The following is a 72,089-nucleotide window of genomic DNA, read 5'->3' on the forward strand; positions in this document are numbered from 1 at the left end:
TACAGTCACAGAACCGGCAGAGGGTGGGTTTGAGGTGTGTGGTTGTCCTGTCACCTGGAAGCACCCTGAACTGGAGGGTGGGAGAGGAGGAGGGGTGTTGCGGTGTAACCTGCATCCTTCCCACTCAGTCCACCTTCCTGATGCTGTCCACTCTGGACACTGACATCACAGACGAATGAGTGTCCCTGCGTTTGAGGAACCCATCTTCTCAGGAGTTGCTGATTCCCTACTCTGTGCAGAGCACGAAAAAAATCAATCTGTTTATCTATTTTTGTTGTTTAAAAAAAGCCTAGATATTTAACCAAAAGCATTTTAGATTAACATAATATTACATGCAAAAAGTTGAACAGACATACAAGTCCAAGAAAATGAAAGCACATTGTGAATGTTCTTGATGTTTTGATTCTCTATCTTTACAATTTATATAAGAGTGCACGAATCTTTAGGGCTTACCTCTGATTTCTTCATGTGCAGGTACTGTGTCCTCACCACTTACAGCATGCTTGAAGGCTCTCTCATGCCCATGTCCAGTCACTATCCCTCCACGGTAACCACCCTTGATTTAAGTCAGCAAACATTAGCTTTTCCTGTTTTTGCACTTGACCTGCCTTTTCAAAAGCTACAAGCCCCACCCCCCTCATAAGCTTCTAGAAGGTCTAATTTTCCCCTTCACATTTAGGTGTACAATTCAGCTAGAAATTTTAACTTATGGTGTAAGGTATGGGGCGGTGGGTGGTGTCAGTTCACTCCAGAGGATATCCAATTGGCCTACATGACTTATTGCATAGTTTCCACCACTACACTGCAGTGTCACTTTTTGTCTGAAATCAGATGATGGCACACGTGGGGGTCTGCTAATGGGTTCTCTGGTTTGTTGTTCAATTGCTCTGTTTGTCTAGCTTTATACAAAACTATACTATTATAATAATCATTAAGTCAATGTTCAGTGTGTACCCTTCAATTTTCCTCCTCTTTGTCTTTGCTATGCTTCGCCCTTTGCATTTTCGCATGGATTTCAGAATCAGCTTGTTAATTGTGAGAAAAATGCATCTACTAGGACTGTGAGATAGCACTGAATTTATAAATTTGGGCAATGCTTAAAAGCAACCTGAGTCTTCCAATCCACAAATACAAAATAGATCTTACTTGTTTAATTTCAAACCTTTCTTTAGATTCATTTCTAATCATTTAATAAATGGATGCTGTTGTCCATGATACTTTTAGTTCCATTATCTACTTGTTTTGTAATATATAGAAATACAGTTGACTTGTGTATTGACATTCTACCTAGCAACTCTGCTAAATTCACTTAAATCTGTAAGTTTTATTTGCAGACTTCTTTGGATTTTCTAAGTACATAAACATATTGTGTAGGAATGACTTATTTTTCTTTCTTTCCAACCTTCTTTTTAAAAAACTTATTGTATGGGTTAGGACAAAAATATTCACAATGGTAAAGAGGTAATAATGTATGCAGAGAGAGAGCATTAAATATTTAACTTGAAATCATGATATGTGTGCAACATGATGTGTCTATGATAGATTTCTTTTGTAGATATATATGCTTTGTCAGATTAAGGAAGTACCTCTGTATTACTAGTTTTAAGAGCTTTTTCTCTAAATGCCTGTTTAATATTGGCCGCTGTCTTCTGCATGTCTTGAGTTGTTTTTTCTCTTATTCTGTAACTGTTGGATCACAGTGGGTTTTGTTTGTTTTTTAACCATACTTGATCATGATGTAGGTTTTACCTATCATTAGATTCCATCTCACTTTTTAGGATTTTTGCATCTCTGTTCATGAGAAATAAATGTCTACATTTTCATTTTTTTCCTAATGTGTCTGTTGGATTTTGGCACCAAAGTTATGCAGGTCCTGTAAAAAGTGTCAGGAAGCATTCTCTCACTTTTTCTATTATCTGGAAATTTTTATAGAACTAGAATTATTTCTTCTTTAAATCAGAAGAATTCACTAGTGAAGTCAGCTAGGCTTCAATCTCTTTGTGGAAAGGTTTTAGATTTTGGATTCAATTTCTTCAATAGATTTAGTACTAATTTTTTATTTCTTTTGCTCATTTTATTAATAAGTTGGGATTTCTAAGGAATTTGTCCTTATCATCTAAACTGTCAAATATGCTTGCCTATCACATAACCTTCTTTTACATTTATTTTCTTTCATGTAAAATCTTGTTGTGATATCCCTTTTCATACTGGTTACTGGCAAGGTATTTTTTTTTCCTTTTTCTTAATCAGAAGTGAATTAATCAAATAATCAACTTTCTGTGGTACTTTCTCTCTTGTACGTATGGTTCCTGTTTAATCAATTTCTGATCTTCCTTATTGCCTTCCTGCTACGTTCTCTGAGTTTGCTTTTCTTTTGTGGCTTCCTAAAATAGAAGGCTAGATAATTAGTTTTCAACCTTTTTCTTAATAAAGTTATGCATTTTCCTTCAAACACGTTTTAGCATTGTATTTAACCATCATCTACTTAAAACTATTTCCTAATTTCTGAAATTTCTCAATCTAAAAATAATACTTTTGTAATTAAGAAATACCCTAGAGGAAAATATTCTGAGACAAGTATTTGTTCCTCGTAACATTTTTGTTTCCAAGTTTTAGCATTCATTAGTTTCTGCCTGAAACAATCCTTACTATAGTTGCTGCCTAAAGACAATCTTCCAACTTCATCATTTCTTCTGTTTATCATGGGAATTCTACCATCATAAATGGTTTCTCTCCTGCCCTTCCCTGTTATTTCAGTGCAACCTATTTATCTTTACTATTTTTTTTCCTGTGTTGCATTATTTTCTTTCAAGTAATTTCCTTTGTAATTTAGGCTTTATATTTTTGTTCCAGTTACTTCTATATCATCTTCTAGTGCTCTGAATCTCGTGTTTCTCCACCTTTTATTATCAGCAGCCTAAGAATTAAAGTGGTATCCTTTCATTTCCTATTAATGGAAGTATCTTATTTTCCCCAACCCTCTCTTTCCTCTTTGTATGCTTACTCATGTTCTTACTATACCAGAAAATATTTCTGTATAGTATTCTTCCATCTGCTCAACCCTCATTTTAGTCTTAGATGTGAAATTAAATACATTAAATGCTCACCATCAATCCTTTAGCTGGATGAAGCTCAACCTCTAGTATACTCCTCAGAAAATTGGTTTTTGTATATGGTTAAGTATAGACCAAGATACATATACATTTTTCTCAAATAGATGTGCAAGTGATTCAGCACGATTTTTTAAAAAGACTATCCTTTTTCCAATGAATTGTTTTTGTAATTTTGACAAAAATCAGTTCACTATGTGCTGGGTAGTTTTATTCAGGACTCTCTTCTGTTTTACTAGTCGATACGTCTGTCCTTTCAGAAGTCCATACTGTTATAGCTACTCTAACTTTATGATAGACCTGGAAATAAAATAGTGTGTTTTGAACTGTTTTTCCTGTTCAAAACTGTGAGTATGCTAGTTCCTTTGCTATTTCACATGTTTCAGGATGTTTGTCAGTTTTCACAGATCTTCCTGAGAATTTGATAGGAAAGGGATTGAAACTAAAAATCCGTCTGGAGAACACTGACACTTTAACAACATTGAATCTTCCAATCCATTAACAGGGAACATCCTTTCAGTATCTAGGTCATTGTTACTCCCCTCTTCATTGCTGTTCTCAGCATTTCACTTGACTTACATTTAATTATTCCATGTTTTCTGATCCTGTCATAAATAGTGGTGCATTTAACTCAAACTTCCCATTGTATATTCCAAGTATGTAAAAACAGAACTGAGTTTTGAATGTTGACTTTATGTATTTTTTAAAAATTTTTCTATTTTTAATATAAATTTATTTTAATTGGAGGCTAATTACTTTACAATATTGTATTGGTTTTGCCATACATCAACTGAATGTTGATTTTATATTTTGCTATCTTGCTAAACTGACTTGTTATGGTGGGTTTTTGGTTTTTTTTTTTTTGGGTAAAGTTTTAGGAGTTTCAGTGATGACAGTCATGCTGTCTTTCAGTATGGCTGTTGTTCTTTCTTTCTAATCTCTATCCTTTTCTCTTTCTTGCCTAATGCAGTCAGCTAAGTCTTCTAGTACAATGTTGAAACAGAGTGGTGAAAGTGGATACAGTTGACTTGCTCTCCATTTTAGGGGAAGCTATTCATTTTCACCCTTACATTAACTATACACATTTTCCAGATGTGCTTCATTAGTTTGAGGAAGCGACTTTTTATTCCTGATTGGCTGTTTTTTTGTTTTGTAACACTACACATGAGGTTTCTTTTTAATTTGTTTTGGCTGCATTGAGTCTTTGTTGCTTTGTGCAGCCTCTCTCTAGTTGCAGTGAGTGGAGGTACTCTTCATTGTGGTGTGAGGGCTTCTCATTGCAGTGATTTCTCTTGTTGTGGAGTACAAGCTCTAGGAGCATGGGCTTCAGTAGTTGCAGCATGGGGGCTCAGTAGTTGCAGCTCACAGGCTCTAGAGCATGGGCTCAATATTTGTGCTGCACAGGCTCATTTGCTCTGCAGCATGTGGAACCTTCCTGGATCAAGGATCAAACCCGTGTCTCCTGCACTAACAGGCAGATTCTCATCTACTGCACCACCAGGGAAGTCCTGCTGAGGTGTTTTTTTCGCTTGTTTTTTTAATGGGTGCTGTGGAACTTGAACAGATGCTTTTACTACACCTATTGATGTGATCATGTGATTTCCTTTAGTTATTCAAGTATGAATTAGTGATTGAATTCTGAAACTGAATCAGTTTCCTATTCCCAAGATAAGCTCCCGTTTATCTTCTTGTATTACCCTTTACTTATTTCAGGGTAAATTAACTAATATTGAAGATTTTACATCTGTGTTCATAAAGAACATTTGTAGTATCTTTTATTAAAAAATCAGAGTAATACTAACTTCATAAAATGAGTTAAGATTTGTCATCTATTTTCTGAAAGAGTTTGTATAGAATTGGTATTACTTCTATCAAATGTTTGATAGCAATGACCAGTGAAATGATCTGAGCTTGGGTTTCTCTTTGTTCAGTTCAGTTCAGGCGCTCAGTTGTGTCCGACTCTTTGCGACCCCATGAATCGCAGCACGCCAGACCTCCCTGTCCATCACCAACTCCTGGAGTCTACTCAAACTCATGTCCATCCAGTCAGTGATCCAATCCATCCATCTCATCTTCTGTCGTCCCCTTTTCCTCCTGCCCTTAATCCCTCCCAGCATCAGGGTCTTTCCAATGAGTCAACTCTTCGCATGAGGTGGCCAAAGTACTAGAGTTTCAGCTTTAGCATCATTCCTTCCAATGAACACACAAGACTAATCTCCTTTAGGATGGGACTGGTTGGATCTCCTTGCAGTCCAAGGGACTCTCAAGAGTCTTCTCCAACACCACACTTCAAAAGCATCAATTCTTGGGCGCTCAGCCTTCTTCACAGTCCTTCTCTCACATCCATACATGACCACAGGAAAAACCATAGCCTTGACTAGACGGACCTTAGTTGGCAAAGTTATGTCTCTGCTTTTGAATATGCTATCTAGGTTGGTCATAACTTTTCTTCCAAGGAGTAAGCGTCTTTTAATTTAATGGCTACAGTCACCATCTGCAGTGGTTTTGGAGCCCCCCAAAATAAAGTCTGATGCTGTTTCCACTGTTTCCCCATCTATTTCCCATGAAGTGATGGGACCAGATGCCATGGTCTTTGTTTTCCGAATGTTGAGCTTTAAGCCAACTTTTTCACTCTCTTCTTTCACTTTCATCAAGAGGCTTTTTAGTTCCTCTTCACTTTCTGCCATAAGGGTGGTGTCATCTGCATATTTGAAGTTATTGATATTTCTTCCAGCAATCTTGATTCCAGCTTGTGCTTCTTCCAGCCCAGCATTTCTCATGATGTAATCTGCATATAAGTTAAATAAGCAGGGTGAGAATATATAGCCTTGACGTACTCCTTTTCCTATTTGGAACCAGTCTGTTGTTCCATGTCCAGTTCCAACTGTTGCTTCCTGACCTGTATACAGATTTCTTAAGAGGCAGGTCAGGTGGTCTGGTAGTCCCACCTCTTTCAGAATTTTCCACAGTTTATTGTGATCCACACAGTCAAAGGCTTTGGCATAGTCCATAAAGCAGAAATAGATGTTTTTCTGGAACTCTTTTGCTTTTTCGATGATCCAGCAGATGTTGGCAATTTGATCTCTGGTTCCTCTGCCTTTGCTAAAACCAGCTTGAACATCTGGAAGTTTATGGTTCACATATTGCTGAAGCCTGGCTTGGAGAATTTTGAGCATTACTTTACTAGCATGTGAGATGAGTGCAGTTGTGCAGTCGTTTGAGCATTCTTGATGAAAGTGAAAGAGGAGAGTGAAAAAGCTGGCTTAAAGCTCAACATTCAGAAAACAAAGATCATGGCATCCTATCCCATCACTTCATGGGAAATAGATGGGGAAACAGTGGAAACAGTGTCAGACTTTATTTTTGGGGGACTCCAAAATCACTGCAGATGGTGACTGCAGCCATGAAATTAAAAGACGCTTACTCCTTGGAAGAAAAGTTATGACCAACCTAGATAGCATATTCAAAAGCAGAGACATAACTTTGCCAACTAAGGTCCATCTAGTCAAGGCTATGGTTTTTCCTGTGGTCATGTATGGATGTGAGAGATGGACTGTGAAGAAGGCTGAGCGCCCAAGAATTGATGCTTTTGAAGTGTGGTGTTGGAGAAGACTTTTGAGAGTCCCTTGGACTGCAAGGAGATCCAACCAGTCCATTCTGAAGGAGATCAGCCCTGGGATTTCATTGGAAGGAATGATGCTAAAGCTGAAACTCCAGTACTTTGGCCACCTCATGCGAAGAGTTGACTCATTGGAAAGACTCTGATGCTGGGAGGGATTGGGGGCAGGAGGAGAAGGGGACGAAAGAGGATGAGATGGCTGTATGGCATCACTGACTGGATGGATGTGAGTCTCAGTGAACTCCAGGAGTTGGTGATAGACAGGGAGGCCTGGCGTGCCACGATTCATGGGGTCGCAGAGTCCGACACGACTGAGTGACTGAACTGAAATGAACTGAACTGAACTTGAGCATTCTTTGGCATTGCCTTTGTTTGGGATTGGAATGAAAACTGACCTTTTCCAGTCCTGTGGCCACTGCTGAGTTTTCCAAATTTGCTGGCATATTGAGTGCAATACGTTCACAGCATCATCTTTCAGGATTTGTAATAGCTCAACTGGAATTCCATCACCTCCACTAGCTTTGTTCATAGTGATGCTTTCTAAGGCCCACTTGTCTTCACATTCCAGGATGTCTGGCTCTAGGTGAGTGATCACACCATCGTGATTATCCTGTTCTTGAAGATCCCTTTTGTACAGTTCTTCTGTGTATTCTTGCCACCTCTTCTTAATATCTTCTGCTTCTGTTAGGTCTATGCCCTACCAGTAATGCTGAAGAAGCTGAAGTTGAACAGTTCTATGAAGACCTACAAGACCTTTTAGAACTAACACCCAAAAAAGATGTCCTTTTCATTATAGGGGACTGGAATGCAAAAGTAAGAAGTCAAGAAACACTGGAGTCACAGGCAAATTTGGCCTTGGAATATGGAATGAAGCAGGGCAAAGACTAATAGAGTTTTGCCAAGAAAATGCACTGGTGATAGCAAACATCCTCTTCCAACAACACAAGAGAAGACTCTACATACGGACATCATCAGATGGTCATCACTGAAATCAGACTGATTATGTACTTTGCAGCCAAAGATGGAGAAGCTCTATACAGTCAACAAAAACAAGACCAGGAGCTGACTGTGGCTCAAATCACGAACTCCTTATTGCAAAATTCAGACTTAAATAGAAGAAAGTAGGGAAAACCAGTAGACCACTCAGGTATGACCTAAATAAAATCCCTTATGATTATACAGTGGAAGTGAGAAATAGATTAAAGGGACTAACCTGATAGATAGAGTGCCTGATGAACTATGGACTGAGGTTCGTGACATTGTACAGGAGACAAGGATCATGACCATCCCCATGGAAAAGAAATGCCGAAAAGCAAAATGGCTTTCCTGGGAGGCCTTACAAATAGCTGTGAAGAGAAGTGAAAAGCCAAGGAGAAAAGGAAAGATATAAGCATCTGAATGCAGAGTTCCAAAGAATAGCAAGAAGAGATAAGAAAGTGTTCCTCAGTGATCAATGCAAAGAAATAGAGGAAAACAGCAGAATGGGAATATATGTTTACTCTGCTCTGAATATATATTTACTTCCAGAAAAGGGTGTCCACTTTTAGACTGGGAAATAGGGTAAGGATGACTGAATCTGATCTGCATTTCAATTAAGGTTTGTTGAAGCTTTTTGTTGATTTGTAAACTGCCTTCAGATATTTTAAGGGCAGATTAATCTGAGCACAGAGATGTAGAGGTCTGCTTGTGCTCACAGTCAAGCTGCCAGCTTTCAGAGCTGTACAAAACATCTTGCCTTAAAGCCTGTAGTTTAAGTATTTACCTATAGTTCATTTTGGTTTTTCTAAATAGACAATGACAACTCCACACAATTGGATTTTTGTTTCTACCCGAAACCCCAATTCCTTACAACTTTTTGTTCTCACATATTGACTAGAACTGCCATTAGATTGATCAATAAAATTGATGAGCATGCTTTAAATGTTCTTAATTTAAAGGTATACTGTTTAAATTACTGTTTTATCATCAAGTATGACATTTTTGTTTTTGGAACATACTACTTACAAAGGATTTAACTTCTATCTCTAATTTAATAATAATTTAAAATCATCTATGGGAATTATAGCCCATCAACTGATTTATCTATGCACACTGAGATAATACTCATGGCTTCCCCTCTCCCCCACAGTAGTGCTTAATTTTACAAAAACATTTTTTAATATTAAATCTTCCAAGCATCCTAATATGTTTTAATTAGGATCAGATTCAGGTGCATATAACAGAACAAAGTCTCCTTCCAACAACAAAAAAAGACAGTTCACCTCTCTTTTGTGTAAAAAGATGCCCAGACTTGGTAGTCTAGGGTTGGTATAGCAGCTCCATCATTACCAGAGAGCCACATCACTGTTCTCTCTCTACTACACTCAAGCAGATGGCTTCCATCCTCAAGAGGAATTCAGTTTCTAGGATGGCTGCTGAGTCTCCCAACATCTGGCATACTGCATATTAAAAAGAAAAGATTAAAGGACACTAGGGGGCTTCCCTCACATGTTTTTCTTCAGAAAAACCTTCATATTATTCCTCAGTAACTCCTATTTCCATTTCATTATTCAGAATTAGCACGATTGTACTTAACTACAAAGAGGATGTAAAAATGTAGCTGGGCACATTAACATTATGAAAAATACAGTGATCCTGTTGGTAATAAAATATTGGGTTCACTACTAACATTCTGCTACACTAAATAATGTCATGACTTAATGAAATAAAAACTATCCATTATTGGATCGAGTTTTTGCTATAATTCCATTTAGGATTTTAAAATCTATTACATGTTCACAAATGACTTTGTCGTTTTCCCCTCAAATATCTAATTCCTGTGAAACACTGTAAAACATCAGAATTATCGTTCCCTTAATGTTCCTGAAAAATATTAACTATTACTGAAAGTCTCAGGAACATCTTTCTTTTCTGGGGCTAGGGTAGAGTTAGAGGAATTAGGTAGATTTTCAAGCCAGAGATTCAATTGTTAACTCTTTTTTGCTTACAAAAATCTATTCATTTTTGCTCAGTTTCATTCACCTGGAAAACTTTCCATTTAAGATCAAACCCAATCCAGCAATATCCTTTCACACAGTACTTGATTTACATCTCCAACATTACACTGACATCTCTGGCTTCTACTGGAGGAGGCTGAATGTGAATGTGCATCACACAACACAGCACCTTTAAAATCTAATAAACCTTGGAGAGTGGGACACAGAGTATGTTTATTCTTTATTATGTGTATGTATCTTCCTTGGAACATCAATGACAAAATACATATTCATGACATTTTCCAAGTTTAGGGGATAGACTATAGCAAATATCTGAAATTCTTTCCTTATGCAAGCTTTCTCTGCCCTTCTGTGAGTCATCATTCTTCACTCCAAGTTTCTTGACTCTGAACCCTGCATAAGTATTAGGGATTGAGAAATCAGTAACTATATCCTTCATGGAAGAAACAGTTTCTTTGGGTAAGCAATGGGATTCCCCACTGAAGGGCACAAAGTAGTGGGTGCTTTAGAAGTATCTGCACTTTTAAATCCTCATATTCCTCCAAGATAGCCCTAAACTTATTTTCAGGGTTGTAGCTCTTTCCAGATTAATGCTAATAGATAAAAGGTAATTGGTGAGGTTATGAAAAAAACTGATTTTGTAAGTAAGCCACTGGTAGAATGACTTTTCACTGCCCTGAATCTACAGCTATACTTGCAGGCTTCAGCAGCATCACTTAAAGGTATTATTTAAACGTACTGAGAGGATACCAGATAGCTCAAGTTAAGAGAGAAGTGAACTAGAATTAAGAAGTGACAACAACTAAAGCTATTCTGGGTAAGCTATATAGAAGGAACTAATTAATATTTGCAGCAAGATGTTACCTGAGAACAAAAGCTACGTTTGATTTTCTGTACTAAGGAGTCCATTAAAAATTTAAATTTTGGACTATCTCAGCCAACTCCTGGCAGGGTACCCTGAATGATGATCTGATCATGCATGCATTACATACACTGTCAATTCTCTTAAAGAAAATCAAGGTATTCTAATCAAAAAGGGAAGGACAGATTCCAGATATGCAAACACATGAAACGTGGGCTATACTGATTATATAACTAAAGAGAGCTTTCAGGTCCATTTACAGAGGGTACAAAACAATAGTAAAGGTTTTAAGGTACTGAAATGCATTTATATGCCATATTATTCTAGTAACAAGTTGTATTTTAAAGATGTTGCCATGCAGAGTATAAATCCCTGGGAAACAGTATTGTTATCTAGTTAATTTATCAAATGTGGCATCCATAAGAATATGCCAAAGTCCATAAAACATATTTTATAGTACAGAAAGGAAGAAAACACCTAAACATTGCTGCAGGGCTTCTGATGTGATCCTTATTATTATCATGATTATTACATTTACTCAGGTAAGAAAATCTTTATATTCTATAAAATGTTTATCATTGATAGTTGGATAGTTTTTATAAGCTTTTCCTAAGAGTTTACAAGCATAATTTCCCCTAAATTTATAAAGGAAAATTTTTCTCCAGATGAATCAAAATAGTAAATCTTCCTGTAGAGGCTTAAAAAATATTCATAGATCTTCACTCATTCAAATTTTTACTTTTTTATTAGAAGCCTGTCATTTCTAGGTGAAGAATTTTCCTAACTTTATACCATGGTTTCGCCAACATATATGGAATTGACTCTTTGCAGATGTTAGCATGTTAAGAAATGAGTTTCTGATATTCACTTCATTCATATTGTTCCTCAACTGCACAAACTTAAAGACATGGTGCGACTTCCTGCTAAGAACTTTCAGAGGGTTCACTGAATTCATACAGTTCCTGTGTACATTTACTGATTTGTGTGTGTGTGTATAAAAAACAGCTTTCTGTGGATTCCTTTCCACATGCCATACATACATGGTGTACAATGAGATGATTCCATTTATAAAGTTTCTCTCCTGTATGAATTTTCTAGGAATTCCTGTGAATTCACTTTTGAGAGAAAGTTTCTTATATTTAACTCACCAATATGTTTCTCATCTGCATGAGTTCTCTGATGCATAATGAGTTGTGACTTCCAACAAAAGGCTTTCCCACATTCAGCGCATTTACAGGGTTTCTCTCCAGTATGAGTCCTCTGATGTGCACTGAGAATTGATTTCTGAGAGAAAGTTTTTCCGCACTCACTGCATTCATAGGGTTTCTCCCCTGAATGAGTCCTCTGATGTACAATGAGCTGAGACTTCCTAATGAAGGCTTTTTTACACTCATTGCATTCATAGGGCTTCTCTCTCGTGTGCATTCTCTGATGTACAAGGAGCCGTAATTTCCCACTGAAGGATTTCTCACACTGACTGCATTTATAAGGGTTTTCCCCTGCATGAGTTCGCTCATGTACAATGAGTAGTGACTTCCAAATGAAGGCTTTCCCACATTTGTGACATTCATATGGTTTCTCTCCTGAATGAGTTCTCATATGTATAATGAGATATGACTTGCTACTAAAGGCTTTCCCACACTCACTACACCCATAAGGTTTTTCCCCTGCATGAGTTCGCTGATGTGAGATGAGCTGGTCTTTCCTATTAAAGGCTTTCCCACAATCACTGCATTCATAGGGACTCTCTCCTGTATGAATTCTCTGATGTACAATAAGTTGTGAGTTAAAACTGAAGGATTTCCCGCATTCACTGCATTCATGTGGTTTCTCCCCTGTGTGAGTCCTTGTATGTATGATGAGGTAGGACTTACTCCTAAAAGCTTTCCCACATTCAATGCACCCATAGGGTTTCAATCCTGTGTGACTTCTCTGATGTACAATGAGCTGTGACTTCAAACTGAAGGCTTTCCCACACTGATTACAACCATAGGGTTTTACCCCAGTGTGTGCTCCCTGATGTACAATGAGCTGTGATTTAAAAGTAAAGGATTTCCCACATTCACTACAACCATATGGTTTTTCTCCTGTGTGGGTTCTCCGATGTACAATAAGGTTTGACTTTGTATTAAAGGCTTTCTGACATTCACTGCATTCGTAGGGCTTCTCTCCTGTATGAGTTCGCTGATGTATCATGAGCTGTGATTTCAAACCAAAAGTTTTCCCACAATCACTGCATTCATAGGGCTTTTCCCCTGCATGAGTTCTCTGGTGTGAAATGAGCTGGTATTTCCGACTGAAGGCTTTCCCACACTCACTGCATTCATAGGGATTCTCCCCTGTGTGAATTCTCTGATGTATAACAAGTTGTGAATTAAAACTGAAGGCTCTCCCACATTCACAGCATTCATGGAGTTTCTCTCCTGTGTGAGTTCTCTGATGTATAATGAGGTACGACTTGCTCCTAAAAGCTTTCCCACATTGATTGCATCCATAGGGTTTCACTCCTGTGTGACTTCTCTGATGTACAATGAGTTGCGACTTCAAACTGAAAGCTTTTCCACATTGATTACATCCATAGGGTTTGATGCCACTGTGTGCTCCCTGATGTACAATGAGCTGTGACTTGAAAGTAAAAGCTTTCCCACATTCACTACAACTATAAGGTTTCTCTCCTGTGTGAGTTCTCTGATGAACCATGAGGTTAGACTTTGTATTAAAGGCTTTCTGACAATCACTGCATTCATAGGGTTTCTCTCCAGTATGAATTCTTTGATGTATAATGAGTTGTGATTTCAAACCAAAAGCTTTCCCACATTCATGACATCCATAGGGTTTCAGTCCTGAATGAGTTCTCTGGTGGGAAACAAGCTGTTCCCTCCTAGTGAAGACTTTCCCGCATTCACAGCATTCATAGGGATTCTCCTGTGTGTGAATTCTCTCATGTATAACAAGTTGTGAATTGAAACTAAAAGTTTTCTGACAATCACTACATTCATGTAGTTTCTCTCCTGTGTGAGTTCTCTGATGTGCAATGAGGTAGGACTTGTTGCTGAAGTCTTTCCCACATCCATCACACTTGTAGGGTTTTGCTTCTTCATGAGTTTCCTGATGCACCAGAAGGTTCGACTTGCTGCTGAAGGCCTTCCCACAGGAATTGCATTCAAACAATTTCCCTCCCATATGCATTTGTTGGCAAATAAGCAGTGGCTTTCTGCTGGCAGTTTTTCCAGATTTATCATTTTCACAATATTTTATGCCAATAACAGCTTGTTCATGTTTGGAAAGGAAGGATGATTCCCTCAAGGCATGAAAGTCATTAGGATTCTTTCCAGCGTAATTATTACTGAAACCTATATTACATTTCAAACTCTTCCCATTTGTGACACATTTGTGAAGTCTCTGTCTTGAAGAAGCATTATTTGCAGTAATAAGACACAGTTTTCCAAATGCAGTACAGGGATAGCCTTCTGCCATACTTCCCAGCTTGCCTTGATTTTCCTGATGCCACTCCACACAACCATCAATTTCCCAGACTTTGTCTAGAAATGAAAATACTCATATGTTATAAATAGTGACATCATCATAGTATAGCATAAAACTGCTTTAAAAATTCCATGTCATGAGGTTTTTCTTAATTTCCAATATCAGTTCTGAATACAAATAAAATCTCAAATGTAAATGTACACAAACTCCTGGGCACCTGCAGAAACAAATCAAAACATGAAAATAGGCATAGAGATCTGGTAATAAATATAGCTTTGAATTTCAAAATTTTGTATAATAGCTTCTTTGGAAAGCACATGGAGGGACTTCCCTGGTTTCCCAGTGGTTAAGAATCAGTCTTCCAATGCAGGGGATGCTGATTTGATTCCTGGTTGTGAAACTAAGATCCCACATACTGCAGGGCATCTAAGACTATGTGATCCAACTGAATGCCACAATGAAGATTCAGTGCAGCCAAAATTAAAAAAAAAATGTACAAGGAAAAAAATGAGCAAAATTAAAATTTTCATTTCTCAGAGCATGGGGGTAGATACTGCCCTAAGTGGGAATTGATGTTTGGGAACATTTATAATTTGGAGGTTTCTGTATAAATAAATAAGGGTTCAGATTTAGGATGTAGAGAAATCTGGTATGAGGATTAAGACCCTGTGATGTTGCTTCTTCACAGCTGACCTTCTGCTGTGTTCTCTCAATGCCCTGCTCTGTCCTTCACCTTGGTCAGCATGTTACTCTGGTATATCTATTAATATGTCAACTTTATCCATTCTCACTTCTATTCAACCTTGAAATAAGAACTCAGACCTGTGTCTTGATCTTTATCTATTTTGTTTTTTTCAAATTTGGTGGGGGGAGGGGGTAATGTTTAAAGAGCATCTGTTCACCTGGCCTCTCTTTTTTTCATTCTCCTCAGAGGAAAAAAGTTTTGTCTCTTAGCTCTTTCCTATGGTATTTTCCTCCATGTTTTCTAAATAACAGCCTATTCTGTTGTACTTGATTTTCTCCTAATTACTCAGTGTGTAGGGTAGAGATTTAATTCCTTTCATCCTCGTCCCTGAATATTCCCCATGATATACACACTCTTCCCATACCTGCACCATCCTAATCAAGCTATTTCATATTTTTGTTTAAATCAGTCTTCAGGTTTTACATCTTCACAACCATGTAATTTCTATTCACAGGTAAATCATGCAAGTGTACCATGGTTAGTTTTCGTTCATAAATCATTTTTTCTCTTGAGTTGTTTTACTTAGCTGCCAAGTTTTCTCTGTCATCTTTCACAAATTTAGAATTTACCCACCGCAGACTCTTCTGCACGTCTAAATAAATATTCTTTTGGTGCAGATCAGTTCAGACATGTCCGACTCTTTGCGACCCCATGAACTGCAGCACTGCAGGCTTCCCTGTCCATCACCAACTCCCAGAGCTTGTTCAAACTCATGTCTATCGAGTCGGTGATGCTATCCAACCATCTCATCCTGTCATCCCCTTCTCCTCCTGCCTTCAGTCTTACCCAGCATCAGAGTCTTTTCCAATGAATCAGTTCTTCGCATTAGGTGACCAAAATATTGGGAGTTTCAGCTTCAGTATCAGTCCTTGCAATGAATATTTAGGACTGATTTCCTTTAGGATTGACTGGTTTGATCTCCTTGTAGTCCAAGGGACTCTCAAGAGTCTTCTCCAACAACACGGTTCAAAAGCATCAATTCTTCTGCACTCAGCTTTCTTTATAGTCCAACTCTCACATCCATACATCACTACTGGAAAAACCAGTAGTTTGGACTACTTTGACTAAATGGACCTTTGTGGGCAAAGTAAGTATCTCTGCTTTTTAATATGCTATGTAAGTTTGTCACAGCTTTTCTCCAAAGGAGCAAGCGTCTTTTAATTTTATGGCTGCACTCACCATCTGCAGTGATTTTTAAGCCCCCCAGAATAAAGTCTTTCACTGTTTCCCCACCTATTTGCCATGAAGTGATGAGACTGGACTCCATTATTTTAGTTTTTTGAATGTTGAGTTTTAAGCCAACTTTTTCACTCTCCTCTTTCACTTTCATCAAGAGGCTCTTTAGTTCTTCACTTTCTGCCATAAGGGTGGTGTCATCTGCAAATCTGAGGTTATTGATATTTCTCCCAGAAATCTTGATTCCAGCTTGTGCTTCATCCAGCCTGGCATTTTGCATGATGTACTCTGTATATAAGTTAAATAAGCAGCATGAAAATATACAGCCTTGATGTACTCCTTTCCCAATTTGGAACCAGTCCATTGTTCCATGTCCAGTTCTGTTGCTTCTTGACTTGCATACAGATTTCTCAGGAGGCAGGTCAGGTGGTCTGGTATTCCCATCTCTTTCAGAATTTTCCATAGTTTGTTGTGATCCACACAAAGGCTTTGGCATAGTCAATAAAGCAGAAATAGATGTTTTTCTGGAACTCTCTTGCTTTTTCAATGATCCAATGGATGTTGGCAATTTGATTTCTGGTTCCTCTGCCTTTTCTAAAACCAGCTTGAACATCTAGAAGTTCATGGTTAATGTACTGTTGAAGCCTAGCTTGGAGAATTTGGAGCATTACTTTATTAGCGTTTGAGATGAGTGTGGATAATTTTAATTAGAGGTCGCCACCATGAAGAACCACTACCAGCTCTGATTAGAAACAAGGATCTAGACTTGCACTAAAATAGTGTAAGAATGAAAAGAGGGGTGGATAGAGTATTTTTGAAGATGGATGGGTGGAAAGAAGGGTGTGACTGGATGCTTCCTCACCAAAAAGGAAGATGTAGGTGGACACTGTTGCCTAGCTGACAGTTCTGCTGCCCTTCTCCTGGCTGGCAGAAACCTGATTTTATGTTCTACATCCATCCATAAGGCCATGTGCTTCAGGTAGGAAACTGGAGACCCATCTCCATACCCCCTGCTGAATGGGAAGCATGATTTATCTGTGACAACAGTGAAGGCTTGCCATTTCCCTTGCCAGTCTGTTTTATACAGGATATGTGATAAAAATCTAGCCTACTGAACATGGTTAAGTCTGCTGGGGCTTCCTGAAATAGATTTTAATGTCTGATAAAAAGAGCCACGTGGGAAGGAACAGTCTTTATTCCACTGGTCACTGGTACATTTGCAGGTATTGGCTGGAACTGTCACAGCCATCTGATGACTATGAGGGAGGAAATTTGAGGAAAATACATAGAATGGCAAGGAAGGGGTAGACCTGTGGCAGTTTAATGAGTCAATCACTTGGTCATCCTTAGAGCTGACCCACTTTAGGACAATCGGTAATGTGTGATAATGAATCACTTCATCTTATAGGTTGGTTTAAGGTTAATTAAAAATTGCAGCTGAAACAATTCTAATATTAGGAAGATTAACTTTATTTAGAAAGGGTGTGAAAGTCACATGAGGTGAGATAAAGAGATAAAAGCTGCTTAAATGCATAATGAAATGAGTCTACTACCTCAGAAAAGAAAGAAGGAAGCTGAGAATACCAGAGAAGAAATAATGAACAAAAGATGGTTACAAATAACATAAAAGTACAAACACAAAGAGAACAAAATGTCAGACCTCACACTGATTCTGAGTAAGGAGGAAAATATCTAAATGTTTTGGTTACTCACCTGAATGGCCCTGACTTGGGCTGTGCATCATCCACAGCTCTTCTTGTTCCAACTGGAAAATGATACTGGGTTTGGTGTATTGATATCCTGTGAATGGAAAATTATAGACAATCTGGATCGAGAATGCCTAGGACCCAGGGATTCAGAAAAACTGGGAAAATTTAGTTTAGAGGTGACATGATGAAGCTGCCCTTTTGCACTCTAACAAAGTAAACACCATTCAGCCAGCATATTCTGATGCCAAAGGAAGAAAACCTGGCCTCTAGGTATAAGCCCCAAATCACCCAGTATTTTACAAAAGTGCCCCAGTTTTCAGCCACCAAGAAGAAGCAGCCTGGAGATTACACACACTCCTTTCAAGGGGACAGTACGTACCCAGGGACACCAGGTTTCTATAGTTCTCCAACATCACACTCCTGTAAAGGTGCTTCTGAGCTGAGTCCAGCAACTGCCACTCTTCCCAGGTAAAGTCCACAAACACATCCATGAATGACAATGGTCCCTGAAATAGCAGATCCCTATTCAATCTCAAATCATTTTACTGAGCTTGTCATAAAAGCCAGCCAAGGCTCTCCATTATTTATATTCTTTAATATTTTGGGAGAAAAGCAAAATTTATTGAAAATATCCCATCAATATGCATTAAATCAGTTAACCTTTCATTCAACACACAAGAACACCATGTGTCAGGTATTCAACCTAGTGCAGGTAATATAAAATGGAGGAAAAGCAGTCCTGCCTGCAAGAAGTGTTCAGCATTGTAGAGAAAAACAAAGGTTAATGTAAAAATGTAATAGGGAGTCAAAGATGCTAAGACAAAAGAACATGTGGAGAACATGGGCATAAGGGAGGAATACATTAGGCTAAGGCCATGAAAGGGGACTAAAGGAGCCACCACTGAAGAAAGATATGTCAAAATTTGGTGGAATAAAGGCAACAGCTGTAAGTAGCAGCTACTTTGTTGGGCAACAGATCTGAGCATGATGATACACAGATGGCAAAGCAGCACATGAAAAGGTGCTCAACATTATATATCATTAGGGAACTACAAATTTAAAAAGTGAGACACCATTACATATCTAGAATGGCTAAAATTTAAAAAAATGGACAACAATGAATTTGAAAATGAAATTTTAAATTTGATGAAAGACATGGATATAAACATCCAAGAAGTTCAACAAACTCCAAAAATGATAAAACCTTAAAGAAACTTATACACTCAAATTTTCAACAGACAAACACAAAAAGAGAAAGAATCTTGAAAATATCAAGGAAGAAATGATTTGTTTCATACAAGAGCTCATTAGTAACATTATAAGCACATTTCTCATCAGAACCTTTGGAGACCAAAAGACTATGAACCCATATATTCAAAGAGCTAAAAGAAAAAAAAAAACAAAAAAACTATCAGTCAAGAATTCTGTATGTGACAAAATTGTGCTTCACAGTGAGGTAGAAATGAATACATCCCCAGAAAAACAAAAGGTAGTTTGCTACCACTAGACCTGTTTGGAAAGAAATGTTCAAAAGAGTCCTGCATGTGAAATGAAACCACACTACACAATAACTTGAAGCTGTTTTGAAGAAATAAAGATCTGAACAAAGGTAAATACCTGTGTAATCATTAATGGTAGTATTATTTTAACTTTGATTTATATACTTATAAGAGACTAAAGCATTTGAAATAATTGTTAATTTATGGTTTGGGGCACACAATGTATAAACATGTGACATCAACAACCAAACGGAGTTGGGACAGATTGGTAAAGGAGCAGTGTTTGTATGTCACTGAAGTTAAGCTGGCATAAATTCAAATCAGAATGCTATAACTTTAGTAAGCTTATTAAAAAGATTATACACCATGACAAATGGGATTTATTCTTGGAATGCAAGAATGTTTCAACACTGGAAAACTGCTCAGTGTAATACATCACATTAATAGAATGAAGTTGAAAAAATCATTATCTCAAAGAAGATTATCTCAACTGAAGCACTGACAAAATTCCACATTCTTTCATGATAAAAACACTCAGTGAAGTAGGAACAGAAGGAAAGTATTTCAACATAATAAAAGTCATATCTTAAAATTCTACAGTGAACATCATACTCAATGGTGAAAGACAAAGCTTTTACTCTAAGGTCAGGAATGAGGAACCAACGCCTGCTTTCACCACTTCTATTCAACACAGCACTGGAAGTTCTAGTCAGAGCCACTGGGCAAGAAAAACAAATAACAGGGATCCAAATTAGAAACGGAGTAATATTATTTCTTTGTTCATGGACAATATCATCCTATATGTAGAAAACCTTAAAGATTTCACACACATACATACACACACAGAAAACCTAGTTAGAATAAATGAATTCAGCAAATAACAGGACACAAAGTCACCCACCAAAATGAGCTGTGTTTCTATGCACTAACAGTGATCAATCAGAAAAGCAAATTATAAAAATGATTCTATTTATAACAGCATTATAAAGAACTAATAATTTGGACTTCCCTGGTGGTAAAGTGGATAGGAATCTGCCTTTCAATGTAGGGGATACTGGTTCAATTTCTGGTCTGAAAAGATTCCACATACTATGGGCAACTAAAGCCTACGTGCTACAACTAATGAGTCTGTGCTCTTGGGCCCGAGACACAACTAATGAGCTCCTGTGCCACAACTACTGAAGCCACACACCTATAGCCGGTGGTTTGTAACAAGAGAAGCCACAGCAATGGGAAGCCTGTGCACTGCAACGAAGTGCGGCCTGTTCACTCTCCGCAACTAGAGAAAGCCCATGTGCAGCAACAAAGACCCAGTGCAACCAAAAATAAATAAATAAATAAAATTTTAAAAAGTAATAACTTAACCTAGGAAGTAAATGAATTGTAAAATTAAAACTAAAAACCTTGTTAAAAGGAATGAGACATAAATAAAGACAAACATACTTTATGTTCCTTAATAATATGTTAGTAGTATTCAAAGTGATCTACATATTCAATGCAATTCCTAATAAAATTTCAATGATATTTTTTCCAGAAAGAGAAAAAGCCATCCTAAAATGTATAAAAAAGCTCAAAGGACCTTGAATAGCCAAAACAATCTTGAAAAAGAACAAAGTTGGAGGACTCAGACTTCCTAATTTCAAAACTTAGTAGAAAACTAGTAACCAAAATAACGTGATACTGGCATAAAGACGGAAAGACTGACATACAACATGGTATTTGCATAGAGGTAACAACGGAATAGAAGAGAGACCAGAAACAAACCCTTGCATATATGGTTAAATGATTGTTGACAATGGTTCCAAGACCATTTATGGGGAAAGAAAAGTCTTTCCACTAAATGATGCTAGGAAAGCTGGATATCCACATGAAAAAAATGAAATTGGACCCTTATTTATTACCATATATAAAAACAAACTCAAAATAGATCAAAGACCTAAATGTAAAACCTAAAACCATGTAAAACTCTTCAGAGGAAAACATAGCAACCAAAGCTTCCCGATGTTAGACTTGACAGTGCTTTCTTGAATATGACAAAAGGCACAAGCAACAAAAGAAAACACCAATCAATTGGACTTCATGAAAATTTAAAATTTTTTTGCATCAAAACACATCAACATTGTAAAAAGGCAATTCCCAAATGGGAGAAAGTATCTGTAAGTCTCGTATTTTATAAGGGGTTAATATCCAGAATACATAAAGAACTAAAACTCAATGAAAGAAAATTCTTCAAAAGTGATCAAAGGATGTAAATAGACATTTTCCCAAGGAAGACACAAATGGCCAATAAACACATGAAGATGGTGAACATCATTAATCATTAAGGAAAATGCAAATCAAAACTATAATGAGATTCATCTTACACCCATTAGGATGGCTCTCAAATACCATGAAAATAACAAGGGCTGGCAAGGATATGGATTAACTGGAACACTTGTACATGGCTGGTGGGGATATAACGTGGTGTAATTGCTGTGGGAAACAGCTTGATGGTGCCTCAAAAATTAAACATTAGAATTACTATATGGTCCAGGAACTCCAATTCTGGGTATATCTCCAAAGGAAGTGAAAGCAGAGTCTTAAGGAGATATTTGTACATCCATGCTTATACCAGCATTGTCATTCACAGAGGCTCAAACGTGAAAGTAATTCAAGTGTCCATTGATGGATGAATGGATAAACAAAATGTGATATACACACAGCAAATTATTATTCTATCTTAAAAAGAAAGTTCTGCAATAAAACCAGGAAGAACCTTGAGAACATTATGTCAAGTGAGATAAGTCAGTCACAAAAAGACAATTACTGTATGTCTGTATACATACAAGTACTGTATGTACTACTGCTGCTGCTGCTGCTGAGTCGCTTCAGTCGTGTCCGACTCTGTGTGACCCCATAGATGGCAGCCCACTAGGCTCCCCCGTCCCTGGGGTTCTCCAGGCAAGAACACTGGAGTGGGTTGCCATTTCCTTTTCCAATGCATGAAAGTGAAAAGTGAAAGTGAAGCCGCTCAATCGTGTCCGAATCTCAGCGACCCCAGGGACTGCAACCTACGAGGCTCCTCTGTCCATAGGATTTTCCAGGCAAGAGTACTGGAGTGGGTTGCCATTGCCTTCTCCAGTATGTACTACTAGAATAGTCAAAATCATAGAAACAGAAAGTAGAATGGCGCTTTCCAGGTGAGAGAGTCATTTCCTAGGCAGGTTGATAAGAAGTCTAGGGGTCCCCAAGGAGAGAGGGGTCTGGAATTCTCAAGGAGGAAGAAAGGACAAGCTTTTTTTTCCTTCTCTACATTCCTTAGGATTATATAACAATAATGTATCCTGCCTGAGGACAGTCTCTGGATTAAACCTTCTGGCTAATTCTGTTATCTTAAAATGTAAATTATGGGAGTAGGTCTGGTAAGGTCCTTACAACCTCCAGACATTCTTTGGATTGATTGGAGAGTATATAACTTCATTGCTAACACTAACAAGGGGGTACTCTTTCTGCACCCTTCTGATGCCTACGTCAGAAGCTTTCTCTATCTCCTTTATACTTTAATAAAACTTTGCTACACAAAAGCTCTGAGCGATCAAGCCTTGTCTCTGGCCCTGGATTGAATTCTTCTCCTCCAGGGGCCAAGAATCCCGGTGTCGTGATTCAACAACCTTTCACAGGGCTTATGGAGAGGGGGGAGTTCGGAGTTATGGTTTTGATGATATAGACTTGCAGTTGTTCAAGAGGAAGAGTTGTGGAGACAGATGATAGTTATGATTGCCAATTTTATGAATGTATTGAAGGACTTCCCTAGTAGGGCAGTGGACAGGAGCATGCCTGCCAATGTAGAAGACATGGGTTTGATCCCTGGTCCAGGAAGATTCCCTATGCTGCAGGGCAACTAAGCCTGTGCGCCATAACTACTGAGCCCACCACACTCTAGAATCTGAGAGCTGCAACTATCGTGCTAGTGTGCTGCAACTACTGAAGCCCATGCCTAGAGCACCAGCTCTAGGAGCACAACAGAGGAGGCCACCATAATGAGAGGCCCCCACTCACCACAACTAGACAAAGCCCTCGCAAAAGCAATGACGACTGAGTGCAGCCAAAAATAAATAAATAAAAAGAATAAATTTAATACCACTGAAGTGTCATTTAAAATGGTTAAGATGATAAAATATGTATGTAGAAATATGTATGCTCTAAAATACAGTGTTTTAAAAAATCAAAGATCTAAAAAAATGGAAAAGATGCAGGGTGTTCACAGGTTGGAAAACTCAGTATTGTTAAGAAGTGAATTCTCCCTAATTTGATTCACAGATTTACTAACAAGTTTTTTTTGTAGCTATCCACAATCTCTTCCATAATTAATATGAAAAGACAAAAAACTAGAACAGCCAGATGATTCTGAGGGAACAAAGGTTAAGCATTTGCCACTAGCCCAATTTGATGGCACCCCACTCCAGTACTCTTGCCTGGAAAATGCCATGGATGGAGGAGTCTGGTGGTCTGCAGTCCATGGGGTCGTGAAGAGTCGGACATGACTGAGCGACTTCACTTTCACTTTTCACTTTCATGCATTGGAGAAGGAAATGGCAACCCACTCCAGTGTTCTTGCCTGGAGAATCCCAGGGACGGGGGAGCCTGGTGGGTTGCTGTCTATGGGGTCACACAGAGTCGGACATGACTGAAGCGACTTAGCAGCAGCATAAAATCTAGAGAGCATGATACTAGTGAAAAATTGGACACAAAAATCAATGAACAGAAATGAGAGCCTAGAAATAGACCCACATAAACACTGTCTCTTGAAGATTTTGTTGTTGTTGTTTTTTAACATGACACAAAAGCATTTCAACAGAGAAAGGATCATCTTTACAACAATGGTGCTTTACAATGGTGCTGGACCATTGTACATCCACAGACATAAGAAATGAAACTCAATACATACCCCATATGAAAACTAACTAATGCATCATAGACTTAATGTGAAAACTAAAACTATACAAATTTCAGAGAAAAAGTTTTATCTTATGCACTTTTGTTTGGGCAATGAAACTTTAGATATGATACCAAAAGCAAAACCCATCTTAAAAAACTAAAATTTAGAAAACAGACTTTACCAAAATTAAAGTATTTTGCTGTGAAAGTTGTTGTCATGGAAATGAAAAGACAAACCAGAGACAGGGAGAAAATATTTGGAAATCACTTATGAAGGATTTAAATCTAGAATAAAAAAACTCTTAAAAAACTCTTAAAAATCAATGACAAGAGATAGCCAAAAAGCACATGAAAAGATGCTCAACATCACTAATTGTTACAGAAATGCAAATCAATACTACAATGAGGTATCATCTCACACCAGTCAGAATGGCCAACATCAAAAAAAATCCACAAACACTAGATGCTGGAGAGGGTGTGGGGAAAAGGGAACTCTGTGTTGTTGATGGGAATGTAAATTGGTACAGCCACTATGGAGAACAGTATGGAGGTTCCTTAAAAAACTAAAAAGAGAATTATCATATGACACAAATATCCAACTTCTAGGCATATATCTGGAGAAAACTGTAAGTTGAAAAGATACATGTAGCCCAATATTCACTGCAGCATTATTTACAGTAGCCAGGACATGGAAGCAATCTAGACGTCCATCTACAGGGGAATGGATAAGAATGTGGTATGTACATATTTAGAGAGAGTCTAAATATGCAGCAGCCATGAAAAACTGCAGCCATGAAATTACAGGACACTTGCTCCTTGGAAGAAAAGCTATGACAAACTTAGACAGTGTATTAAAAAGCAGAGACATCACTTTGCTGACAAAGGTCCATATAGTCAAAGCTGTGGTTTTTCCAGGAGTGATATACATATGTGAGAGTTGTACCATAAAGAAGGCAGAGAACTGAAGAATGAATGCTTTCAAACTGTGGTGCTGGAGAAGAATCTTGAGAGTTTCTTGGACAACAAGGAGTTCAAACCAGTCAATCCTAAAGGAAATCTATCCTGAATATTTCACTGGAAGGGCTAATGTTAAAGCTGAAGCTCCAATACTTTGGCTACCTGATGTGAACAGCTGACTCACTGGAAAAGATCCTGATGCTGAGAAAGACTGAGTGCAGAAGAGGGTGACAGAGTATGAGATGGTTAGATGGCATCATGGACTCAATGCACATGAGTTTGAGGAAACTCCAGGAGATAGTGAAGGACAGGGAAGCCTGGTGTGCTGCAGTCCATGGGGTAGCAAGGAGTCAGACACAACTGAGCGACTGAACACACACACACACACACACACAATGGAATATTACTCAGCCATAAAAAAGAACAAAATAATGCTATTTACAGCAACACGGATGGACCTAGAGATTGCCATGCTGAGTAAAGTAAGTCAGAGGAGAGATATATATATCAATTATATGTGGAATCTTAAAAACGGGTACAAATGAGCTTATTTACAAAACAGAAATATTGTAAATCAACTATACCTCAGTAAAAAAAAAAAAGAATTTAAAAAACCAATGACAAGAAAACAACCCAATCCATTTTTATTAAAATGAGGGAAAGCTCTAACAGATATTTCACCAAAGATATAAAAAGAATAAAACACATATAAAAGATACTCAATAATACTAGTTAGCCATTAGGAAAATGCAACTTAAAACCACAATGAAATACCACCTTACTTCTATTAGAATGGTGAAATGTTTAACAACTTGACAATACCAAGTACTGGTCAGTATGAGCAACAAGGACTCTCATTCGCTGCAGGTGGGAATGCAAAACTGCAAGCCACTCTGAAGACAGTCTCTTACAAAGCTAAACAGAATCGCCATACAATCCAGCAATCAAGCTCCTAGATATTTACCCAACTGATCTGAAAACTCATGTTCACACAAAAACCCACACATGAATGTTGACAGCATTCATAACCAAAACCAGAAGCATCTGGATAGCAAGACATTATAAATATAGTGTGAAACTGGCTTAAGGATAGAAAAGTAGACCAATAGAACAGAATGAGTTTTGAAACCAAACCATTTTTATGGACTCCTGATATACAACAAGGAGGCACTGCAGAGACATAGGGAGAGGTCAATCTCACTTCAGTGAGACTGGGCAATTAGACAATATGATGAAAAAAAACACATCTTGACTCCTACTCACACGAAACATAAATAATTCTACATGTATTATGAGTCTACCTGTGAAAAGATAAATCTGAACAAAGAATGATGTCTTCATGAGCTCTGGATAAGAAAAAAGTTTTTAGGTTGGACACAAAAAGCACTAGTAATAAAAAAATATATATAAACTAAGTTAAAATTAGAAACAGCTGTTCATCAAAAGACAGCATTAACAGAATGAAAGGGCAAAACAAACAAACAAAAACCCAGCTTGTAAACAAATACTGAACAACAGTTACTGCTATGCAAACTGAAGAGGGAGGCATGCTGATGCCTGAAATATATTAAGAAATACACCAAAAATAAGCTGGGATGAGAGATGCAGAGGGATGGAAAGATGGACAATGTGATAAAACAAATACAATAAAAATGTTAAAGGTAAATTTAAGGTGATGAGTATACAAATGTTCACTGTAAAATGCTTTCAATTTTGCCCTGTGTTTGAAAACTGTCAAAACAAAATACTGGAGGTGAAAGAAGCACTGCAGGTAAAACATGAATATGGATTTGGTATCAAGTTTGCTTTGAACGTCAATGTGCACGAATCACTGAATCTTGTTAAAACAAAAGTGTGATATAACAGGACTGAGGTGGGGCCTGAAACTCAGCATTTCTAAGAAGCTTCCAGAATATAAAGAACGGCTTTTAGAGGATAAGAAAAGGCATAAAACATCCACGTAAGGTAACAAAATATCCAAAAAACATGCCAGCAGGAAATGCAAAGCAAACCCATACAGAGACACCACCATACCAGAATGGCTCAAATTAAAAAGAATAACAGCACTTAAAAGTTGACAGAGAATGTGAGGCAAAGGAAGACCCAGACACTGCTGATGGTCATCTAACAGGATGGTGCTTAATGAAAAATATAAGCAATAGAGCAGGAGATACACATGTACATGCCATGAAGATATATTAAAAGTGGATTCACATCAATAATGATACACACGTTGTAAAGACATAAACCGAACAATGTGCATTATAAAAAATTATGGGGTGGAGGAGCTGAAAATTGAGTCTGCGGAAACCAGGAAACAGGGACCTTGGGGACCTTCCACGACCTAAGGAGAAAGTTACTTTAACCTTCCCACCTAAGGACCTCCATCCCCCTTCCTACGAAAAAAATTTAAAAAGGAATAAAGAAAAGAAGTGGAAATAAACAAACAAGGACTCACCCAGGATTTCTTGGCTTCCGGCTGCTCCTGGGAAATAAGCAGCCACTCCAGGACCTGTGCTGTCCCAGGTCTCCTGGGCCTCTGCCGGGGTCCTCCAGGGAGAGGCTTCTGGTCAGGGGTCCCTTGACCCAGGATGGATTTCTCACTTTGGAGCTTTCTGCTCACATTGCATGAACTGTCTCGCTCCTGGAGAGGTGGCACCTGTAGACCCAAGAGCAAGCACACATCTGAGAGCACATTTCTAACCTTGGTCTCTTTTGCTAGTGAATGCACTCACCCCGGCTGCATCGGGGGTTCTGCGGACTGTGGCCAGTGCTGCTGAGAGGACAGAAGTGAGAGGAAATGGAAATAGGGAACCCAGGACACTGACTATAGCCTCCCACCCAGACTCTGCACAGACCCCCAGGAACCCCGAAAGGGCAGCAACCACCTTGAGATTTAAACAACTTCGGGCAGACACTTAAAAAGAACACGATGCCAGGTGCTAAGGAGTAAATGACCCTGCTTTCTGTGCTTCTCTCATAGCTCAGCTGGTAAAGAAACCACCTGCAATGCAGGAGATTCCAGTTCAATCCCTGGGTTGGGAAGATGCCCTGGAGAAGGGGAAAGGCTACCCATTCCAGTATTCTGGCCTGGAGAAGTCCATGGATGGTATGTATAGTCCATGGGGTCACAAAGAGTTGGACACGACTGAGTGACTTTCACTTTCACTTACTTTAGGTGGGTGGACACTGGAAATAGATCTTGGATGAAACAGTCTGTTTCAGTAGAGTTTCTTCTCAATAATCTGGATGTCCATGAACAACTCAATTAATCTCTCTCTCTGAGTCTTACTTTTTGTTATGAAACATTAAGAGTAGGGTGAGATCAGGGTGGCAGTGTAGTCTTTTAATCCCCCAATAGAAACAAGAGGCTATCAGAATAGTAAAAGAAGCCAGAGACATCCACAGACAAATGGACCCAGGTAACAGGGCTCCTCACAAACCTCAGAATCTAGCAGATGCAACCTAACTGCATTGCTGGGGGGAGCAGGGGCCACAGGTGCCAATCTCCAAAGTCACCAGTAAATGAGCACCCCCAAAGAGAGAGCACCTCCCAAATGGAATCTGAACCCCTGAGGCACAGGGCTGCAGGTGACTAAAAAAGATGTTCCCAAAGTTATTAAGTGATCAAACAGTGTTGGGGTCTCTGAGAAATGATGGGCAAACAGCCCCTCCTAGGAGGTTGGGTCTTCACTGCGAAATGGAGACCAAATTAATCAGCAGAATTAAAAAAAAAAAATTCAGGCAAAGAGAGGGATGAAGAGAAAAGAGATTCAGAAGATGAGAGGGAAAGGGGAGAAAAGGGAGGGCAGAAACGCATTAAGCAGTCAGAAGGAAAGGCCCAGAGGACGCTCATTCCAGAAGCTGTTTTAACAATAAAATACAAGGTGTAAAAATGGGTGAAACACGTTAGAATACAAGGCATATTGAGCTCTAGGAAACCCAGGGCAAGAGGCAGAAAAAAGCCTTCCTGACAAGGCTGTGTTGAGTCAGGTCAAGTATGTATGTATTTACTTCCAAAAGAATCACTAAAATGAACTAGAAACTTGGATTACCTCTGGAGGAGGGAAGGGACAGAGTAGGAGAGATGGAAGCTTGTCTGGATACAGGCATGATTCCATCTTTTACTTTATACATTAAAAAAAAAAATTGGAGGACAATTGCTTTATAATATTGTTGACCTCTGCCATACATCAACATGAATCAGCCACAGGTATACATATGTCCCCTTCCTCCTGAACCCCTTTCCCATCTCACACCCCATCCCACCCCTCTAGGTTGTCACAGAGCACTGAATTGAGCTCTCTGTGTCTACAAAGCAAATTTCCACTTTCTGTATTACATATGGCAATGTGTTTCCATGCTATTCTCTCAACTCGTCCTACCCCCTCCTTCCCCCACTGTGTCAAGTCTGTTCTCTATGTCTGCGTCTCTATTCAGTTCAGTTGCTCAGTCGTGTCCGACTCTTTGCAACCCCATGAATCACAGCACGCCAGGCCTCCCTGTCTATCACCATCTCCCGAAGTTCACTCAGACTCACGTCCATCGAGTCAGTGATGCCATCCAGCCATCTCATCCTCTGTCGTCCCCTTCTCCTCCTGCCCCCAATCCCTCCCAGCATCAAAGTCTTTTCCAATGAGTCAACTCTTTGCATGAGGTGGCCAAAATATTGGAGTTTCAGCTTTAGCATCATTCCTTCCAAAGAAATCCCAGGGTTGATCTCCTTCAGAATGGACTGGTTGGATCTCCTTGCAGTGCAAGGGACTCTCAAGAGTCTTCTCCAACACCACAGTTCAAAAGCATCAATTCTTCGGCGCTCAGCCTTCTTCACAGTCCAACTCTCACATCCATACATGACCACAGGAGAAACCATAGCCTTGACCAGACGGACCTTAGTCGGCAAAGTAATGTCTCTGCTTTTGAATATGCATCTCCATTGCTGCCCTACAAATAACAGGTTCATCAGTACTATCTTTCTAGATTCCATACACATACATTAATATACAATATCTTTCTCTGACTTACTTCACTCTGTAAACAGGCTCTAAGTTTGTCTACCTCATTAGGACTGACTCAAATGCATTCTTTTTATAACTAAGTAATATTCCACTGTATATATGTATAGTAATTTCTGTATCCATCCACCTGTAAATGGACATCTAGGTTGCTTCCATATCCTAGCTATTGTAAAAAGTGCTGCAATTAACACTAGGGCACATGTGTCTCTTGGTTTCCTTAGAGTATATGCCCAGTAGTGGGACTGCTGGGTCATATGGTAGTTCTATTCCTAGTTTATCAAGGAATCTCCACAGTCTATCAATTTACATTCCACCAACAGTGAAAGAGGAGAGCGAAAAAGTTGGCTTAAAGCTCAACATTCAGAAAACGAAGATCATGGCATCTGGTCCCATCACTTCATGGGAAATAGATGGGGAAACAGTGGAAATAGTGTCAGACTTTATTTTTGGGGGCTCCAAAATCACTGCAGATGGTGACTGCAGCCATGAAATTAAAAGACGCCCACTCCTTGGAAGAAAAGTTATGATCAACCTAGAAGCATATTCAAAAGCAGAGACATTACTTTGCCGACTAAGGTCCGTCTAGTCAAGGCTATGGTTTCTCCTGTGGTCATGTATGGATGTGAGAGTTGGACCGTGAAGAAGGCTGAGAGCCGAAGAACTGATGCTTTTGAAGTGTGGTGTTGGAGAAGACTCTTGAGAGTCCTTTGGACTGCAAGGAGATCCAACCAGTCCATTCTGAAGGAGATCAGCCCTGGAATTTCTTTGGAAGGAATGATGCTAAAGCTGAAGCTCCAGTACTTTGGACACCTCATGCGAAGAGTTGACTCATTGGAAAAGACTCTGATGCTCGGAGGGACTGGGGGCAGGAGGAGAAGGGGACGACAGAGGATGAGATGGCTGGATGGCATCACGGACTCGATGGACGTGAGTCTGAGTGAACTTCGGGAGATGGTGATGGACAGGGAGGCCTGGCGTGCTGCGATTCATGGGGTCGCAAAGAGTCGGACACGACTGAGCGACTGAACTGAACAGTGCAAGAGGGTTCCCTTTTCTCTACATCCTCTCCAGGCCATTCTGACCAGTGTGAGGTGATACTTAATTGTAGTTTTGATTTGCATTTCTCATCTGAGCGATGTGAGCATCTTTCCATGTGTTTGTTGGCCATCTGTATGTTTTCTTTGGAGGATGTTTGTTTACACCTTTCGTCCATTTTTTTGATTGGGTTGTTTGTTTTTCTGGTATTGAGCTGCATAAGCTGCTTGTTTATTTTGGAAATTAATCCTTTGTCAGTTGTTTCATTTGCAATTATTTTCTCTAATTCTGAGGTTTGTCTTTTAATCTATTTATTGTTTCCTTTGCTGCGCAAAAGCTTTTAAGTTTAATTAAGTCCCATTTGTTTATCTTTGTTTTTATTTCCATTACTAGTTTTGAATAATGTAAATATTTTACATGATCAAAAGGAGGAGGGAAGGCAATCACTGAAGTGGAAAATGTCAACAAATATATCTGTTTATACAACTGGAAACAAAACTGTAAGAGACAATCATATTTCTTTCTGACCTTAACATGTGGTATTTAACTATGTATTCCTCGGAGAAAATGAGGTACAAAGACTTACTAAACTTCATTTAGTACCCGTCAGTAGAACAAATTGTCATTATTTTAAAACCACCTTATGTTTGCTATAGGACATGACAGTTATATCACTGTTATTATGACCCAAGATATCTAGCACATGACAAAAAGATACAAGAGTAAAGTTTTTAACCTTCCTGCACAGCTAGTGGGGATGTAAAGTGGAGCAACCACTTTGGACCCAGCTTGGAAGCTTCTCAAGGTGTTAAACGCAGGATCACTGTATTACCTGGAAATCCCATTCCAAAGTATCTACTCAAGAGAATTAAAAGCCTATGTCCACAGAAAGGCTTGCACACAAATGTTTTTAATGGCATGACTCTAACAGTCAAATACCTATCAATGGATGAATGGATAAACCAAATGTGATCTACACATTATTTAGCCATAAAAAGTACTGAAGAATGCTACTATATGATGAACTTCTGTACTACACTGTATAGGTACCTGACAATTAGCTGTTTTTGACTATAATGCAAATGCCTGATTGTACTAAAAGCTTCTGATTTCTGAGGTACCACTTCAGAGACATCAATATTGGGTAAGTTCATTTCCAGCCACACAACTAGATAAAGAGCCAGGCTGCCCACCTTGACAGTCCCCTTGTAGAAAGCCCTGGGTGACCGGGATGACTGCTCATTGAGTGATTCCGCTCTCCCCTTCCTGTGCCTTTCTTAATTATATTTTAAATTCACCAATAAATAATGAACCAGCAAGCCCCAGTGACCCAAATATAGGCAGAACTCCAAGTCCATGTTCTCGCTCTTTCTCTGCTGTGTGGCCCTGGTGTGCCACCTCCTCCCAGGGTGCTCAGTAATAAACTATGTTTTTAAAGCTCCCTGATGGTTGTCGCTGAGATGCATCTTGTAATCACAGTAAGAAGCACAAGGGCAGGTCCAACCACGGCACTGGCTCATCGGGGAAATGTCTGTGGGGGCTGTGACTGGTGGGGCCCAGGTGAGCCCCCGCCCCAGGCATTCCTAATCACAGCATCACTATTGACAGGCTGAGACCAACACAAAGCCACCTTGAAAACACAGTGTTAAATGAAAGAAGCCAGATACACAAGGCCACACATGTGATATGATTCTATTTATACCAATGTCTAGGAAAGGGAAATTCATGAAAACACAAAGTAGGCTAAATGGCTGACAAGGGGACAGGGGAAGGAAGGGATAGACAGTGGGTTTTGAATGGGGACAGGGTTTCTTTTGGAAGTAATGATAATGTTCTGGAATTGGACATGGTAATATTTAGACAACTGTGAAAACTAAAAATGAATGTACACTTTAAAAGGGTGAGTTTTCAGCCATAAAAATGAAGGCATTTGAGTTAGTTCTAATGGGGTGGATGAACCTGTAACCTATTATACAGAGTGAAATGAGTCAGAAAGAGAAAGATAAATACCATATTCTAACACATATATATGGAATCTAGAAAAATGGTACTGAAGAATTTATTTACAGGGCAACAGTGGAGAAACAGACATACAGAACAGACTTATGGACATGAAGAGAGGGGGAGGGTGAGATGTATGGAAAGAGTAATATGGAAACTTTCATTACCATATGTAAAATAGCCAACGGGAATTTGCTCTATGGCTCAGGAAACTGAAACAGGGGCTCTGTATCAACCTAGAGGGGTGGGATGGGGAGGGAGATGGGAGGGAGGTTCAAAAGGGAGGGGATATATGTATACCTATGGCTGATTCATGTTGAGGTTTGACAGAAAACAGCAAAATTCTGTAAAGCAATTATCCTCTAATAAAAATGAATTAATTTAAAAAAAGGTGAGTTTTATGGTATATAAATCATACCCCAATAAAGCTTCTATAAACGAGTATTTTTTTAATTCAATGATTTTTAATAAATGGAAAGTTTTAATCCAGGTTTGTAGCATTCCTACTGTCTCAAAGATTCCTCTAAAACCAAGGTCATTCTCACCTCTGATCCCCAGGCAACCACTGCCTTGCTTCTGTCTGCAAATCTGCATTATCTGGACATTTCATATGACAGGGACCATATATATTGTGCCTGGCTTCTTTCACCCAGCACAATGCTCTGGAGGTTTATTCATGTTACACACACACCCGCGGTTTGCTCCTTTATTGCTGAATAGTGTTCCATTCTGTCTGTACATTCAAGACTTAAGCCACATTTATAGTTCTGAGTTATTATACAAATCTTTGTGTGAACATGTTTTCCTTTACCGTGGGTAAATTCCAAGAAGTAAAATCGCTGCATTGTATAGTAAGTTTATATTTAATTTTATATTTAACCTTTACAAATTGACTGCACAATTTTATATTCCCACCAGCAATCTATAGTGGTTCCAATTTCTCTGCATCATTGTCAACACTTTCTGTCTTTTTGGTTACAGCCATTCTAGAGGGTATAAAGTGGAGCTTCATTATGATAATTTGTATTTCCCTTATGACTCATGATGTTAAACATCTTTCCAGGTGGTTCCCATCTATTCATCTTCTCTGGTGATGTGTCTGTTTCAAATCCTTTGCCCGTTTTTTAAACTAGGTTGTCTGTCTTATTGAACTGTAGCGTTCTTCATAAACTCCGGATATATCTGTTATTAGGAACATGATTTGCAAATATAATACTATCTCCCAGTCTGTGACTTATCTTTTCATTTTCTAAATACTGACTTTGAAGTTCAAAAGTTTTTATCCTGGTGTTGTCCATTTGTAACTCCAAAAGCACAGTCTATAAAAGAGCTTTCTAAGAACTTTAGCCTCAGAGAAGGGTGTGAATATTTTCCCCTGTGATTTCTTCTAGAAATGTTATAGCTTTTGCTCTTACATTTAAGTCTATGTTCTATTTTGAGTAAATTTTTTTGGTATTGGGTGAGGTAAGAGTCACAGCTCATCTTGTGATAACATAAAATACATAACATAAAACTTATGATCTTAACCACTTTTAAGTGAAGAGTTAAGTGCAATGAAGTACACTCATGGTGCTGTGTAACCATTACCAGCATTTACATTCATCTTCAGAACTCTTCACCCTGCAAAACTACATCCTCTGAACAATAACTTCCCATTCTCCTCCTACCATGGCTCCCTGACAACCATCATGGATCATACGTTCTATGATTCTGACTCCTCTAGGAACTGAAACCATGCCCCATAGGATTAACAGAAAGGATTAAATGACCAACAGAAATTCTTGAGCTTGTCTTACAGAACAGTAGCTAGGGGAACAGCATGTAAAAACCCCTCTACTTATAAGCCACCCTCACTGACCAAGTTTGCCTTAATTATCTTTTGATTCCCTAACCAGCCCCTAGGTAACACCTCTGATGTATGGGTCATAGTAATGAGCTCTTCAGATGTTTTTCAGAAACCTGGAGTCAGCGCTCGTCCAGTTCAAGGCAGCCAAGACTGGCTAGGACCACTGACTAGAGACTGGTCCTGCACACATGTCCAATGAATGACCTTCTGACGTCAGAGGGCCAAAAATTCCACCTCAGATCATGCTAAGTGCTTCTACATTTGAACATGTATTCCATAAAGAAGCATGTAACTGAGATAGGCCTGCCTATCTTTTCCCTACCTCCAATATCACCTTTCCATATACTTTCAAGATGATCCCTTGAAGAAGGAAATGGCAACCCACTCCAGTATTTTTGCCTGGAAAATCTCATGAACATGGGGTTGCAGAGTTGGACACAACTTAGCAACTAAACCACCACCACAAGTTCTTTATCCCATAAATATCTCAAGTCCCTCACCTTCAAGGAGGGAGAGCTGAGATCTGTTCTCCCATCTCCTCACTTGGCTGGCTCATGAATAAACTCTCTGCTACAAACTTTAGCATCCCAGCATTTGGCTCACTGCATGTTAGGTGAACAAACCTGGTTCAGTAACAGAACCTCACGTAAGTAGAATCTTGTAGTATCTGTCCTTTTGTGACTGGTTTATTTCACTGAAAATAATGTCCTCAATGTTCATCCATATTGTAGCATGTGTCAAAATTCATTTCTTTTTAAGGTTGAATATACACATACACATTCCATTGTTTATCCATTCATCTCACAGTGAACAACTGGGTTACTTCCACCCCAAAGAGAGTAATTAAAAAAAAAAAATTGAAAACTCTATAATTTGAATTGGAAACATCAATATGAACTGTAATTTTTTTGCTTTCCAAAGATCCCTAGGTCTCCTTACTGAAACAGCTTAGAGTTTCATTGTTGACATTCCAGTATCAATTGAGGTCCCCAAGCACATTCCCTCCTAAAAGGTATAGATTCCTGGAGAAAAGCTTGATTCCACATCTGGGACAGGAAATAGTCAAAGGAGCCCTGAGCATCTTCTTGGGCCCAAAATCAAGGAAGCCAGAAAGCCAGCTAAGACAAACAGTCTTCCAAAAAAGGGTCAGAGTCAAGCTCAAAAGGTTCCCTTTGGCTAAGGCTGGGACAATGTAACCCACTAAAAGAATACTGACTGCAACTGATTGAAACTAAACGAATGTATTAAGATGTATGAGTTTCTTAATCATATTCAAATTTTAAAAAAAGAAAAAAAAATCAGTGGGCTTCCCAGGTGGTCCAGTGGTTAAGAATCTTCCTGTCAATGCAGAGGACAGAGGTTCCATCCTGGTTCAGGATGATCCCACATGCCATGGGGCAGCTAAGCTTGTGCACCACAACTGAGCCCATGCTCCACAATGAGAAGCCCAAGCATCACAACTGGAGTAGCCCACATTTGCTGCAACTAGAGAAAGCCCACGTGCAGCAACAAAGACCCAGTGCAGCCAAAAATAAGCAAATAAATAAACAAAAAACAACTCACTGTTGTCACCGATGGAGGTAACTAGGGCCCTACCCCCTTAGTGAAAACTGGCAATGAAAGGAAAAAAAATTAAGCATGTATCTGCCAAGCCTATCCAAACTGTGTCTCTGGATTAATGAACAGTTCTATTAATGAAGGGATGTTCTATCTTAGAGAAGGGTTGTAAATTCAGAAAACTGCTACTAATATGGAAAGAATGATAGAGTTAGCAAGTCACTACTTTGTAAATACTGTGAAACAACTGGCTGAACGGAAGGTCATTAAAGGAGGAAAACTATGAGAAAAGGTTGATGGGACACTTTCCAACACCACCACCACACCATCACCCCCTGACCCCACCAATCAATCTTTGCATTGTCAAGAGAGAGTCAACCAGACAATGTGCTTCCTGAGGTGAAAAAACAAGGCGTCAACAAGAATCCTTGTCCCAAAACATTAATAAATGAGTCTAAAAGTCTTTAAAGCTAAATTTCAGTTTACCAGAAATGTTGGTGACAGAAAATATGTTAAAGTGACCAGAAGAAAACAGAGCTAAACCTAAAATGAAGGATATTCTATGGGACAAATGGCTCAGCATCTTTAAAACGACAATGGGGGGATAAAAGAATGAATGATGGGTTACTCTGGATTAAAAGAGACTTGAAGTGGCTAATAGTAAGAAGTGTGTATCTTGTTTGGATTTTGATTTGAAAAACTGCCAACATTAAAAGGGGAAACAGGAATCTGAACAAAAAGAAGGTATTACATGACACCAAGGAATTATTTTGTTAGGTGAAATAGTAGTATACTTACTTAAGAAAATGTAGGTTTTTTAATGCCTGGTGAAGTACATACAGATGAAATAACTGATTCTCCTTCAAAATATTTCAAAGTATTTTGGACCAAGGTACCCTCATCCCACATTTTAAATTTTTCCTTAGAGATATTTTTAAGAACAAATGACCAGCCCACAAGAAAAGCTTTCAGAAAACAATGACATGAACAAGAACCAAAAAACAACAGAAAATCTCGAGGCCAACAGACAGTGCAACTGATGAATGCTGGTTATAAATCAAATATTAGATTTGAAGACATAAAGGCAAGCTTCATGACTTGGCAAGGGTTTGGACAAATGACTTAGCAAGCACATTTGAAAAAGAACTTAAAAGAACTTACAGGAATGAAAAAAATACACTAACCAAAATCTGTTTAATAGCAAGTTAGTATAAACTGGGCTTCCCAGAGGCTCAGCCGGTAAAGATTCCGCCTGCAATGCAGGAGACCTGGATTCAATCCCTGGGTTGGGAAGATCCCCTAGAGAAGGGAATGGCTACCCATTATGGAGAATTCCATGGACAGAGGAGCCTGGCGTGCTATAGTTCATTGGGGTCACAAAGAGTTGGACACGACTAAGCAGCCAACACTAGGATGAATTAGTAAACGAAAAGACAAACTGGAAGAAATTCTCTACAAGTAGCATGGAGAGACAGGTGGGCAAGTGAGAAGTAGGTGACACACAGACCAAGAAAGTCTATCATAAGCTGCACAGGAGTCTGAAAGTTTCCTTTTAGACTGTTTCCAGCAGAGCAGATTAAAAAATGAGGGGCAGGGAAGGCACAGCTTTCCAACAGTAGGTAGGTATCTAATGAGTATACAAGATAACAAAATTAAATTCATTTGTCAACTAGTACAAAAGAACTCACACAAGAGGAGATGGGCTGCTGCTGGGGCTTCCTGGGCACTGTGGGGCTGCTGGGCTTAGGCCAAGGTGGGACACAGCCCTCAGAGACAGCAGCACAGAGCCAGGATCTTAGTTCCCCAACAAGGGATGGGAATTGCGCCCTCCGAAGTGGAAGCATCAAGTCTCTAAGAGCTTAATTCAGATATCATGTTCTGGATGCTGGAAATCCAAGTTCAAGGTGACAGATTTGGTTTCTTCTGAGGCCCCTCTCCTTGGCTTGTTAAAGTCATTATCTTCTCATCGTGTCCTCCTGTGGCCTTCTCTCTATATATGCACGCCACTTATTTCCTTTTCATTTTTGATGGTTTCCTGTGCTGCGCAGCTTTTTAGTTTGATGTATTAACTGTGGTGTTGGAGAAGACTTTTGAGAGTCCCTTGGACTGCAAGGAGACCAAACCAGTTCATCCTAGAGATCAGTCCTGAGTGTTCATTGGAAGGACTGATGTTGAAGCTGAAACTCCAATACTTTGGCCACCTGATGCAAAGACCTGACTCATTGAAAAGACCCTGATGCTGGGAAAGATTGAAGGCGGGAGGAGGGGACGACAGAGGATAAGATGGTTGGATGGCATCACTGACTCAATGGACATGAGTTTGGGTAAACTCTGGGAGTTGGTGATGGACAGAGAAGCCTGGTGTGCTACAGTCCACGGGGTGGGTAGCGAAGAGTCGGACACAGCTGAGCAGCTAAACTGATTCACACTTAGTTAGGTTTGCTTTTGTTGACTTTGCTTTTGGTTTCAAATCCAAAATACTGTCAAGACCAATGTCAAGGTGCTTATTCCTATTTTTCTTCTAGTCTTACCACTTCAGATCTTATATTGAAGACTTCAATGTATTTTGAGTTGATTTTTGTCTGTCGTATAAAATAGGAGTCCAGTTTCACTGTTTATGTGATGTGGCTGTCCAGTTTTTCCAACCCCATTTATTGAAGAACCTATTTTATCATTATATATTCTTGGCTCCACTGTAGGAAACTGACCATATATGCATGGATTTATTTCTGGACTATCTATTCTGTTATATTGAAGAAGGAAATGGCAACCCACTCATGTTCTTGGGGTAATCCCACAGACAAAAGGAGCCTGGCAAGCTACAGTCCACAGGGTCGCAAAGAGTCAGACATGACTGAGCAACTGCACAAACATACACACATTCTGTTCTACTGATCCCTGTGTCTGTTTTATGCCAACACTATAGTGTTTTGATTACTACAGCACTGTAATATAGTTTAAAATCAGGAAGTATGATACTTCCAGCTTTGTTATTCTATCTCAAGATTGCTTTGGCTATTTGTAGTCTTTTGTGGTTCCAAACAGATTTTAGGAATTTTTTTATATCACTGTGAAAATGTTATTAGAATTTTGATAAGGACTGCATTGAATCTGTAGGTTGTTTGGTGAGTATGGACATTATAATAGCATTAATTCTTCCAATTTATGAGCATGGAATATGTAGTTGACCCTTGACTAACACGGGGGTTAGAGGCATCGACTCCTGCGCAGTTGAAAATTCACACATATAACATTACAGTTGGCCCAGAGTATCTGCAGTTCTACATCCACAAATTCAACCAACTGAAGATTGGGTAGTACTGGCATATGTATTTATTGAAAAAGTATCCACATATAAGTGGTTCCCTGCAATTCAGACTCATGTTGTTCAAAGGTAAATTTATTTCCATTGTTTGTGCCTTCTTTTTTTTATTTAATGCCTTAGAATTTTCAGTGTACAGATCTCTCAATTTCTGGTTAAATTTATTCCTACTTTATTCTTTTTGATGAAATAAATTTCTTTTTCTGATATTTTATTGTCAGTGTATAAACTTCCAACTGATTTTTGTATCCTGCAAATTTACTAAATTTGTTTATTAGCTCTAGCACTCTTTTGGTGGAGTCTTTAGGATTTTCTATACATAATAACAAACTATCAGCAAAAAAAGACAGTTTTTTCTTCTTAAAAAAAAAAACAACAAAACTTCATACAAGAATCATGCATGAGGGCTAAACGAGTGGGTAAAAGTTTGAGGAGTAAGAAGATATTTATTTAGTCTCACTGGTATCTTCCAGGGCTTCCCTGGTGGCTTAGCGGGTAAAGCGTCTGCCTCTAATGCAGGAGACCCGGGTTTGATCCCTGGGTCGGGAAGATTCCCTGGAGAAGGAAATGGCAACCTACTCCAGTACTCTTGCCTGGAAAATCCCATGGACTGAGAAGCCTGGTAGGCTACAGTCCATGGGGTTGCAAAGTGTCAGACACAACTGAGCGTCTTCACTTCACTTCACTTCACTTCACTTCACTTCAGTATCTCCCAACTGATACTTAATTACAAATGGAAGAGAGAGTAACTTGACAGGGGAGAAAGCACAGACACCACCTTCACCAAGTGAGTCAAGTTCATACCAGCAGTCACCAGTGCCCCGATGCGACACAGAGTATAATACATCATTTCAGAAATGAATCAGAAGCAGTAGCAGACAACCCCAAACTGAGGGATAGTCCACAAAATGCCCTGGACTCCATAACCATTATGTCTTGACAAGAAAGACTGAGAAACCTTTTGAGAGAGTTAATTCTTAGGTAGGTTGATAAGAAGTCTGGGGTCCTTTGGGAAGAGAAAGAGGACTGGGGCTCTCAAGGAGAAAAGGACAAACATTTTTTTCTACATTCCTTCATCTTAGTCACATAAAATGTTCAGTAACTATGTTGTGGGAGTGGGTCTGGTAAGACCTTTACAAACTTGAGACATTCTTTTGATTTACTGTAATAACCAATTGAAAAAGTATATAACTCCCTTGCTAAGATTAGTGAGGGGGGCACTCTCCATCCCCCTTCTGATGTCTACGTCAGAAGTTTTCTCTGTTCCTTTCACTGTAATAAAACTTTTGCCACACAAAAGCTCTGAGTAATCAAGCCTGGTCCCTGATCCCAAAGCTAAATCTTCTTCAGAGATCATGAATCCGATACCATTCACTGAAAGGTATCATTTCCAGGTTAGATGAAAGATCCACGACAACCCACGGCAATGCACACTTCAAGTTATTCTTTACCTATCAAGGACAGTATTCTCAAAATTTCTATAAAGAACATTTGGCAAAATCAAAATAAGACCTGTAAATGAAATAAAAACATTGTATTAATGTTAATATCCTGAATCAGTGGTTATATAAAATATTATTCTCATTGGTAAGAAGAACTAAAGTATTTAGAGATAAAGGAAAATCATGCCGGCAAATAACTTTCAGTTAAAAAGCAAAACAAAACAAAAAAACTGTATGTACACGGAGAGAAACAGAGGAGAGGAGCCAGGAATGAAGTGTGAGAAACTAAAGCAGGTCCAGTAAAATTTTAGTATTGGGGAATCTGAAAGAAGGGTATAAAACAACTTTTGTATTATTCTTGCAACATTTCTAAGATCTAAAACTATGTCAAAATAAAAACTTAAATTAAAAAAAATCCTTTTAAGTAAGAAATAACATGTTTAACCTACTATAGCACAGGGAACTCTGTGTTACATGGCAGCCTGGATGGGATGGGGAGTTTAGGGGAGAATGGATACATGTGTATGTATGGCTGAGAACCTTTGCTGTCCACCAGAGTCCCTTGGACTGCAAGGAGATCCAACCAGTCCATTCTGAAGGAGATCAGCCCTGGGATTTCTTTGGAAGGAATGATGCTAAAGCTGAAACTCCAGTCCTTTGGCCACCTCATGAGAAGAGTTGACTCATTGGAAAAAACTCTGATGCTGGGAGGGATTGGGGGCAGGAGGAGAAGGGGACGACAGAGGATGAGATGGCTGGATGGCATCATGGACTCGATGGACGTGAGTCTGAGTGAACTCCGGGAGCTGGTGATGGACAGGGAGGCCTGGCGTGCTGCAATTCATGGAGTCGCAAAGAGTCAGACACGACTGAGCAACTGAACTGAACTGAACTGAAAACTATCACAACATTGTTATCAGCTATACTTGAATACAAAGTAATACATTCAAATTTTATAAAGAGAAAGGAATATTGTGTTTGATTTCCAAACTGCTTAGAGAGAGAAAAAGAATAAAAAATTATCAGTATAAAAAAGGCAAGAGAGAAGAAACAAAAAAACAGATCAGGTATAGCATATAGAAAAAATACAGTAAGATGGTAATTTAAACTCAAACATATCAGTAATTATATTAATGATCAAAATCAAGAAGTGTTCCAGTTAAGTACAAGGACTGACAGACTGATTTATTAAAAAAAAAAAAGGAATGATGCTATTTAAGAGACACATCTAGGACTTCCCTGGTAGTCCAGTGGTTAAGAATCTGCCGGCCAGTACACGAACGCTCTTTGATCAGGGCTCTGGGAAGATTCTGCATGCTACAGGGCAACTAAGCCTGTGTGCCACATGCCCAGAGCCCATGTTCCACAAGAGAAGCTGCTGCAATGAGAAGCCCAAACACTTACAACTAGAGAGTAGCCCCTGCTCACCAAGACTCAAGAAAGCCCATGTGCCGCAACAAAGACAACACAGTTAAAAAGAAAGAAAAAAAGGGGGACGATGGACTAGTTGACAAGCATAAGCTCATTCTCAGAAAAGAGGATTCGACTTTGAAACACACCTCAATTTTGTCTAGGTTCTCCATTTCTACTGTGCTAGACAGCACACTCACCACCTCTCGTTTGGACCCCTGCGGTCACCTCTGCCCTACTTCACCTACACTTTACTTAGCAGCCAGAAGGGCTTTGAAAAACCAAGTTAGCTCCTGTTGTGCTTTTTTCTTAACACATCAGCTTCCCAGCCTGATTGGGCCTCTGACATCCTTTTGTCTGTCTCCTCCCCTCCCCTCCCCCACAACCATAGCCACAGGGGACTTTCTTTCCTGTTTACAAAGGCACCAACCTCCCCCACCTCGTGGCCTTGGCAATGGCTGTTCCTACCCTGCATGTTCATTCACCTGCTTCTCCCAAGGCTGGCCTGCTCTGGTACCTCAGACCTGGCAAACGTCACCTCCTCCATGAGGCCTTCCCCAAGCACCCAATCTCACATCAATCAATTTTAACGCCATGTATAACATAACAATGACGTTTCCTGTTAAGCAGTTTCTTCATCATTTGTGTCATCTGTCTTCCTCATGAGGTTGCTGAGAGGATTAGTTTGTATCTGTAAAGTGCTGAGATCCATGGCTGGGAAGTGCAGACACTGTATTACTGAAGTTGTAAAGTTTTCTTTGTGTAAGTACTCTGCATTGCTTAGGTTCATAGTAATTCAACTGTTTTATCGCCACTGTAAATAAGCTAACTGATAAACAGTAAGCCGACTGATTTTGTACCATGGTACCTCACTGGATTCTCCTCAAGCTACCACTCTTCCCACTAAACAGGCAACCAACATGTTCCCTCCATCCTTCTTCCACTTCTGCCCAATACACATCTACATTCACATTCTGCTCTGGAAATATTACCAGCAAAACCCACCACTACCATCACCACCATATCCAATGTGAACTTCTCTGATGTAACATTACTTAACCTCTCTGGATCATCTCATAGGTAACCATTTTTGAGGTTTCTTTTTCTGACTCTGAAACACAAATCTCTCCATTTCTCTAATTTCTGATGGGCTCCTCAACCTTCAGCCCCTCCTCCACTGTCTTCACTTGTTCATCACGTGCACGCTGCCCTTGGTCCTCTTCCAGGGCACAGTTGCTCTTTGAGCTCACCTAGCTGGACCTATTCATTGTAACCTGTCCAGACCTTTGAACTGAGACACATGCCTACCCATCTGCCCACCAGCATCTGCAGGGTACCACCATATCCAACAGAAATGTCCTGGCCCTCCTGAACAACTCTGATAGTCTTTGCGGACTCAGGAAATGGTACCTCCCAATCCAGGGCCACAAAGTAGACCTCCAGCAGTTATGCCTGGCTCTTCTTGCTCCCTCACCAACATCCAACTAGTTACCAAGTCTACTTGCTTCTGACTGTCTCTTTTCTCAAAACCACTAGTGTACATAAGCCTTATCATCACTTGCCTGATGTTGACTGTTCCACCCAAAATTCCTTTGGAAAACACTTCAATGAATCTTTCTCCACTAGAGGATAAAATCCAAGGTTTTTTTTTTTTTTTTTTGGGCAGCACCATGTGGCTTGCAGGATTTTAATTCCTCAACCAGGGATTGAACCTGGGGTCACAATGATGAAAGTTCCAAGCCTTAACCACCGAACTGCCAGAGACGTCCCCAAATTCAAGTTTTTAATGTGACTCTCAAAGCCCTCTACGATCCAATCTCTACCTATGGCTCTGGCCTCATTTCTTACACTCCATCACCACCATCCCCTGCAAAATCCTAAACTCTACATTTCAGCAACTGTAGTGTTCAAAGTTCACCAACATATTAGATCACTTGAAGTCTCTAAAATTTGCACACTCCTTCCTTTTCCTAGGCTGTCCCTTGTTCACCTTACTTACCTTTCAAATCACAGTTTAAGACTCCCTTATTAATCCCTGAGGCACTTCTTGGAGTGTCCTTATTTCCAAAACTGACCCTGTGCTGTAGGTCCCCACACATTTTCACAGCTTGCTTTCAGAGGACCCCTAAGGTGTCACTGTGCTTGTACATTTTCTTGCCCACCATCCCTACCAGATCACGACTCTTCCAAGGCAAGAATGACTTATCTTTGCACCCTAGGCACCTGCCCTAGGATCCAGCAAACAAAAGACAATAAAACTGTTGAATAACTAAAGAGACAAATGGGTAATTTCCCAAATGAGGTCCCAAAATCTTAGACACAGAAGGGAAAAACTAAGAAAATGTGTGTCGGAGAAACTGGAAGATGGATGATTACGTCTTTTTAACTCAAGGTTCATGGTATAGAATTGGCAGAAAAGAGACTGAAGTGAGTAAATTAACAGTCTGATGACAAGAAGCGCTTCTGGACGGTCTAACGTTACCTAAAGGAGGCCCAGTGGTTTGGCAGCGGGATGGGGAGAGGGAACTCCATGCAAACGCCAACCCTGGAAGAGACGGATGAGCACACGTCGGTCTTTGGGGAGTTTTTCAGAAACTAAAGAAAATCCCTACTCACCCAGATGGCAGCTGTCCGGACCCTGGTGGCCATCCCCACAGCCAGTTTTGAGTTCCCTGCAAGAGAGTGGCAGGACCCGATGGCTGCGGGAGGAGAGAATCGTGAGGGAAAAGATCTCTCCGCCAAGCCCGCGCCCACGCGGGACCCTCTTGATACCAGAGGACGTGCACCTCCCTCCTCTCACGCTGCCGCGGCGTCACTTCGTCCCCACCTAGACACACGCGACTGGGCCAGGGCAGGCGTGAGGGAGGCCAGACCGTCTGCACGGTCCCGCCCCCTTGATTTTGGAGGGAATTGGCGCGCACCGCTCCCCCGAACCCTGAACTGGAAGCGCGGGAATGCGGGGGAGATGCGCTCCCAGCCGACCTCCTGGATCTTGCAACCAGATCTGCTCGTTCTCCCTCTCGACTTTGAGTCACCCGCTCTGGGCGCTTCGGCGACGGCCCTCGGGCAGCCGAGGTCAGCCGGCACCAGCTCAGGTCACCGCGACCGGCATGGAACTCGGCCCACCGAACAGGGCTCTCCCGGGCCGGTGCCGAGTGGATGGCGGCTGCTAGGGACGCACAGGAATTGCGTCAGTGAGACCCACGGGCAGGACAAACTACAACTCCCAGAAGCCTCCGCGGTCATCCCTCCTCCTGGGGTGGCTCCGGCCAAGGGCCGCCGGGAGGGGGCGCTGCAGCCGCGAATCGCAGGGTTCCCGGCCCCATCCTTGGGCGGGCGTTTGGGGGCTTTCAGAAATACAGAGGATTAAAAGAATTGATAGCAATAGTGCAAAGTAGGGAGGGGTGTGCGTTGACTTTAAACTATTTTGATTCTTGCTTTCCGATGGCAGAAGTACTAATTTAAAGTTTAATAACAAAAAGATATATTCCGTTGTATAAGGGACATTTTCACGTAAATTAAATTTATTTTCCAGAAAAATTCGGAATGGCATTGTTTTCCTTTGGGGGTGGGGATGGGAGAATCTTTTAACTGTCCGGCTTAATGTAAAACGGCTGGATTCTCATACGTGCTTCTGCATTCACTCTGGTTGTGTATGTTGCTTCTGCGGAAGTATATTAAAGCATCTGGCCACACATAGGTATGTCGTTGGAAAAGGACAGTATTTTAATATACTTAGATAATTTTACTTCTTAGTAAAACCTGAACAGGCATAGGTCAGTTGCAGTATACCATCTAAAACCATATAGGTAAACTTTTTCACTCTATTAAAACTCATTGGTTTGTCTTGCACTTTGAATGGCTAGTTTTATCAGGCATGATTTCATAACATCATACATTGGTCATTTGGAAAATATGGGTTCATTGACTAATGCATATCTTCCAGATGTTGACACCTTTCATAGCACAATAGGAAAGCTGCTTTTTATCAATATCACCACTGACCTTAAACTATTGAGAATCTGTGAAGTTCACAGTGGCAGATACAAGATTTCCAAAATTCCATTTTCACTTGAAAACTCTAGTCTTATGTTGGCAAAAAATGCTGTCTTTGTTTCCCTTTAAGTGACAGCTTACTTGGTTGACTGTTGAGACGTCTGCCACATTCCCATGTCTGCCTCATCTTTCAGTTTTTCTTTTACTCAAAGTTCAGCTCCCAACTCATATAATCACACCAGTGATTTTCCTGGAGACTACTATGGAATTTCAGGATACAGCACAGAATACTTGTTGCATAGATACTAAAAAGATGTGGACTCAAGAGTTGAGATTTAATAAAAATATTTTTCACTGCTCCATCAAGAAGTGAATTGGTCTTTTTGAACAATGAGATAGTTATAAAAGAATAGAAAAGAGACTGCTGTCTCACAAAGCATTTAAATTAAATTTTAAATATTAAACGAGGAAAGGAAGGACATGAGTTTGAGCAAACTAAGGGACATAGTGAAGGACAGGGAAGCCTGGCATGCTGCAGTTCATAGAGCTGCAAAGTCTAAGACATGGCTTAGTGACTGAACAAGTTCTATGCTGAAATGTGGAGTTAGCATCCTTTGCCCACTTGTTTGTTAACCAGTCTCTGTAATCTACTAAGTTCTCATGCTGTGTTGGTTTTCAGTGGGTGCTATAACAAATCACCACAAACTTGGTGCCATAAAACTACACACATTTATTATCTCACACTTCTGAATGTCAAAGTTCCAACAGAGATCTTTTGGATTAAATCAAAGTGTTGACAGTGAGACCAGTGAGACCCTTTGCTGCAATGCACTTGGACACACCTCTCCTCATCAACAAGGTACAAAGAAACTCTATGGGACTAAAAACAACTGCACATCTGGGAAGCAGGGGCAAATTCTGGACAAATGATACAAGGAGACCAAAAAACCCAAATGCCACTTTTGAAGAGCTGGGAGCAAAAGCAGGGTACTGCTCGGACCCCTTGTTCACAACACCACCTAAGGGGTGGGCAAAACACCTAAGCCAGCCCTCCAGCCCGACTCCTGGTCACACTCCTACTCTCACCCCCTATAAGGAACCAGCTCGTGCCCACCTTAGGGAGTGAGCAAGGGAACCTATTACCTGTTCTCACTCCTCCCTGCTGCAGTAGAAGTCCTGAATTTCTTGTCTGGCCTCTGATCAATTTCTATTGACTACGGAGGCCAAAAACCCTGGTTGATAATGTCAGGTCTGTTTATTTCTCTCCCTTGGTTCTTGCCTTGTCATAACAAAGATTTGGAACAACAGACTACTTACAGCTCAGGCAGGATTTCTTGACCCCTGTCTCATTGTAGCAAGGATTCAAAACAACAGACTGATTACAGTTCAGTTACAAGCTCTTCCCTGGTGGCTCAGATGGTAAAGCATCTACCTACAATGTGGGAGACCTGGGTTCGATCCCTGGGTTGGGAAGATCTCCTGGAGAAGGAAATGACAACCCACTCCAGTACTCTTCCCTGGAAAACCCTATGGACAGAGGAGCCTGGTAGGCTACTGTCCATGGGGTCGCAAAGAGTTGGACATGACTGAGTGACTTCACTTTCACTTTACAGTTCAAGCAGATAGATCTTTTATAAACAGCAGACAGAACAAAAGAGTGGCCACGGTCCCTCTTGGCTTCCCTTTTTATACTCTCTGTCTCCTCCTCTCCTCCTCTTGGTTCTGCCCTATGCAAAATACAAATGGGTGTATGCTCAGTCGGGTAAGGGGACATGTCTGGGCATACGTGAAATAGAGTTTTTACATATTCATCTAGCTGGGGATGGACTGAAAGTTTTGACAGTTGCAAGTTACATAACAACAGACTCTATAGTGCTTGTCTTTCCCATAATTCAATCTGTTAATAATCAGATGTGTATATGTATAAAATATTTATGAACACTTAGGGCTCCTAGCTGCATAAGGTTACTTGAGGACACAGTTGTGCATCAGGGGTGCATGTGCCGTAGTTGGAGAAGCCCCTATGGTCAGTTTGTATCCACTGTGTGCCTAGGGCACATGTGCAGGAGTTGGAAAAGTCGCTGTGGTTATTTTGGCAGTGTATCTGTGAGCTCTCCCAGGTGTACCTGGGGTGGGGTTTAGAGATCAGCTCGCATCCTTTCAAGCTAGCCACCTCTAGTTGCTTATGCCTAACTAACTTCCTACCTAACAGTAACAGCAGGGCTGCATTCCTTTCTGGAGGCTCTTGGGGGAAATCCTTTCCTTACCTTTTCCAGGTTCTAAAGGCCATGAGTATCTCTTGGCTCAGGGCCCCTGTCTTCCACCTTCAGAACCAGCAATAGAGTCCTCCTCACACTGCATCACTCTGGCTCGTTTTCTGCCTCCTCCACTTTAAGGACTCATGTGATCACATGAGGCACACACAACAATCCAGGATAATATATTTTAAGGTGGGCTGAGAGCAAACGTAGTTCCCCTTTGCTGTGCAAGATAATATATTCATAGGTTCCAGGATCGGGATGTGGACGTCTTCCAGGGGCCGCTACTCTGCTGTTCTGTTTCTTAGTCTCTTTATTTTGTTCCATTGATATTTTTGCCTCTAATGGGGGTCTGCAAACTTTCTCTGTAAAAGGCCACTGTGTTAGTTTTCTGCTACTGCTGCTAAGTCGCTTCAGTTGTGTCCAACTCTGTGCGACCCCATAGGTGGCAGCCCACCAGGCTCCCCCATCCCTGGGATTCTCCAGGCAAGAACATTGGAGTGGGTTGCCATTTCCTTCTCCGATGCATGAAAGTGAAAAGAGAAAGTGAAGTCGCTCAGTCGTGTCCAACTCTAGCGACCCCATGGGCTGCAGCCCACTAGGCTCCTCCATCCATGGGACCCTCCAGGCAAAAGTACTGGAGTGGGGTGCCATTGCCTTCTTCGGTTAGTTTCTAGAGTTTCCATAATAAAATACCAGGTGGCTTAAATAACAGAAATGAATTTTCTCACAGCTCTGGAGCTGAACATCTGTGATGCCGGCATTAACAGTGTTGATTTTTGCTGAGGTCTCTTTCCTTGGCTTGTAGCTGCCAGCTTCTCCCCATGTCCTCACAGGCCATCCCTCATGCAGTTCTGGGTCCTAATCTCCTCTTCTTGTAAGGACACCAGTCATATTGGATTAGGGCCCAACCTAATATCCACATTTTGACTTAAGAAGTTTAAACTTGAAAGATCCTAAGCAGGGACATTCTGAATTATGGAGGATCAGGACTTCAACACAGGAATTTGGGGGGAACACAATTGACAGTATGAAAAGGCAAAATGATAGGATACCAAAAGAGGACCTCCCCGGGTCATTAGGTGCCCAATATGCTACCGGAGATCGGTGGAGAAATAAATCCAGAAAGAATGAAGGGATGGAGCCAAAGCAAAAACAATACCCAGCTGTGGATGTGACTAGTGATAGAAGCAAGATCTGATGCTGTAAAGAGCAATATTGCATAGGAACCTGGAATGTCAGGTCCATGAATCAAGGCAAATTGAAAGCGGTCAAACAAGAGATGGCAAGGGTGAATGTCGACATTCTAGGAATCAGCAAACTAAAATGGACTGGAATGGGTGAATTTAACTCAGATGACCATTATATCTACTACTGCGGGCAGGAATCCCTCAGAAGAAATGGAGCAGCCATCCTGGTCAACAAAAGAGTCTGAAATGCAGTACTTGGATGCAGTCTCAAAAACGACAGAATGATCTCTGTTCATCTCCAAGGCAAACCATTCAATATCACAGTTATCCAAGTCTATGCCCCAACCAGTAACGCTGAAGAAACTGAAGTTGAACGGTTTTATGAAGACCTACAAGACCTTTTAGAACTAACACCCAAAAAAGATGTCCTTTTCATTATAGGGGACTGGAATGCAAAAGTAGGAAGTCAAGAAACACCTGGAGTAACAGGCAAATTTGGCCTTGGAATGTGGAATGAAGCAGGGCAAAGACTAATAGAGTTTTGCCAAGAAAATGCACTGGTCATAGCAAACACCCTCTTCCAACAACACAAGAGAAGACTCTACACATGGACATACCCAGATGGTCAACACCGAAATCAGACTGATTATATTCTTTGCAGCCAAAGATGGAGAAGCTCTATACAGTCAACAAAAACAAGACCAGGAGCTGACTGTGGCTCAGATCATGAACTCCTTATTGCCAAATTCAGACTCAAATTGAAGAAAGTAGGGAAAACCGCTAGACCATTCAGGTATGACCTAAATCAAATCCCTTATGATTATACAGTGGAAGTGAGAAATAGATTTAAGGGCCTAGATCTGATAGACAGAATGCCTGATGAACTATGGAATGAGGTTCGTGACATTGTACAGGAGACAGGGATCAAGACCATCCCCATGGAAAAGAAATGCAAAAAAGCAAAATGGCTGTCTGGGGAGAACTTACAAATAGCTGTGAAAAGAAGAGAAGCCAAAAGCAAAGGAGAAAAGGAAAGATGTACTCATCTGAATGCAGAGTTCCAAAGAATAGCAAGAAGAGATAAGAAAGCCTTCTTCAGCGATCAATGCAAAGAAATAGAGGAAAACAACAGAATGGGAAAGACTAGAGATCTCTTCAAGAAAATTAGAGATATTAAGGGAACATTTCATGCAAAGATGGGCTTGATAAAGGACAGAAATGGTATGGACCTAACAGAAGCAGAAGATATTAAGAAGAGGTGGCAAGAATACACGGAAGAACTGTACAAAAAAGATCTTCACGACCCAGATAATCATGATGATGTGATCACTAATCTAGAGCCAGACATTTTGGAATGTGAAGTCAAGTGGGCCTTAGAAAGCATCACTATGAACAAAGCTAGTGGAGGTGATGGAATTCCAGTTGAGCTGTTTCAAATCCTGAAAGATGAATGTGTGAAAGTGCTGCACTCAATATGCCAGCAAATTTGGAAAACTCAGCAGTGGCCACAGGACTGGAAAAGATCAGTTTTCACTCCAATTCCAAAGAAAGGCAATGCAAAAGAATGCTCAAACTACCACACAATTGCACTCATCTCACATGCTAGTAAAGTAATGCTCAAATTTCTCCAAGCCAGGCTTCAGCAATACGTGAACCATGAACTTCCTGATGTTCAAGCTGGTTTTAGAAAAGGTAGAAGAGCCAGAGATCAAATTGCCAACATCCGCTGGATCATGGAAAAAGCAAGAGAGTTCCAGAAAAACATCTATTTCTGCTTTATTGACTATGCCAAAGCCTTTGATTGTGTGGATCACAATCAACTATGGAAAATTCTGAAAGAGATGGGAATACCAGACCACCTAACTTGCCTCTTGAGAAATCTGTATGCAGGTCAGGAAGCAACAGTTCGAACCGGACATGGAACAACAGACTGGTTGCAAATAGGAAAAGGAGTGCATCAAGGCTGTATATTGTCACCCTGTTTATTTAACGTCTATGCAGAGTACATCATGAGAAACACTGGACTGGAAGAAACACAAGCTGGAATCAAGATTGCCAGGAGAAATATCAATAACCTCAGATATGCAGATAACACCGCTCTTATGGAAGAAAGTGAAGAGGAGCTAAAAAGCCTCTCAATGAAAGTGAAAGAGGAGAGTGAAAAAGTTGGCTTAAAGCTCAACATTCAGAAAATGAAGATCATGGCATCCGGTCCCATCACTTCATGGGAAATAGATGGGGAAACAGTGGAAACAGTGTCAGACTTTATTTTTGAGGGCTCCAAAATCACTGCAGATGGTGACTGCAGCCATGAAGTTAAAAGATGCTTACTCCTTGGAAGAAAAGTTATGACCAACCTAGATAGCATATTCAAAAGCAGAGTCATTACTTTGCCAACTAAGGTCCATCTAGTCAAGGCTATGGTTTTTCCTGTGGTCATGTATGGATGTGAGAGTTGGACTGTGAAGAAGGCTGAGCGCCGAAGAATTGATGCTTTTGAACTGTGGTGTTGGAGAAGACTCTTGAGAGTCCCTTGGACTGCAAAGAGATCCAACCAGTCCATTCTGAAGGAGATCAACCCTGGGATTTCTTTGGAAGGAATGGTGCTAAAGCTGAAACTCCAGTACTTTGGCCACCTCATGTGAAGAGTTGACTCATTGGAAAAGACTTTGATGCTGGGAGGGATTGGGGGCAGGAAGAGAAGGGGACGACAGAGGATGAGATGGCTGGATGGCATCACGGACTCGATGGACGTGAGTCTGAGTGAACTCCAGGAGATGGTGATGGACAGGGAGGCCTGGTGTGCTGCGATTCATGGGGTCACAAAGAGTCGGACATGAGTGAGCGACTGAACTGAACTGAACAATTCAACTAATAACAGTTAGGGGACTTCCCTGGTGGTACAGCAGATAAGCATCCATCTGTCAATGCAGGGGGTATGAGTATGATCCCTGGGCCAGGATGATGCCACATGATGTGGAGCAGCTTTGCTCAAGCACCACAATTACTGAACCTGCACTCATTAAAACCTTGAGCCACAACTACTGAGCCCACGTGCTGCAACTACTGAAGCGTTTGAGCCTAGAGCCCATGTTCCCCAACAAGAGAAGCCAGTGTACCACAATGAAGAGTGGTCCCCACTCATCACAACTAGAGAAAGCCCACAGGCAGCAATGAAGACCCAGTGCAGTGAAAATAAATAAATCATTTTAAAAATCAGTTAGTAAATGTCACGCGAGTGTATGTTCCTCGGTTCTTTGTCTCGTCACAACAAAGATTTGGAGCGACGGACATTAAAGCCCTCAGCGTGTCACAGCTCTCGGGTCTTGGACAAACCATGTTATAGCTCTTAGGCAAATCAGTGTTACAGCTCTATTTTATTTAGAAGATAGCAGGAGAATCCATCCTCGAAGTGTGAGGGCATGCCAACCCAAAGACTCGAAGAGAAGAGAGTGGAGGAGCATGTGGGGGAGGGAGAGAGAGAGAGGGAGAGAGGGAAAGAGAGAAGGAGAGAGAGAGAGGGAGAGAGAGAAAGCTCTTTGGCTCTTCCTTTTATATGTTTTTTTCCTCCACCTGGGCCTGCCCTATGCAAATTGGGCTTAGCCAGGAGTGCTGTTTCTTCTACCTGAAGTCTTCACTTTGGTTCTCAGACCTTCCTTTGATCTTCCTTGTCTTTTCGCCATCGCCATTTTGGACTCCTTTTCCCTATTCTACCTACCTAACAGTAAATATTTTAGGCTTTGTGGGCCATTGTCTATCGTAACTACTGAATTCTGCCACTGAGGCACAAAGGCAGCTACAGATACTACATAAAATGAATATGGCTGTGTGCCAGAAAAACTGTGACAGCTGCCATATTTGACCTATGATCCGCTATTTGCCAACTTGTGGTCCACACTATGCTTTATCATTGTCTTGTTATTATGTCATTACAGCAAGCCATAACAAGCAGTAGGTCAAAGCCCTTTCTTATTGTTGTTCTTCAACAGGGCCTCAGTTCTTCTTCCTTTGGTCTTGCATGTACATTTTAGGCTTTGCTTGCCAAGTTCCATGTAAAGCCTCCATAATAAATAGTGACAGCTGTTAGCATGTACCTCCATGGGGCAGGCACGGCCATGTCACTATCCAACAACTCTCCTCTTGCCTTCTAGGCTGAAAGAACACTGTGTATGCTCAGGTACAGGTTGGCTGTACATTTGTGGCAGCCCCCTTTCCAGGTTCAGTGGATGGATGTTGGCTTCTTCATCAATTCATTGAAGTAATTGAATGAATATTTGCTGAACACCCACTCTGAGCTGTACATCAGGAATTAAAGTGAAGCATTCATGCTGGCAGGGAAGATGGATAATAGACAGATACATAGATAGAATGATAGATTAAAAGGTAATAAGCACTGTGGAAAAATGAAAAAGAATCAGGTAAAGGGGATTAGCAGTGCCTGTGGGGTGGTACTTTCAAATAAAGCAGCATCTTAGTTTCTTAGGCCTGCTGTAACAAAGCACCATGGAGTGTGAGCTTAAGCAACAGAAACTTATTGTTTCTCAGTTCTGGATGGTGGAAGTCCAAAACCAAGGTGTGGCTGGGAGGGGTTCCTTCTGAGGGCTATGAGGGAAGGGCCTGTCTTAGCCTTCCTCCCGGACTTGTGGACCCTCTGTCACCTGTGTCTCTTATCATCTTACTTTAGTCTGTATCTTTGTGCCCAAATCCCACCCCCTTCTTTTTTTTTTTTAAACTGAGGACACTAGTGATAGTACTTCAGGGGTCACCCTAAGGACCTCACTTTAACTTGATTACCTCTATAAATACCCTTCTTTCAAGTAAGGTCACATTCTGATACTGGAGGTTATGACTTTAACACATGAATTTGGGGAGGACACAATTCAATCCAATCTCCTTCCACAGGGCTGTCTGACAAGGGATCTTTGTCACTAAAAATATCTAAAACTTAATTCCTAATATATGGAGCCAAAAGCAGCTAGCTTTTCCAGCCTCCCGAGGCCCCAAATCTGTGGAATCCCTATTCCCTTCTAGCACCTGAATTTATCTCATTATTAGAACATCCTGCCGATCTAAACTACTAGCTGTTTATACACACCATTGCTTTCTTTTCAACCAGGGCCAGTACAGCTGCTGAGACACTAGACACATAGCCAGCTTGCAACTTGTTTAAGGACAAAGTTAACTAAATCAATTTTTTTTCCATTTCTTGCCATGTAACAAGAAAACCATTCCACAGATGAAATCAATGTGTGCTTCAATAATGGATGAGTATAAAGAAAGTATTTTCTGATTCCCCATGTGCCTACAGCATTGGAGGCCGAGATGCTGGGCCTTTCTTAGGATTACTCAGTGCTTTCCCATTACCGTGAGGAGCATGCCAGGATCCTCAGCCAGATGTGTAGGCAGTAAGGAGTGGCAGAAAACCTGCACATGTTGGAGCCCAAGTGATCTGTGTGCCTCCACTTCTTACTGGTCCCTGGGGACAAGCCACTCTGAACTCATGAGATAAAAAGAAGGACACACAAACTGCTGTGAAGACAAAATGTGCTGTAACTCCTGTGTTCCATGATACTTTAACATGATTAGTTCACTTTCGTCATGTTAGAACCTAGTTTCCACTTAGTAGCTGTGTCATTTTAAGATACCAAGAAATCAGGGCTTTCCTTGTGGTCCAGTGGTTATGAATCTGCCTGCTAATGCAAGGGATATGGGTTCAACCCCTGGTCGGGGAGGGTCCCACATACCACGGAACAGCTAAGTCCATGTGCCACAATTACTGAAGCTTGAGTGTCTAGAGACCATACTCTGCGAGAAGAAGCCACCTCAATGAGAAGTCCACACACCCCAACTAGAAAGTAGCCTCTGCTACTACAACCAGAGAAAGCCTGTATGCAACAACAGAGACCCAACCCAGCCTATAAAACAAACAAACAAATAAACAAACAAACGGTATCAAGTCACCAACACAACGATAATACGAAGATGGAGACATCTAGAGGATGTTGTTGATGGAGGTCTAAGTGAACTTGTCTCAAGAGGAAATAGCAACAGTAGAGCATATTTATTTTTTTATATTAGAATAGCAGATTTTATAAAAACTTCTCCCCTGTCAGCCTTTATCTTATCTGAGGCCTGCCATACTTGATAGCTGTTGTACAAAGCTCTGCCATTTACAAGCTATGTGATTTGCGGCAAATTCCTTAAAAATTCCAAACTCTAGTTCCCTTAACTGTAGGGTGAATGACATTAAGCTCCTTATCGGGTTATGGATAGAGATATTCTAATGTGTTAAAGGGCTTCACAGACTGGCTATCTCGTATTAAGCTGTCTATAAATGAAGTAAAGTGAGTGAAGTGAAAGTTGCTCAGTCGTGTCCGACTCTTTGTGACCCCATGGACTGTATAGTCCATGGGATTCTCCAGGCCAGAATACTGGAGTGCGTAGCCTTTCTCTTCTCCAGGTGATCTTCTCAACTCAGGGATTGAACCCAGGTCTCCCGCATTGCAGGCTGATTCTACACCAGCTGAGCCACAAGGGAAGCCCAAGAATACTGGAGTGGGTAGCCTATCCCTTCTCCAGCAGATCTTCCCTACCCAGGAATCGAACCAGGGTCTCTTGCATTGCAGGTGGATTCTTTACCAATTGAGCTATGAGGGAAGCCCCTACAAATGAAGATGAGTTACAAAAAAATAAGAACCATTACACTATTGTTATTAGCATTTGCTTGGAGCTGCAGGTTTTCTAGTTTCCCAGAAATCCTTGGTTTTCTAATTCTTTAAAACACTTTTATTGAGGTAAAATTTACACACAACAAACTGGATCCAGCTAAAGAGTCCAGTTCAATGAGTTTAACAAATGAAGACAGTCAGGGAGCCACCACCACAGCCAAGACATGGGTCACTCCCAGGGATTCCCTTGTGCTCCTGTCTGTAGCCTACTGTTCTCCCACCTGGGCCATAGGTGACCACCTAACTCTTTCCTTTACATGTTACGCTTTCTAGAATTTTATAGGTGGGAGTCTTATAATGTGGACTGTACTCTTTTGTGTCTGAATTCGTTTAGATTTATAGGGCTAGACTACAATGTGTTTATCTACCCATATGTTGTGAATTAATATACCTGTGTTTACTATATCTTCATCCAGTTTTAGGCCATTATGATGCTGAGCATTTTGGTATACATTTTTGCATGGACAGGTTTTCAACTCTTGGTTATTTACCTATGGAAATGATGGGTCACATAGTAACTGTATGTTTAGCATTCTGAAGACATGCCAAACTGTTCTCCAAAGTGGCTGCTCAGTTCAATCAGTCACTCAGTCATGTCCGACTCTTTGTGACCCCATGGACTGCAGCATGCCAGGCTTCTCTGTACATCATCAACTCCTGGAGCTTACCCAAACTCATGTCCATAGGTTTGGTGATGCCATCCAACCATCTGTATAATTGAAAGGGATTTGATTTAGGTCATACCCGAATGGTCTAGTGGTTTCCCCCACTTTCTTCAATTTATCTGAATTTGGCAATAAGGAGTTCATGATCTGAGCCACAGTCAGCTCCCGATCTTGTTTTTGTTGACTGTAAAGAGCTTCTCCATCTTTGGCTGCAAAGAATATAATCAATCTGCTTATGGTATTGACCATCTGGTGATGTCCACTTGTAGAGTCTTCTCTTGTGTTGTTGGAAGAAGGTGCTTGCTATGACCAGTGAGTTCTCTTGGTAAAACTCTATTAGCCTTTGACTTGCTTCATTTTGTACTCCAAGGCCAAATTTACCTGTTAACTCCAAGTATCTCTTGACTTCCTACTTTTGCATTCCAGTCCCATATGATGAAAAGGACATCTTTTTTTGGGTGTTGGTTCTAAAAGGTCTTGAGGCCTTCATAGAACCCTTCAACGTCAGCTTCTTCAGCACTACTGGTCAGGGCATAGACTTGGATTACTGTGATACTGAGTGTTTTGCCTTGGAAACAGAGATCATTCTGTCGTTTTTTGAGATTGCATCCAAGTTCTGCATTTCGGACTCTTTTGTTGACTATGACCACTACTCCCATTTCTTCGAAGGAATTCTTGCCCACAACAGTTAGATATAATGGTCATCTGAGTTAAATTCACCCATTCCAGTCCATTTTAGTTCGCTGATTCCTAAAATGTTGATGTTCACTGTTGCCATCTCCTGTTTGACCACTTCCAATTTGCTTTGATTCATGGACCTAACATTTCAGGTCCCTATGCAATATTGCTCTTTACAGCATTGGACTTTACTTCCATCACCAGTCACAGCCACAACTGGGTGCTGTTTTTTCTTTAGCTCCGTCTCTTCATTCTTTCTTGAGTTATTTCTCCACTGATCTCCAGCAGCATATTGGGCACCTACCAACCTGGGAAGTGCATCCTTCAGTGTCTTATCTTTTTGCCTTTTCATACTGTCATGGGGTTCTCAAGGCAAGAATACTGAAGTGGTTTGCCATTTCCTTCTCCAGTGGACCACGTTTTGTCAGAACTCTCCACCATGACCCATCCATCTTGAGTGGCGCTACATGGCATAACTCATAGTTTCATTGAGTTAGACAAGGCTGTGGTCCAAGTAATCAGATTAATTAGCTTTTTGTGAATGTGGCTTTCATTCTGTCTGCATTCTGAAGGAGAAGGATAAGAGGCTTATGGAAGCTTCCTGATGGGAGAGACTGACTGAGGGGGAAACAGGATCCTGTTCTGATGGGCAGGGCCATGCTCAGTAAATCTTTAATCTAATTTTCTCTTGATAGGTGGGGCTGTGTTCCCTCCTTGTTGTTTGACCTCAGGTCAAACTACCTGGAGGTAATGAAGACAACAAAGACCTCCTTCAAGGCAGCTGTACTATTCTATAATGCCCCCAGCAAACTATGAGTGTTCCAATCTCTCCAATACTCAATAACTAGCATTATCTTTTCTATCTCAGTCATGTTCAGTTCAGTTCAGTTCAGTCGCTCAGTCGTGTCCGACTCTTCGCGACCCTATGAATCGCAGCATGCCAGGCCTCCCTGTCCATCACCATCTCCCGGAGTTCACTCAGACTCACGTCCATCGAGTCCGTGATGCCATCCAGCCATCTCATCCTCTGTCGTCCCCTTCTCCTCCTGCCCCCAATCTCTCCCAGCATCAGAGTCTTTTCCAATGAGTCAACTCTTTGCATGAGGTGTCCAAAGTACTGGAGCTTCAGCTTTAGCATCATTCCTTCCAAAGAAATCCCAGGGTTGATCTCCTTCAGGATGGACTGGTTGGATCTCCTTGCAGTCCAAGGGACTCTCAAGAGTCTTCTCTAAAACCACAGTTCAAACACATCAATTCTTTGGTGCTCAGCCTTCACAGTCCAACTCTCACATCCATACATAACCACAGGAAAAACCATAGCCTTGACCAGACGGACCTTAGTCGGCAAAGTAATGTCTCTGCTTTTGAACATGCTATCTAGGTTTGTCATAACTTTCCTTCCAAGGAGTAAGCGTCTTTTAATTTCATGGCTGCAGTCACCATCTGCAGTGATTTTGGAGCCCCCCAAAATAAAGTCTGACACTGTTTCTACCGTTTCCCCATGAAGTGATGGGACCAGATGCCATAATCTTCGTTTTCTGAATGTTGAGCTTTAAGCCAACTTTTTCACTCTCCTCTTTCACTTTCGTCAAGAGGCTTTTTAGCTCCTCTTCACTTTCTGCCATAAGGGTGGTGTCATCTGCATATCTGAGGTTATTGATATTTCTCCCGGCAATGTTGATTCCAGCTTGTGTTTTTTCCAGTCCAGCGTTTCTCATGATGTACTCTGCATAGAAGTTAAACAAGCAGGGTAACAATATACAGCCTTTATGTTACCAGCTGTGAAGTCCTACTTCCTGGTTTTGACTTGGATTTCCCTAATGACTGATTGCGGGGGACTGCCCGTGAAGGGTTAAGTCTTGGGAGCTGCTCGGCGTTATGCAGAGCCTTAGGCATGTTCCTAAGCTCCCTGTCCCGCCCCCTTGAAGAATTTATTACCCTTAAGGCTCCAGGACATTTGGTTCTTGCAACATTTCATAGAAGATAGATTATCTTATTGATAGAAGATAGATTATCTTATTGTGATCTGTACACAATGGTAAGGGTCTTGTGATTGTATTTGGAGATTAAGAACAATCTTGTGAATGTCAGAAGTCACGTACTTTATCCTATATATACTGCAGCACAATAAAGGAAGGCATCAGCCATTTTGGTCTGATCCTCTCAACCCCATCTTTTGTCTCTCTCTTATTTTTCTTAGCGGGGACGCTCCGTTCTCTCCCTGTGCAGGTGCGACTCTTGCTTGTGCTGGCTGCGGCAACTGATGATATTGAGCATCTTTACATGTGTTTGGTTTAGTTGCCAAGTCATGTCCGACCCTTTGCGATCCCATGGACTATAGCCTGCCAGGCTCCTCTGTTCAGGGTATTTCCCAGGCAAGAATACTGGTGTGGGTTGCCATTTCCTTCTCGAGGGGATCTTCCCACACCAGAGATCAAACACAGGTCTCTTGCACTGGGGCTTCCCTGGTGGCTCAGAAGGTAAAGATTCTGCCTACAATGTGAGAGACCTGGGGTCAACCCCTGGGTGGGGAAGATCCCCTGAAGAAGGGAATAGCTACCCACTCCAGTATTGTTGCCTGGAGAAGAGCGTGAACAGAGGAGACTGGCATAGCATTGCAAAGAGTCAGACACGACTGAGTGACTAACACTTTTCACTTTCTTTCCGTACTGAGTGAGCCACCAGGGAAGCCCTCCATGTGTTTACTGCCTCAGTTCAGTTCAGTCGCTCAGTTGTGTCTGACTCTTTGCGACCTCAAGAAGCGCAGCATGCCAGGTCTCCCTGTCCATCAACAACTCCTGGAGTCCACTCAAACCATGTCCACTGAGTCGGTGATGCCATCCAGCCATCTCATCCTCTGTCTCCCGTTCTCCTCCTGCCCTCATTCTTTCCCAGCATCAGGGTCTTTTCCAGTGAGTCAGGTCTTCGTATCAGGTGGCCAAAGTATTGGAGTTTCAGCTTCAACATCTCCTTCCAATGAACACCCAGGACTGATCTCCTTTAGAATGGACTGGTTGGATCTTCTTGCAGTCCAAGGTACTCTCAAGAGTCTTCTCCAACACCACAGTTCAAAAGCATCAATTCTTCAGAGCTCAGCTTTCTTTATAGTCGAACTCTCACATCCATACATGACCACTGGCAAAACCCTAGCCTTGACTAGACGGACCTTTGTTGGCAAAGTAATGTCTCTGCTTTATAAATATGCTGTCTAGTTGGTAATAACTTTCCTTCCAAGGAGTAAGCATCCTTTAATTTTATGGCTGCAATCACCATCTGCAGTGATTTTGGAGCCCAGAAAAATAGTCAGCCACTGTTTCCCCATCTATTTCCCATGAAGCAATGGGACCGGATGCCATGATCTTAGTTTTCTGAATGTTGAGCTTTAAGCCAAATTTTTCGTTCTCCTATTTCACTTTCATCAAGAGGCTTTTTAGTTCCTCTTCACTTTCTGCCATAAGGGTGGTGTCATCTGCATATGTGAGGTTATTGATATTTCTCCAGGCAATCTTGATTCCAGCTTGCGTTTCTTCCAGTCCAGTGTTTTTCATGATGTACTCTGCATATAAGTTAAATAAGCAGGGTGACAATATACAGCCTTGACGTACTCCTTTTCCTATTTGGAACCAGTCTGTTGTTCCATGTCCTTTTCTAACTGTTGCTTCCTGATCTGCATATAGGTTTCTCAAGAGGCAGGTCAGGTGGTCTGGTATTCCCATCTCTTTCAGAATTTTCCACAGTTTATTGTGATCCACACAGTCAAAGGCTTTGGTGTAGTCAATAAAGCAGAAATAGATTTTTTTCTGGAACTCTCTTGTTCTTTCGATGATCCAGCAGATGTTGGCAATTTGATCTCTGATTCCTCTGCCTTTTCTAAGTCCAACTTGAACATCTGGAAGTTCACAGTTCACGTATTGCTGAAGCCTGGCTTGGAGAATTTTAAGCATTACTTTACTAGCATGTGAGATGAGTGCAATTGTGCGGTTGTTTGAGCATTCTTTGGCATTGCCTTTGTTTGGGATTGGAATGAAAACTGACCTTTTTCAGTCCTGTGGCCACTGCTGAGTTTTCCAAATTTGCTGGCATATTGAGTGCAGCACGTTCACAGCATCATCTTTCAGGATTTGAAATAGCTCAACTGGAATTCCATCACCTCCACTAGCTTTTTCGTAGTGATGCTTCCTAAGGCCCACTTGACTTTGCATTTGAGGATGTCTGGCTCTAGGTGAGTGATCACACCATCGTGATTATCTGGGTCGTGAAGATCTTTTTTGTACAGTTCTTTGTATTCTTGCCACCTCTTCTTAATATCTTCTGCTTCTGTTAGGTCCATACCATTTCTGTCCTTTATCGAGCCCATCTTTGCATGAAATGTTCCCTTGGTATCTCTGATTTTCTTAAAGTGATCTCTAGTCTTTCCCATTCTATTGTTTTCCTCTATTTCTTTGCATTGATTGCTGAGGAAGGCTTTCTTATCTCTCTTTGCTATTCTTTGGAACTCTGCATTCAGATGCTTATATCTTTCCTTTTCCCCTTTGCTTTTCGCTTCCTTTCTTCTCACAGCTATTTGTAAGGCCTCCTCAGACAACAATTTTGCTTTTTTGCATTTCTTTTTCTTGTGGTTGGTCTTGATTCCTGTCTCTTGTACAATGTCATCAACCTCCGTCCATAGTTCATCAGGCACTCTGTCTATCAGATCTAGTCCCTTAAATCTATTTCTCACTTCTGCTGTATAATCATAAGGGATTTGATTTAGGTCATACCTGAATGGTCTAGTGGTTTTCTCCACTTTCTTCAATTTCAGTCTGAGTTTGGCAATAAGGAGTTCATGATCTGAGCCACAGTCAGCTCCTGGTCTTGTTTTTGCTGACTGTATAGAGCTTCTCCATCCTTGGCTGCAAAGAATATAATGAATCTGATTTTGGTGTCAACCATCTGGTGATGTCCATGTGTAGAGTCTGGTCCATATGTAGAGTAGTTTACTGGCTACCTGTATGTATTCTTTTGTGAAGCATCTGGCAAATTATTTTGCACATTTTTTTCTTCTCACTATATAACTTATGAATTATATGGGTTCTTTGTATTTTGGACACAAGTTTTTGTCAGATACACATATTATTGCTTAACACTAGTCTATGGCTTGCCTTTTTATGTTCTTAATGGTGTTTCCAAGAGTAGAAGTTTTAAAGTTTTATTATGCCCAATTTAGTTTTTCTTTCATGATTCCTGTATTTTGTTCTATTTTTGTTTAGCCAAGGGTCATAAACATTTTCTCTTGTTTTCTTTCAGATACTGAAAAATTCTAGCTTTTGTATTTTAAATTTGTGATACATTTTATTTCTCGATGGGATGTGAAGTAAGGGGAGGGTTTTTTCCATACAAATAGCAAGTTGTTACACCACCTTTCATTTAAAAGAATCTCTTTTCCACATTTATTTTGGTTCTCATGTCAAAAATTAATTGACAATATTTTTGTATGTCGATTTCTGAATTCTCTATCCTGTTTTATTGATTTATATCCACCCTCATGCCAAGATTTTATTAGTATTTTTCTATAATACACTTTGAAATTAGGTAGTGTAGGCCGTTTAAACTTATTCTCTTTAAATAGTTTATTTGGTTATTCTAGGTCCTTTGTATTTCTGTACAAATTCTCGATTAACTTGTCAATTTCTTTCTTTTTTGTTTTTATTTTGGTCAATGTTTTTATTACAGCGCAGGTAAAATGAGAAAGCCAGAGATATGCGTATCAATTCAATGTTTTTAAGATTAAATTTGTATTTTCCCTATAAACTAATGAGGTTTAGCATTTCCATTTGAGTCAAATGTCCATTCTTTTTAGGTATCTGTTTCTTATCCATATACAGGCATTTTTATATTTTCTGGATACTACTTCTTTATTGGTTATAATTTTCCCATATTTATTTTTTAGCAGATAACTCGACTTTCATTTTGTTTTGAAGTTTCTAATGCACATAATTTTTAAATTTTTATGTCAGTGTTTTCTTTATGATTTATGCTTTTGTTTTTTAAATATAAATTTATTTATTTTAATTAGAGGCTAATTACAATATTGTATTGGTTTTGCCATACAGTGACACGAATCCAGCATGGGCGTACATGTGTTCCCCGTCCTGAACCCCCTTCCCACTTCTCTCCCCATCTCATCCCTCTAGGTCATCCCAGTGCACCAGCCCTGAGCACCCTGTATCATGCATCAAACCTGGACTGGCGATTAATTTCATATATGATATTATACATGTTTCAATGCCATTCTCCCAAATCATCCCACCCTCGCCCTCTCCCACAGAGTCCAAAATTCTGTTCTATACATCTGTGTCTCTTTTGCTGTGTCACATACAGGGTTATCTTTACCATCTTTCTAAATTCCATATATATGCGTTAGTATACTGTACCTGTGTGTTTCTTTCTGGCTTACTTCACTGTATAATAGGCTCCAGTTTCTTCCACCTCATTAGAACTGATTCAAATGTATTCTTTTTAATGGCTGAGTAATACTCCATTGTGTATATGTACCACTGCTTTCTTATCCATTCATCTGCTGACGGACATCTAGGTTGCTTCCATGTCTTGGCTATTATAAACAGTGCTGCGATGGACATTGGAATACACGTGTCTCTTTCAATTCTGGTTTCCTTGGTGTGTATGCCCAGCAGTGGGATTGCTGGGTCATATGGCAGTTCTATTTCCAGTTTTTTAAGGAATCTCCACACTGTTCTCCATAGTGGCTGTACTAGTTTGCCTTCCCACCAACAGTGTAAGAGGGTTCCCTTTTCTCCACACCCTCTCCAGCATTTATTGCTTGTAGACTTTTGGATAGCAGCCATTCTGACTGGCGTGAAATGGTACCTCATTGTGGTTTTGATTTGCATTTCTCTGAGAATGAGTGGTGTTGAGCATCTTTTCATGTGTTTGTTAGCCATCTGTATGTCTTCTTTGGAGAAATGTCTGTTTAGTTCTTTGGCCCACTTTTTGATTGGGTCATTTATTTTTCTGGAATTGAGCTGCAGGGGTTGCTTGTGTATTTTTGAGATTAATTCTTTGTCAGTTGCTTCATTTGCTGTTATTTTCTCCCATTCTGAAGGCTGTATATTCATCTTATTTATCGTTTCCTTTGTTGTGCAGAAGCTTTTAATTTTAATTAGGTCCCATTAGTTTATTTTTGCTTTTATTTCCAATATTCTGGGAGGTGGGTCATAGAGGATCCTGCTGTGATTTATGTCGGCGTGTGTTTTGCCTATGTTCTCCTTTAGGAGTTTTATAGTTTCTGGTCTTACGTTTAGATCTTTAATCCATTTTGAGTTTATTTTTGTGTATGGTGTTAGAAAGTGTTCTAGTTTCATTCTTTTACAAGTGGTTGAGCAGTTTTCCCAGCACCACTTGTTAAAGAGATTGTCTTTTCTCTATTGTATATTCTTGCCTTCTTTGTCAAAAATAAGGTGTCCATATGTGTGTGGATTTATCTCCGGGCTTTCTATTTTGTTCCATTGATCTATATTTCTGTCTTTGTGCCAGTACCATACTATCTTGATGACTGTGGCTTTGTAGTAGAGCCTGAAGTCAGCAGGTTGATTCCTCCAGTTCCATTCTTTCTCAAGATTGCTTTGGCTATTTGAGGTTTTTTGTATTTCCATACAAATATTGAAATTATTTGTTCTAGCTCTTTGAAAAATACCATTGATAGCTTGTTAGGGATTGCATTGAATCTATGGATTGCTTTGGGTAGTATACTCATTTTCACTATATTGATTTTTCCGATCCATGAACATGGTATATTTCTCTATCTATTTGTGTCCTCTTTGATTCTTTCACCAGTGTTTTATAGTTTTCTATATATAGGTCTTTTCTTTCTTTAGGTAGATATATTCCTAAGTATTTTATTATTTTTGTTGCAATGGTGAATGGAATTGTTTCCTTAACCTCTCTTTCTGTTTTCTCATTATTAGTGTATAGGAATGCAAGGGATTTCTGTGTGTTGATTTTATATCCTGCAACTTTACTATATTCATTGATTATCCCTAGTAATTTTCTAGTGGAGTCTTTAGGGTTTTCTATGTAGAGGATCATGTCATCTGCAAACAGTGAGAGTTTTACTTCCTTTTTTCCAATCTGGATTCATTTTATTTCTTTTTCTGCTCTGATTGCTGTGGCCAAAATTTCCAGAACTATGTTGAATAGTAGTGGTGAGAGTGGGCACCCTTGTCTTGTTCCTGACTTTAGGGGAAATGCTTTCAATTTTTCACCATTGAGGATAATGTTTGCTGAGGGTTTGACATATATAGCTTTTATTAAGTTGAGGTACGTTCCTTCTATTCCTGCTTTCTAGAGAGTTTTTATCATAAATGGGTGTTGAATTTTGTCAAAGGCTTTCTCTGCATCTATTGAGATAATCATATGGTTTTTATTTTTCAATTTAAAATGCTGGACTGGAAGAAACACAAGCTGGAATCAACATTGCCAGGAGAAATATCAATAACCTCAGATATGCAGATGACACCACCCTTATGGCAGAAAGTGAAGAGGAACTAAAAAGCTTCTTGATAAAAGTGAAAGAGGAGAGTGAAAAAGTTGGCTTAAAGCTCAACATTCAGAAAACGAAGATCATGGCATCCGGTCCCATCACTTCATGGGAAATAGATGGGGAAACAGTGGAAACCGTGTCAGACTTTATTTTTTGGGGCTCCAAAATCACTGCAGATGGTGACTGCAGCCATGAAATTAAAAGACGCTCACTACTTGGAAGAAAAGTTATGACCAACCTAGATAGCATATTCAAAAGCAGAGACATTACTTTGCCGACTAAGGCCTGTCTGGTCAAGGCTATGGTTTTTTCCAGTAGTCATGTATGGATGTGAGAGTTGGACTGTGAAGAAGGCTGAGCCCCGAAGAATTGATGCTTTTGAACTGTGGTGTTGGAGAAGACTCTTGAGAGTCCCTTGGACTGCAAGGAGATCCAACCAGTCCATCCTGAAGGAGATCAACCCTGGGATTTCTTTGGAAGGAATGATGCTAAAGCTGAAAGTCCAGTCCTTTGGCCACCTCATGTGAAGAGTTGACTCATTGGAAAAGACTTTGATGCTGGGAGGGATTGGGGGCAGGAAGAGAAGGGGACGACAGAGGATGAGATGGCTGGATGGCGTCACTGACTCAATGGACGTGAGTCTGAGTGAACTCCGGGAGTTGGTGATGGACAGGGAGGCCGGGTGTGCTGTGATTCATGGGGTTGCAAAGGGTCGGACACGACTGAGCAACTGAACTGAACTGAACTTCATGTGGTGTATTACACTGATAGATTTGCAGATATTGAAGAATCCTTGCATCCCTGGGATAAAGTCCAATTGGTCATGATGTATGATCTTTTAAATATGTTGTTGGATTCTGTTTGCTAGAATTTTGTTAAGGATTTTTGAATCTATGTTCATCAGTGATATTGGCCTGTAGTTTTCTTTTTTTGTGGCATCTTTCTCAGGTTTTGGTATTAGGGTGATGGTGGCCTCATAGAATGAGTTTAGTTTACCTTCCTCTGCAATTTTCTGGAAGAGTTTGAGTAGGATAGGTGTTAGCTCTTCTCTAAATTTTTGGTAGAATTCAGATGTGAAGCTTTCTGGTCTGAGCTTTTGTTTGTTGGAAGATTTCTGATTACAGTTTCAATTTCTGTGCTTGTAATGGGTCTGTTAAGATTTTCTGTTTCTTCCTGGTTCAGTTTTGGGAAGTTGTACTTTTCTAAGAATTTGTCCATTTCTTCCAGGTTGTCCATTTTATTGGCATATATTTGCTGATAGTAGTCTCTTATGATCCATTGTATTTCTGTGGTGTCTGTTGTGATCTCTCCATTTTCATTTCTAATTTTATTGATTTGATTTTTCTCCCTTTGTTTCTTGATGAGTCTGGCTAGTGGTTTATCAATTTTATTTATCCTCTCAAAGAACCAGCAAAGAACCAACAAAACTTCTCAAACCAACAAATTTTCTCAAAGAACCAACAAAACTTTTGGTTTTGTTGATTTTTTGCTATGGTCTCTTTTGTTTCTTTTGCATTTATTTCTACCCTAATTTTTAAGATTTCTTTCCTTCTACTAACCCTGGGGTTTTCATTTCTTTCTTTTCTAGTTGTTTTAGGTGTAGAGTTAGGTTGTTTGACTTTTTTCTCGTTTCTTGAGGTATGCCTGTAATGCTATGTATGAACCTTCCCTTTAGTTAGTTAGTTCAGTTGCTCAGTCATGTCTGACTCTTTGCGACCCCATGAATCGCAGCACGCCAGGCCTCCCTGTCCATCACCAACTCCTGGAGTGAGTCTGAGTGAACTCCTGGAGTGAATCTGAATGAACTCCCGGATTGAGTCTGAGTGAACTCCTGGAGTGAGTCTGAGTGAACTCTGGGAGTTGGTGGTGGACAGGGAGGCCTGACGTGCTGTGATTCATGGGGTCGCAAAGAGTCGGACTAGACTGAGAGACTGAACTAACTAAGGGGAAGGTTCATAGCATTACAGGCATACCTCAAGAAACGAGAAAAAAGTCAAGTAAATAACCTAACTCTACACCTAAAACAACTAGAAAAGAAAGAAATGAAAACTCCAGGGTTAGTAGAAGGAAAGAAATCTTAAAAATTAGGGTAGAAATAAATGCAAAAGAAATGCTATGACCCTTCCCCTTAGCATTGCTTTTACAGTGTCCCACAGGTTTTGGGTTGTTGTGTGTTCATTTTCATTTTCATTCATTTCTATGCATATTTTGATTTCTTTTTTGTTTTCTTCTGTGATTTGTTGGTTATTCAGCAGTGTGTTGTTCAGCCTCCATATGTTGGAATTTTTAATAGTTTTTCTCCTGTAATTGAGATCTAATCTTACTGCATTGTGGTCAGAAAAGATGCTTGGACTGATTTCAATTTTTTTTGGATTTACCAAGGCTAGATTTATGGCTCAGGATGTGATCTATCCTGGAGAAGGTTCCATGTGCGCTTGAGAAAAAGGTGAAATTCATTGTTTTGGGGTGAAATGCCCTATAGATATCAATTAGGTCTAACTGGTCTACTGTATCATTTAAAGTTTGTGTTTCCTTGTTAATTTTCTGTTTAGCTGATCTATCCATAGGTGTGAGTGGAGTATTAAAGTCTCCCACTATTATTGTGTTATTGTTAATTTCCCCTTTCATACTTGTTAGCATTTGCCTTACATGTTGTGGTGCTCCTATGTTGGGTGCATATATATTTATAATTATTATATCTTCTTCTTGGATTGATCCTTTGATCATTATGTAGTGTCCTTCTTTGTCTCTTTTCACAGCCTTTGTTTTAAAGTCTATTTTATCTGATATGAGTATTGCTAGTCCTGCTTTCTTTTGGTCTCTATTTGCATGGAAAATCTTTTTCCAGCCCTTCACTTTCAGTCTGTATGTGTCCCTTGTTTTGAGGTGGCTCTCTTGTAGACAACATATATAGGAGTCTTGTTTTTCTATCCATTCAGCCAGTCTTTGTCTTTTGGTTGGGGCATTCAACCCATTTACATTTAAGGTAATTATTGATAAGTATGATCCCGTTGCCATTTACTTTATTGTCTTGGGTTCCAGTTTATACACCCTTTCTGTGTTTCCTGTCTAGAGAAGATCCTTTAGCATTTGTTGGAGAGCTGGTTTGGTGGTGCTGAATTCTCTCAGCTTTTGCTTGTCTGTAAAGCTTTAGATTTCTCCTTCATATTTGAATGAGATCCTTGCTGCGTACAGTACTCTGGGCTGTAGGTTATTTTCTTTCATCACTTTAAGTATGCCTTGCCATTCCCTCCTGGCTTGAAGAGTTTCTATTGAAAGATCAGTTGTTATCCTTATGGGAATCCCCTTGTGTGTTGTTGTTTTTTCCTTGCTGCTTTTAATATTTGTTGTTTGTGTTTAATCTTTCTTAATTTGATTAATATGTGTCTTGGGGCGTTTCACCTTGGGTTTATCCTTTTTAGGATTCTCTGGGTTTCTTGGACTTGGGTGATTATTTCCTTCCCCATTTTAGGGAAGTTTTCAACTATTATCTCCTCAAGTATTTTCTCATGGTCTTTCTTTTTGTCTTCTTCTTCTGGGACTCCTATAATTCGAATGTTGGGGCATTTAACATTATCCCAGAGGTCTCTGAGGTTGTCCTCATTTCTTTTAATTCATTTTTCTCTTTTCCTCTCTGTTTCATTTATTTCTACCATTCTATCTTTTACCTCACCTATCTTCTGCCTCTGTTATTCTACTGTTGGTTCCCTCCAGAGTGTTTTTGATCTTATTTATTGCATTATTCATTATATTTTGACTCTTTTTTACTTCTTCTAGGTCCTTGTTAAATCTTTCTTGCATCTTCTCGATCCTTGTCTCCAGGCTATTTATCTGTAACTCCATTTTGTTTTCAAGATTTTGGATCATTTTCACTATCATTATTCGGAATTCTTTATCAGATAGATTCCCTATCTCTTCCTCTTTTGTTTGGTTTGGTGGGAATTTATCCTGTTCCTTTACCTGCTGGGTATTTCTCTGCCTTTTCATCTTGTTTATATTGCTGTGTTTGGGGTGGCCTTTCCATATTCTGGCAGTTTGTGGTTCCTCTTTATTGTGGAGGTTCCTCACTGTGGGTGGGGTTTGACAGGTGGCTTGTCAAGGTTTCCTGGTTAGGGAAGCTTGTGTCGGTGTTCTGGTGGGTGGAGTTGGATTTCTTCTCTCTGGATTGCAATGAAGTGTCCAGTAATGAGTTTCGAGATGTCAGTGGGTTTGATGTGACTTTGGGCACCCTGTATATTGAAGCTCAGGGCTATTTTCCTGTGTTGCTGGAGAATTTGTGTGATATGTCTTGCTCTGGAACTTGTTGGCCCTTGGGTGGTGCTTGGTTTCAGTGTAGGTATGGAGGTGTTTGATGAGCTTCTATCGATTAATGTTCCCTGGAGTCAGGAGTTCTCTGGTGTTCTCAGGATTTGGACTTAAGCCTCCTGCCTCTGGTTTTCAGTCTTATTCTTACAGTAGCCTCAAGACTTCTCCATCTATATAGCACCAGTGATAAAACATCTAGGTTAAAGATGAAAAGTTTCTCCACAGTGAGGGACACCTGGAGAGGTAAACAGAGTTACATGGAGAAGAGAAGAGGGAGGAGGGAGACAGAGGTGACCAGGAGGAGAAGACGGGGAATCAAAAGAGGCGACAGCAAGCTAGCTAGTAATCAATTCCCTATGTGCTCTCCACAGTCTGGATCCCTCAGAGATGTTCATGGTGTTACACAGAGAAGAGAAGAGGGAGGAAAGGGACAGAGGTGGCCAGGAGGATAAAAGGGGAATCAAAAGGAGAGAGACAGATCTAGCCAGGTATCAGTTCCCTAAGTGTTCTCCACAGCCCAGAACACTTAGATTCAGAGAGTTGGGTAGAGAAGAGAAGGGGGAGGGAGGAGATAGAGGCGACCTGGTGGAGAAAAAGGAGAGTCCAAAGGGGGAGAGAGCAGTCAAGCCAGTAATCTTGCTCCCAAGTAAAAATGGGTACTGAAGATTGGGTTCTTAAAGGTACAAAAATGATAACAAATACCAAAGAGCAGAGGTTAAAAACCTGGAGTAGAGGTTGGATTCTCAAAAATACAATATTAAAGAAAAAAACAAAGTCACAAAAATTATAAAATATATATATATATATATATATGAAGTTTGCTTTAAAAAATAGGGTCTTTTTTTTGGAAAAGTAATAGTAGGTTATAAAAATGAAAATTAAAGGATTAATAGAGGACTTAAAAATTAAAAAAAATTTAAATTAAAACAATGATAATGGTAAAAATATATCTAGGACTTTCTCTGGTGTTGTTGTGGACAGTGTGGGGTCAGTTCATTTTCAGATAGTTCCTTGATCCAGCTT

General features: G+C 40.3%; 1 protein-coding gene across 1 annotated transcript; it reads right to left on the reverse strand.

The window, feature by feature from the left end:
* Positions 9,049-45,877, reverse strand: ZNF268 (zinc finger protein 268). Its single transcript, XM_018061460.1, is given in 6 exon segments — positions 9,049-11,831; positions 11,833-14,129; positions 17,708-17,794; positions 18,083-18,209; positions 27,535-27,735; positions 45,324-45,877. Coding segments are annotated over 6 exon segments (2,850 nt in total). The 5' UTR covers positions 45,357-45,877; the 3' UTR covers positions 9,049-11,726.

The sequence above is a fragment of the Capra hircus genome, chromosome 17 (genome assembly GCF_001704415.2).
Source record: "Capra hircus breed San Clemente chromosome 17, ASM170441v1, whole genome shotgun sequence".
NCBI lineage: Eukaryota > Metazoa > Chordata > Mammalia > Artiodactyla > Bovidae > Capra > Capra hircus.